The 72,089-nt window shown below is 38.0% G+C and overlaps 2 protein-coding genes across 2 annotated transcripts; both read left to right on the top strand.

The window, feature by feature from the left end:
• The first annotated feature begins 28,471 nt into the window (after positions 1–28,471).
• On the top strand, positions 28,472–42,303 carry LOC149827211 (uncharacterized). Its single transcript, XM_090018465.1, has 5 exons — positions 28,472–28,550; positions 28,627–28,756; positions 28,836–28,965; positions 29,050–29,209; positions 42,047–42,303. Exons 1-5 carry the CDS (start codon positions 28,472–28,474, stop codon positions 42,301–42,303), a joined length of 756 nt encoding a protein of 251 aa, XP_089874591.1.
• A 3,379-nt stretch (positions 42,304–45,682) lies between these two features.
• Positions 45,683–48,370, top strand: LOC149827210 (uncharacterized). The gene is made up of 2 exons (XM_090019202.1): positions 45,683–46,602; positions 47,133–48,370. The coding sequence occupies exons 1-2, from the start codon at positions 45,719–45,721 to the stop codon at positions 47,932–47,934; spliced, it is 1,686 nt and encodes a 561-aa protein (XP_089875328.1). The 5' UTR covers positions 45,683–45,718; the 3' UTR covers positions 47,935–48,370.
• The last annotated feature ends 23,719 nt before the right edge of the window (positions 48,371–72,089 follow it).

Genomic DNA, 72,089 nt, shown 5'->3' with positions numbered 1-72,089 from the left:
GGAGACAGAGCTTGGGTGAATTCTCTCTTTTTCTAGTGCTCAGGATATTTTCACTGCCTTGTCTTTACAAGAATAATCTTTAAAAATATGCCATAACTGCAATCAATATCAATCTTCTATGGCTTTTCAATAACATTGAATCTTCTTTTCTGGCCATATCGAGGATTTATCCTTCATCCTTTTTGGTTGGCAAATAAAAAGAATTTGAATTTTGAATCTCTTTTCGTAAAAGCTTCATTCTTTTGGAAGTAATGCTGGAGGTAAGCTGAGGTAAAGATTTATGCAATAAAATTCTGAAATCAACATGTAATTGATTGACAAATTGACAAAATATTCTTGAAATCCTTGGTGAAAGAGAGCATTTAAGGTCCGACTCAACACATCTGTGACGAAAATTCTCCTCTCTTTTTCCCCAAAAAGAGAGACTCAGGCTTGGCCCTTACCTGAATGGGAAATTAAAATTACTCCTCTCTTCCCTGAAGAGGAGGTGTTTGCAAAACGAACTTTCGAAGAGAAATTAAGCTTTCGTCAAAGCTCCCTAATATTAGGCTTCTCTTATGGAAAAGGGGTCGATAATAGTGAGGTCTGAAAATTGGGTCATGAAAGGAACGAGTCCATCACACTCTCTGTAAAAAGAGGGTCTTTCATAACGAAAATGGCCTAGTATGAAAATTGAGGGGGTCATAAGAAAAGTGAGTCTCCGTCGAGTCTCTCCCTTTAAAAGGGTTCCTTGTGTGAAATTGGAAATTGTTTTGCAAACGATTCACAAAGACGCGAGTCCCTTCAAACTCTCCTTAAAAAGGAGCTAAGTGAACGAATTGGATAACATGCGAAAAGAGCGGGCTCCCTCGAACTCTCCCTATAAAAAGGGTCTCTCGCAAGAGAAAATGATTGAAATTGGATATTGGGATTGATTGACTCGAAGGTCGAAATTGGAAATTGGGAAATTGATTGTTAGAAATTGAATGACCCTGAGGTCGAAATTGGATGACCTAACAGTCGAAATTGGGAATTGGTTGACCAACAGGTCGAAATTGTGTGGCCCGAAGGTCGAAATTGAGAATTGAGTGACCCGAAGGTCGTAATTGTTTGACCCGAAGGTCAAAATTTGAGAATTGAGTGACCCGAAGGTCGAAATTGTGTGACCCGAAGGTCGAAATTGAGAATTGAGTGACCCAAAGGTCGAAAATTGGAAATTGAATGACCTGGAGGTCAAAATTGAGAATTTGGAATTGAGAATTGGAATTTGAAATTGGAAATTGGAAATTGGGTGACCTAGGGGTCAAAATTGGAGAATTGAATGATCCGAAGATTTGAATTGAAATTTGGTGGGCAAAATATCAAATTTGAGCAATTGACAGACCCTGAGGATCGAGATGACTTGGATCAACAAAGGAGAATAATGAGTTCGAGTCAGAGCTCGAATAAAATACAAAGATCACGAGTCAGAACCTGGATCAACAAAAGAGAATGAAGAGCTAGGGTTAGAGCTCGAACAGAGCAAAGAGATCACGAGTCGGAAACCAGATAAAAAAGAGAATAAAGAGCTCAGGTTAGAGCTCGAACAGAGCAAAGAGATCATAAGTCGGAACCCGGATAAAAAAGGGAATGAAGAGCTTGGGTCAGAGCTCAAATAAGGTAAAGAGATCACGAGTCAGAACTTGGATCAACAAAGGAAAATAATTTGAAGGGAAAACCCAAGTTGGAACTCATTTTTTCAAAAAAAAAAATAATTTGAAGGGAAACCCGAGTCAAAACTCGGTTTTCAAAGAAAATAATTTGAAACAAATCCGAGTCGGAACTCGAATCTTCAAAGGAAGATAATTTGAATAAAAACCTGAGTCGGAACTCGGTTTTCAAAGACCGACTTAAAAGTTGGATTTTGAAAATGTACCAGTTTGAGTACTGGATTTTGAAATAATACCAGTTCGAGCGCTGGATTTTTGGTTCAGTATTAATGGTGATTATCTTTCAACTTTGAATCATTAGGAATTGTGATGGGACTGTTTGTTGAAATCCCAATACTGACCAGATTGTTCTTAATGCAGTTGAATGCAACTGAATGCATAAGTGTGTAAAATGAGAGATTTGTTTATCCTGCCTGCACACAGAACAAAAAAAATTAAAATGCCCCAGTGTAGCTAGGAAAAGAAAGTTTGATCATTTTTGAAGAGAATAGGAGGATTACAAGGGAATAATAGGTGCTTCAAGTATAGAACTTTTTCAAGTGTCGAGCATTAATGGGATCTGGTAATTCTACCCGATCGGCATTGATGAGCCAATATGAGTTGCGGGATAATGCTTCTTTGATGACATAGGGACCTTCCCAATTTGGTGACCATTTACCGCCAGGATGATGCTTGAGATAAGTTGTGGATCGAAGTACTAAATCATTGACTTTGAATCTTCTTTCGATGACAGACTTCGCGTACTGCCTGATTACTCTCTAGCGATAGGATTGAGCATGCTCCGCTGCTTTTAGCCTTCTCTCGTCGAGCAAGTCTAGCTGTACTAGTCATTGATGTTGGTATTGATCAAGGGGTAATTGCAAGAGTGAAGCAAATTTCAAAGCGGGCTTCTGAACATGTAGCGACAATACTACTTCTGTTCCGTAGACCAATTCTGATGGAATAACATTTGTTGGTGTGCGAATGGTGGTCCGGTAGGCCCATAGTGCATCGTGGATCTTTTCATGTCAGTCGCGGCCTGTTTCTACAATTTGCTCCAAGATATGAATTAAAATTTTGTTGGTAGCTTCTGCCTGACCATTCCCTTAAGGGTAATAGAAAGCGAAAAAATGATGATAGATTTTGAACTTTGAGCAGAATGTCTTCATTTTTTTATTCTTGAAATGACTACCATTATCTGACACGATGTCATGTGGGATGCCGAAACGATAAAGGATGCTCTTGTGAATGAATGAGACTACGTGTCGGCCTTCTACTGTGCGAAGAGTGATAGCTTCTACCCACTTGGTGAAATATTCTGTCGCGACAAGGAAGTATTTGTGGCCATTTGAAGTAGAGGGAGTGATGAGACCTACGACGTCGAAGGCCCACATAGAGAACGACCATGGAGAGACAACAGACTGTAAATATGTTGCTGGAGCATGAATAGAAGGTGCATGTATCTGACATTGAACACACTTATTCACATAATGATAACAGTCTTGCTGCATAGTTTTCCAATAATAATCTGCTCTGATGATCTGCTTGACAAGGGTTTTGTAGCTGACGTGGCCACCACAAATGCCTTCGTGTGCTTCTCGCACGACTTCTTTGGCTTTGTCTTCGTCTAAGCATCTGGAATACTCTGAACTAAATCCACGACGATAGAGGACATTGGCCAAAATGAAACATCAAGTAGACATACGCTGGATTGCTCGCTGCTCTTTCTTTGAGAGTTCTAGAGGAAATTCACTGATTTCTATGAAGGTTTTGATATTGTAATACCAAGGCTTCTTCTTTTGCTCAACTTGGTGTACTTGTTCTATTGGAAGGAAGGCAGGTTGGTCAAGTCTGCCAATTTCAAAAGAGCGACAAGATTCTCCATTTTTGAATGCCATAATGGAGCCTAAACTGGCTAGACTATCGACCACTTGATTAAAATCTCTCTTAATATGGAAGAGCTGAAATTCTTCAAACTTGCTGACAAGAGATGAAACGATTTTCTGATAAGGAAATAACTTTTGATCTTTCACTTGCCATTCGGCTCGGACTTGATTGACAACGAGTAATGAGTCACCGTAGGCATGCACTCTCTTGACATTGAAGTCCAGTAGAATTTTCAGACCTTGAGTCAGGGCTTCATACTCAGCCATGTTGTGGGTACATTGAAAATCTAACTTAAGGGAAAATGGAATCATCTCTTTCTCAGAAGTGATTAATAAGATTCCAATGCCTATTCCAGCCATGTTCTTGGAACCATCAAAAAATAAATTCCAGATTAGAGATTGCTGGATATTACATATTTGCTCGTTCGGGAAATCATCTTCGGCTTTCACCTCTTCGGCCAGAGGAAAATTTGCCAATTGATCTGCAATTGCCCGACCTTTAATTGATTGCTGCAAAAACGTATTCTAAGTCATACTGCATCAGTAAGACTTGCCATTTGGCGACTCGTCCGCTGAGAAAAGGTTGCTCTAAAACGTATTTGAGAGGGATGAGTTTGGACAAAATTTTGACTTCAGATGCCAGCAGGTAGTGTCTTAGCTTCTGACACATCTACACCAGGGCTAGGCAGGTCTTCTCTATGTGAGAGTATTTCTTTTCATAGTCTATGAAAGTCTTACTCACATAATAAATGACGTGCTCTATCAAGCTGTCTTCTTTATACTGCGCCAAGAATCTGCCGCATGCGACTTGGTTGACTGAGATATATAATAAAAGAGGTTTCCCTAATTCTGGCGGCTTTAAGATAGGAGGATTGAGAATATACTTCTTGATGCGATCGAATGATTGCTGACACTCTGGTCTCCATTCAAATTTCACTCCTTTTCTGAGCAAGTGATTGAAAGGTTCGCATCTCATTGCCAAGTTGGAAATAAATCGCCGAATTGATTGCATGCGTCCTTGAAGGCTACGCAGTTCTTTAAGATTTTTTGGGGGTGGCATATCAATTATAGCCTTTGCTTTGGCTGGGTCAACTTCAATTCCCTTTTTGCTGACCAGAAAACCCAACAATTTGCCTGATTCGACTCCAAAGACACACTTTTGCGGATTAAGCCTTAACTTATAAAGAATGAGTCACTTAAAAACTTGATCAAGGGCTTCGAGGTGATCTTCTTCCTCTTTAGATTTCACGAGGATATCATCAACATACACATCCATGATTTTGCGCATCTGATCATGAAAGATAACAGCCATTGCTCGTTGATTTGTTGCTCCAGCATTCTTGAGCCCAAAAGGCATAACTGTATAGCAGAAAGTGCCCCAAGGTGTAGTGAAGGAAGTTTTTGATTGGTCGCGGGCGACCAACTTAATCTGATTGTAGCCAGAGTATCCATCCATAAATGAGAACATGGCATGTCCTGCCGTGCTGTCGATTAGAAGATCAATGCTTGGAAGTCGATAGTCATCTTTCGGAGTTGCTTTATTAAGATCTCTGAAGTCTATGCAAATCCTCACTTTGCCGCTTTTCTTTGGAACAACGACAATATTGGCTAACCAATCTGGGTAGTCAATAGTTAGGATAAATCCTGCTTTGAGCAAATCTTCAAGTCCTTCATTGACTTGTTGTTCTATTCTGGGATCCATTTTTCTCAGCTTCTGCTTAACTGGCTTGGCATTTGGCTTCAAAATGAGGCGGTGTTCGACCAATTTTGGGTCTAAGCCCGACATATCTTCATATGTCCATGCGAACACTTCTTTAAGTTGCTTGAGAAAATTTGTAAGCCTTTCTTTCTCTTCCAAACTTAGACTGGTACCGATCTTGAAAATCTTGGGATTGTCCTCTGAACCGATATTGACATCTTTAGTCGGATCTTGAACTAGAACAAATGGTTTATCCTGCTTCTGAACTGAGGCGAACTCTGGTAATTTCTGAAGAGACTGGTCAAATTCTGCATAATCATCTAACTGCTTTGCAACCTTGCCTTCTTCGGTGCTTGCTTTGACTCGATGAATTGCTGCCGACTTTTGGAAAGCCTTTGAATTAAGAACGAGCTTCTTGATTGCTCGGGAAGACATTCTGAAATTTTGGATAAGAAATTGGATTCAGAAAAACTCGTCCATCATACGATAAACAATCATTTGAAAAGAATCATGCATAAAATGACATTGAATTATAAAATGAGGATATAGAGAAGGAAGATAGATGTCACCCAGATAGACAAAGAAACTTGACATTTTATTGATTTGACTTGATAAAAAACACTGAGTCATTTATTTTGAAAGGAATAGAAAGGAAATGCAACAACGATTCTCAATATGCCCCTTTAACAAAAACAGTCTTCTTTTGCTGACTTTCACTGGAGAATCCTAGTCCTGCTCTGTGGGGACGATGCTTCTGGATCATTGGCTCAATGCGGCCATCTTCATTTTTGCCCAGTCCCTTGAAGGGTTGATAACCATGCTTCAGAAGTAAATCAAATCCCTTTCTTGCTTTCATGAACTGTGGGAACAACGGATGATCTTTGATAGTGCTGTAATTGATACGACTTCCAATCTTGAAGAATTTGGGACCTCTCCATCGGGTCATGGCTACAGTGTGCAGGGATAATTCTGATGTTGCCTGAAGTATTTCCCGACTTTCTCTGAGACTGATTTCTTCACTTTCTCTGATGCGAGGAATATCTGCATTGAATGATGGTCGAGGGATCATGGGCTGCGGGAGCCTTTCTTTTGGGTCCTCTCCCAATACTATTGTAATCATTCCACCTTTGGACCACTTTACGCATTGATGAAGAGTGGAAGGTATCGCATTTGCATTATGGATCTATGTCCTTCCGAGCAGCAGATTGTAGGTGGGTGGTATATTGACCACATGAAAGAGCACTGAATGTACCGAATAGTTGATGAACACCTCCAGAAATATCTTGCCTTTAGCCATTTGACCATGATTGTCAAACCCATAGATGGTGATAGGATCCGAAATATACTCTTCTTCCTTGATCCCTAGTGCCTTTGCGGTCATTTCAGGACATATGTTGAGGCTACTGCCTCCATCAACTAGCACATGGGGTACTGTCATCCCTCTTACTCGCACGACAATGTACAGGGCATTGTTATGAAAGGAATGAGGCTTTGGAAGGTCCTCATCCGAGAAAGTGATTGGTGCATTGGTCATGGCTGAATTCACAATTTGTGCCATGTCTTCAGGTATGGTACTGGGTTTAACTTTAATTTTCCTAAGCAAATCATCCAGTACTTGTTGATGCTTGCAGAAACTCTTGGCTAAGTCCAAAATTGAGACATTGGACAGAGCAGTCAAAGGCTTTTGATTTTCCTTTTCCGGCATAGGCTTGATGAACTGATTAAGGAAATCAGGAATTCTTTTTAACTTGGGGGATGACTTTGTGGGTTCTTCAGCTACCTTCATCTTGACAAATGCCGAGATTATGTCCATCTTCTTGGAAGTTGGAGCTGCTTGACGTAGCACTGACACCTGATGTTGGACTCAGAGATCTTGTACAGAACATGGCTTGATGTGCTCGTGAGGTAAAAATGGTTGTTCTGATATCATTGTTGTGGTGTGTGCAGGAAAGGGCTGATTGAGAATATCCATTTTCTCTTATTCTTCTCCTTCTACCAATAAATTCTTGTCAATAAGATCCTGCACAATGTTCTTGAGAACGAAACAGTTCTCAGTGCTGTGTCCCACTGTTCTGTGGAACTTGCAGAATTGATCTTTCCATTTCCCCATAGGCACAGGGGGATCGGCCAGTCTAGGCGACTTAACCATTTCCTTCGACAACATATACTCGAGCACGTCTTCGAGTGATTGGTCTAAAGGAGTAAATTTTCTATCGTAACTCCATCCTTCATGTTTAGTCTTCTCACGCAGTTTCGGCCCTTCATCTTGCTGAGGAGGTTTGCTATATTGAGGGGCAGGCTTCATTTTCTGATCTCCTTTATTGTTGAAATTGTCTGCGCCGTAGCAGTAATCTTTCTTTTGCCCTTTATATTGATTTTGGCTGTTGTTGTTGGCAGAGAAGGTGAAGTGAGCTTTCTTCTTTTGTTCACCTTGGGGGTTATTCTTAGAAAAAGTGAAGCCTTCATAGACTCCATTCTCTACGCTCAACTCGAGCCATTTTGCTCGCTCAGTTAATTCAATGAAGGTCATGGATGGTGCGGTGGAGATCAATCATCTCAGAGGTTGAGAAAAGTTGTTGAGGATTAGGGACAAGGTGTGCCTTTCTAAAATGGGATCTCTCATTTTGTTGCAGGCTGACCTCCATCTGTGAATGAAATCCCGTGCTTTCTCATTCTCGTTCTGCCTCAAATTGCAGAGATGGCTTAGTGTCGGGAGCGCCTCTATTTTGAACAAGAAGCATTCAATAAACAAGTTCACAACTTTATCGAACTCCTTGAGCTCGATAGGATTGATATGCTCAGCATACCATTTAGCTGCAACTCCTTCCAAGCTGCGAGGGAAACATAGGAATAGTGTTTTGTTATCTCTCTTGAATCTTGAACACTCTGCAAAGAATGTGGCGAGATGAGCTTTTGGGTCGCCAGAACTGTCAAACTTGATGAATTTTCGGGGAAGGTTTTCGAGATCATCATCCCCTTCAAGGCCGTCATAGAAGTCCTCGCTGGTGAATACTTTCTTGCCCTTATCGCGGGCTCGGAGATCTTTAACCACTCTGGCCATTTCTCTAAATTGTGCTTGCAGGGGCTCTTTTGTGACCTGACTCTTTGGTTTGCAGTTTCTCTTTTGTTCTCGGCCACGTTTTTGAAATGCCGAAGGCACCTCATACTCTTCCTCAGTGTCTTCCGCTGATTCTGATTCATCTGAAATTTCTTCTGGCTGAACCTGCTTCTTGGAAGTCTTCTTGTGCCCGTGGAAATTTTCTCTGAATGGATTTTTTTCTGCACTGGTCCCAGCCTGTTCACTCATCATTTTATTCATCAACTTTCGGAACATGGCGTACATTTGCAGGTCTATGCCATCATCCTCTTGTTGCTGATCTTGATTCACGGGAGGATCCATTTCTTCTTCTGAGGCTGAGGAGTGTTGTGGTGATGTTGTTCTTCTTCCTGATCTTGTTTGAACCATTAAATGTTGCGAATGCTCTCTGCAGGGCAAATACCTGATTAGATTCTGAAAAAATTTTGGCTTTTGGAAGAAATATTTTTTGTAAATATGGTAGACAATTTGAAAAAGTTGTCCCATTACTAGGGACTGAGTCGTAGTAGGAATTACGACAATTGCGTTGTCATTCTTTGAAAGAGAAATAAACAACGGAAATGTGCCTTGTTACCTAGGCGAGGTCGTCAAACCATAATAGAAAGATAAAAAATTTTATTGAAATGAGGAAAATATGATTTCATTGATCTTGACAGAGAGGTGGAGGACAAACAATTTGCCACCATTCACGATAGTTGGCAGACACTCTAGGACCAGAAAAGATTTTAAGAGAGACAAAAGAATCCCAGCCGTAGCAGGCAGAATGATATGCCCCGGACCATTGTGCGAAAGTAAGATTGAACTCTGCCATAGCTCCTGATAGTAGTTTGGCTTCGATGTACTGTTGTCTCTGGGAGAACTGCCGAACACAACGCTCTGGTTGGTAGTAAGTGAAGAAGAATGGTCTTAATAATTTGAACTGCTTGCCATAAGCATATGTGTATCTGGGAGGGGACAATTGTCGATCAAAATAGTCTCATACGATGTCATCTTCTTGAATGTTGTCAATCATGGATCGATATTGCGCCACTGGAAGTTCTTGACCATTGTATCTGAAAGAGCTTGCTCGGGCTGGAATGTGTTGGAAAAACCAAGATTGAAGTGCGTAGATGCATCCTTCAACTAAAATGGATTCTCCAAGTGAGAAACAAGTCAGACCCCGATACAGGAAAGCAAGTGCTGCCATGGCTATGGAGAGACGGTTGGTTTGTCGACTTCCCCATCTTCGCATAAGCTGGATTATCCTGATATCCATGTAGTTTTGTCCGTCTGGGAAGAGGGCTAATCCCACAGTGCATAGAATCATTGCATTCTGAATCCTTTCTTTAGTTGTCCTTGATAGTGAGCTGACTTCAACGAAGGTTCCATATTGACGGTACAACTCGAGCAGGTTGACATATTCATTTTCATCCAACTGGATCAGGGGCCAGGATCGGCGGCTTGTCATACGAGCTAAGGAGTCTCGGGAGTCCAAACCCTTGACATTGATCAAGAATTGATGCTCTAATGGATCTCCAGATTGACCGGCTGGTTCTGGTAATCCCATGATTTCTGAAAATTCATCCATTAAAACGGTCATTTCTCCCCATGGGAACCAGAAGGTACAGGTTCATGAATTTCATCGCTTCGCCATTGCATGGATCAGGTTTCCATTGATGGTCTGTTTTCTGACTGCTGAAGCCACTTCTAATTTGCACTCGCTTAAATGGTCTGAGAACATTCGAGAAAAGCTTTTGAGCCAGGAATAGTACCACCGGGGAATGAAAGTTTCGGTGCTAAGAGCTCGATGTTCAGGATGACCTCGTCGCACCTCGTAGGAGATGTGACCTTCAGGAAAGATAGGATCGACTTGACTGGATGCCATCGGACGTGAAACAGAGAAAGACTCGGAATGAGACTTAGGAAAATATAGGAAAATTTGAAAAATTTGCAGGCAGGATATAAAATGCAGTTGAAAATTCGAGATCCAGTAGAACGAGAGAATGAAAAATCACCTGGAGTTTTGAAGGAAATAGGATATTTGGAAAAGTCATTCAGGGTTTGAGAAAATAAAGGAAAAGGTGAAAAATATGGATATTTGAAGAAATATTTTGGAAGAAAAAAATGTGAGAGAAATAGAGGTAACATACAATCAATCATATCCTGCACAAACATTTATGCATATACAGCACTCCCTAAAAGGCTGACTCTAAATGCGTCATTTTGAAAACAGCTGTAGGATCCTAATCCTAACTCTAAGTTCAGATCATCTTTGTCCAATTCAGTTATGCCGATATACCCGAACCGAAATCCGAGGTACGTGGTATATAATTTCAACTCCGGTTCTAAGATAAGGTTTTTCCAACATCCTTGAGCGCCTACCGATATACTTCGTACTGTGGCCCGTGGTACGTGGTAGGGGGGTGTTAACCCAAATAATTGGCCCAGTTGTGAGGCTCTGTCCCAAACTAGGGTTCTGGAAGAGAGCCCAGCAACGTGATGGCCGGGTAAAGATAGGTAAGGGGCGTTTCAAAAAAATGAGCACATGCAAGAAATAGAGGGCTCTAAGTCCTAGAGAGATAGATTTTTGAAAACTTTGAAGAAGCATACATTGTTTGCATTCAGATCCTAAATTGATGAGAGTTGTATTTAGACCTAAGTCTATGTGAGCATGAAAATTTCTCCTCAATCTGGTCCTACCAAACCATGCCTAGTCTATATGATGTCAGCTAGGTCAGAATTTAGGCTCCTAGGTTTTCATGATATCAAAAGTAAAAGAGCTGACATTTTGTGAATATAATTTCGATAATTTAACTAAGTCAAGCACAATTTAGGTTAGACTAGGACAGGTCCCATCATGGTCGCCAAACCTGTTATCTTCGCGAAATTTTTCCCGTCTTCCCTTCCTTGCGGAAGAGAGAGGAAAATGCTTTCGCGATTCAAACTTGACTGGATTTTAGGAAATTTGTTTTGAAATACTTGCCTCTGTTTTGAAAATTGCGGGAAAATCCATGGGATGGGGCTCGACCTATCGGTACCTTTAACAGGGGTAATCGAACCAAGGACCAAAATTGTGCTTGACTTAGTGAAATCATCAAAATTGTGTTCTATCCTAAATGCACAGAGAATTCAGGCATGTGCTATGAGATTTTGTAAAATGTAAGTTGGAAAAATATGATGTATGCTTAGAAAAAATTTGGAGTTGAAAAGCATTTCTCAGGAAAAAGATGGAAATCAATCTCTCAGGAAACTCAGATGAAAGAATTGGGAAATCACCAGAAAGTTTATGAAGTTTTGGGAAAATAATGAATGGATGAAAATCTTGGGAAAATGGAGAAGGTTCTTGAAAAAAAGATGAATATTGGAAAAAGAAAATATTTATAAGGAAAACTCTGATTTTGAGAATTTTCTTAGGAAAATGATGAAAAATTTATAGGAAAGCTCTTTGGAGATGGAAAGTCAAAACTTAGGAAATTGAAATCCTGAGAATCTTGTCTTTGAAATATCTGGAAATCAACTTTGATTCTTGAGAAAGATGAGAAATTCCTTTTGAAAATGAATCTTAAGAAAATAACATTTTCAGGGAAAATCACGGGAAAACTTTGACTTGGGAAATCCAACCTTGAAAATCTTCATAGTTTCTTGAAGAATCGATTTCCATGGAATGAAAATTTCTTGAGAAAATCATGAGAAAAACATATGATGCCTTGATGCAGATGATTTGAATGTATGAATGCACTTTGGAAAAGATTTTCTGAGAAATTTATTGGAAAAATGTGTATTAAGCCAAAGTAAATCATTCACATATTCTGACTTGTGGCCATGAATATGTTAAGAGTTTATTTGAGTTAATTCACAATATTTTGCAAAATTGAAAATTTGATGTGCATTTTTAAGATAGCCTAAGAGTGTAGGCTTAATGTGACTGGTAGAAAGATGATGGATCTAGGTCTCGTCCATATTTCGACTAGGGCCGTAAATATGGACTCCACCGAGTTCATCAACTGTCTAAGAGTTGGTGCACGTACCATTCGTGTTCATCCACAGTGAATTTTGCAAAATGAGATATATGAATCATAGAATCAGGAAATTGCAGGAATCAAACTACATGAGATGCATCCTAATCTAAGCAGTAAAAGTAAATATTATTCCAAGTTTGATTGTTACATCTCTGACATAAGTCAAAATAAATGAAATAAAAAAATACATGGTATAAAAGAATCAGCATCCTCCAGATTTTCCAGCAAAATGAGAATTAGTACAAGATAACCAAGGAAATGGGTATATATATATATAATATGTACAATAAAGATATACATGGTTATATCTAAATACTTGAATTTGTGTTAAACGACATGTGATAATGAAGAGGTATTTACAAAAAGAAAAAGAAAAAGAAAAATATCTACATAAATACTTGTATGTGAAAACAAGTGCACATGAAGATATCCCTATATATATATTCATATATATATATATATATATATATATATATATATATATATATATATATATATATATGTATATACATGTATATATATAGATATATATACGTATAATGAGAGAATACATATAGTAATTAGAATTCTATATGTAATGGGTAAAACTAGAAAATACAGGGTATATATAGTTTCTGTAGGTGATTTCACAAAGCCGTAATTCCCAAATTATAACATATTTCTCAGTAAAATTGGGTTTGGAGCTTCCCTATATATCAATAACAAAGCATGCAAAAGATGGTTCGGACATCATGAATGGATATTAAAATATCCATCCATGAACATGGCTCATTCTCAAGACTGCACTCCTGCAGAAAAGGGAATGAAAAACACATGGATGACATACCTATGAATGGGAATGATGGTGAACGACCAAAGGGATCGAATTTCTGTACCCTTCCCAACCAAAATGACGAAGACAGAATGACATGAATTTTGTACATTAACTATTACAACATGGACTTGATGGCATAAAAAAAAATGCAGAAAATGGTATGCAGGGTATTGGCAAAACACAAAAAATTTTCTTTGATATGCTTCCTCCTTAAAGCTCATTCAACATAAAGACAAAGACTCATCCCACAAAAAAAAACTACATAGGAGAACACTAACTGTGGTAAATTACCATAAAAGCAATACACAGAAAATACATCACAGAGCCTAACGTTTACACCACTCCAGAAGGGAGGCGCAACACAAGCTGCCCGCCAAAACACTCTTAACAAAATAGTAACAGAAATCTGCAAGAAAAATCTATACAACTTCAAAGAAAAGACTATTGAAGGCCAATAGGCCATAGCCTAAAGCAGTCAGCAACCACCCACAAGTATCCAAAATCTGGAACTAAAAAAAATATGTCATATGTTCACAAAATTTTTTCTTTTTTACACTCTGCCCTACTGAATGATGGATCATTGCAGAAAGTTGCAGCAGGTAATGCATCATTTGAATGATGATGAATGTAGGAACATTCAGGCCTGAAAAGAAAGAAAGAAAACAAAACAAAAAAACACATAAAGGTTGTTCATAAAACGATCACTTCCAATCTCTGCAAACAATCCATAATTAAGCCATCAATATGATGTCTTCGGCTATCACGAAAAGAAAAAGGACAAACAAAGAACTTGGAACCTTTTGAACAAATGTTGCGATCATATCATCCACTTAACAGAAATTTTTTAACAAATAATCAACAGACTTGCTGACTTCTCAATAAGGGCATTTCCAAAGCTACTATGTAAAATCCGATTACGATTAGGCATCAAACACTATGTAAATTCCACCAACAACTGCAAAAAAAACGTGAAGACCTGATCCATTTTTACCACACTGAGTTAACAAATTCCGTTCAGTTCAGAAACGAAATAACATGTAGCAGGTGAAACGTTGATCAATGTTTCAGTTTACACAATGAAGCATGAATTCGATGGATAGAATATAGCCATTTCAAGAAATGAGTTTAGACATTGATGCTACTATTGATAATTCAACACTACACAAGGCTGCGTTTTGGGTGAGCAGGGACATGGGAAATGGAAAAACGTGAAAACAAGAAAAAAATGAAAGGGGAAAAGAGGAAAAATGACATCGATTATGGAAATGATGTTGCTTACCGTGAATCAAAGGAAATGATGTCTCCTGGAATGTTATTGCTGCAACTAATCTCACATATAGGATGATGGCTGGATCTTCTGATGATGCTCTGAAGAAAAGGCAGATGATGAAAATGTTGGCTGGAGTTTCCTCTGCTGGTGGGCTGAAGAAGATGCAGCCACCTGCTATATCCCCTGCGACTGGGCTGAAGTAAATGGAGTTGGACAACAATTGGCTGGGCTGAAGAAGAGGATGGACACGTTGGCTCTCCTACGGCTGGGTTGAAGAAGAGGATGGACAACAGCTGGCTCTTCTGCGGCTGGGCTGAAGGAAGATGAGAAGCAGCTGTTGGAGGTGGAAGAGAACTCCACGCTGAGAAGGAAATGCCTACAAAATCGAAAAAAAACCCTCAATCGGCTTCCTCCTCTTTTCGATCAATAGCCCCCCTTCTTTTAAAGAAATTTTGAGCCTCTATTCAAAAAAATCGCAATTTCCTTTCAGAGATTCCGTTACATCTCTTTGAAAACTTTTTAAACTGAAAACTTTAATGTAGCTGTTTTCAAGAGGGGCGCCTCTTGTGTTTTTCAAAATTTTTATTTCATTTACCTAAGTTTTAGGTAAGATGATTTTTTTTTTTGGAAAGTATGGCTGTGGCGCCATTTTGAGGCCGTTTCTTAGAAAAAGAATAGTGAAAAAAAATAAAAATAAAAAAATAACATTAAATGAGAGATGCCACCTCAACCAACTTTTTTTTTTAATTCTTTTTGAAAATAAGTTTTATTTTGGTTTGGTTTCTTTTGCAGGGAGCTTAGTGAAGTGCCACATGTGTGTGGGCCCACTAACATATTTTGTAAAATGACCAACATAAAAATATGTTTTTGCACAATTGGTGCCATCTCCGGGTGGGTCTCGCTAGAAAATAATAAACTTACCTGGGAATCTGATTATGAAGCTAATTCAAAGGTGGGTCCCGCTCCATTTATTTGAAAATAAAAACAGAAGAAATAACCTTTTTTTTTGGAATTTTTATAATACGAGATAAAACTTTGTCTTTTTTCAAGAATTTGGAAGAAAATTGGTTTTTCAGGGCAAAAATATGGATAAAGAAAATACAGAAATTTTGTAAAGAGATTTAAAATCTTTTTGTAAAAAGTTTTGAGATAAAATCTTTAAAATCAATATCTAAATATCCAGATTATTTTCCTGAGAAAAACTTTTGTAATTAAAAGTTCTGGGGGTAAAATGAGAAAGATTGGCAATTTTGAAAACCCAAGGTTTTGAAATTAATTTTGAAAAGAGTTAAAACTCGAATCTGGATTGAGAATTTTTTAAATCGAGAGTGTCTGGACCTCGAAATGACATGCTGTGCAGTGAAATGATATGAAATGTTCCTGCAATGCTATGCAAAGACATGTTTTAAGAAATGCCACTCTGAATTTAAAATTGGAAATTCTAATTTGTTGTCAGGAATAGGATTTTGAAAATTTGTAGTTTGAAGATGTCTCTGAACCTAAATATAGAAAATTTGAGGCTCAAGAATGAAATTTTAGACTTTCTGCAAGGTTCAATCTCAAAAAATGACCATTATGCCCTTCATTGCTTCCGAAGAACTGAAATGTGATAATTGGTGGAGATGTCAGGAAGGTGAGTGAAAATTTGGGGTGTTTACAAAAATATTATAGAAAACAAGAAAAATGCAAGAATGCAGACAAACCCTTAGACTACCCAGTCTGCGAAAAAAACAAGATGTATTACTAAACCAATTTAGTCGTCCAAACAAAATAACAATATTTTTACAAGCAGTAAAAATGCAGGAATGCAGACACGCCCTCAGAATGCCCAGTTTGTGAAAAAAACCAAGATGGACAGCTAAACCTGGTTTAGCCGTGCAACAGAGCAAAAAATAAAATAAAAAAAATAGTGACCAAAATGCAGGTCTAGCTACAGAAATTTAAAGAAAAATGATGTCCCATCGTGATCGTACAAAACTGTTGATAGAAAATTTTGATACTTACCTTTTAAATGATAAAAATTCTATTTTAAAAGATATGGGAATGCCATTCAAACTTTGACCGTCCTTCACCAAAGGGAAGGTAAAGCCAAAGCGCGCCTTTTGATTCTGTAGCGCAACTCACACAGTGGATGATGCAAATAAACAAAAAAAAGTGTGAAAGTATATACTCTAAACTAATAAAATTAACTAAATGCATAAAATAAATAAATAAAATGAAAAAAATAGAGTAAACACACATTTTTTGGACTCAAGGTTTATTTTTAAGCTTTAGAGTTCTTTTCGACTATTTGGTAGCAGTTCTGCAAGAAAGTGAGGGTTTTCTGCAGTTGTTTTGATAGAACCTCCGCACAAGTAAAGAAGATCGAAGAAGCAGATGGCGACAGTCTTGCATTCGTTCTTCTTAGTGTCAGTGGTTGAACGTCTTCCCTTTCTCCCCTTGATCTTTGGGGTGTGATCCTATTTGTAGGTATTAAAAAAGAATTCAGATCATGGGACTTTTCAGGTTTGGATCTGGTCCAAGTGGATCCATGCTTCTCCTAGATAAGAGATTGAGAGGAGTCATTTTCGGGGAAAAGTTTATCTGAGAGGAATATTTCCTCAAAAATGTGCAAAAGTTGTTGGAGATGAGGCAAATGTGCTTTATTTACTCGAACTAATTAGATGACTAAATTGTTTTGTTCATCCCGAGATGAATGGCTAAACAGGTTTGGCCATCCTCTGTAGATAGGATAAGCCAAATGTCGAATAAACTGAGATAGTTGTCTAGGGTTCGATCGTTAAACTAAGATAGTCATCTAGTGTCGCACCGATAAACTAAGTTAGTCATCCAGTGTTGGACAACTAAACTGAGTTGGTCATCCAGTGTCATACCGCTAAACTGAGATAGCCATCCAAGGTCAGACGGTTGAACTGAGATGGTCGTTCGAATGCGGTGGATGATTGAACTACTTTAGCTGTCTGATGGATTTTCTTGGTTTTCTCGTGTTGTCCTCTTTGTAAACTCCAACCTACATCTTGATTCTTCAAAAAATGTTGGTATTTTGGGCATCTTGGGAAAATTGGGTGTCTACATTGTTGTATTGTCTATATATGAACATAGAGTAATCGACCTTTGACTGAGAAAATCCATATTCAACTAAAGCATGAGCAAATTTAGCAAACCAGTTTCTCGGGGCTTGTTTAAGTCTATACAATGACTTGTTTAGTTTGCACACAAGATATGATTCCCCCTTATGGGAAAAATCGAGTGGTAATGACATGTGCACTTCTTTATGGAGATCTCCATAAAGAAACTCATTATGAATATCCATCAAATGGAGAGACCAATTTTGAAATGTAGTAATGACAAGTAGGCATCGAACTGTAACCAGTTTGGCAATAGGAGCAAAAGTCTCATGATAATATATTCCTTCTTGTTGTGAGAATCCCTTAGAAACAAGGTATGCTTTATACCTCTTAATGAAGTCGTCTGCCTTATACTTTACCTTATAAATCTATTTGCGCCTAATAGGTTTAGCACCTTTAGGTAAGGTGGTAGGACTCTATGTATTGTTTTCATTCAAAGCATGGATTTCTGTAGTAATGACATCACACCAACATGCTTCTTTAACAACTTGACTTAAGGAAGTGGGCTCAAGTGTAGTGGATATGGCAATAAGAAATGCTAAATGCGAATGTGAGAATTTATCAAATGATACAAAATTTTCAAGAGGGAAGTGAGTACCTTTGGAAGAGCTTGGCCTTGAAGACAACATCGATGTAGATGAATAAGCAAAGGAACAATAAAAATCCTTTAATAGAGTCGATGGTTGACATTTTCTTAAAGAACGCCTTAGGACGGGTTCTACTGGTTGACTTTCAGAAGGATTATGGTCAATGATGGTGTTCTCATGGTTAACAGGTTCTTGGATTTGCTCGTTAGTATGGTGTGACAGAGAAATGGTCATTTCCTTATGAATAGATTCAGGTTGGGATGAGCTTTCAGTAATGGGCATTGACACTATGGGTGTTGCATCCAACTCTTTCATCATATGAAATATGAAAGTACTCTCATGAAACACAACATCACAACTAGTAAAGAGGTCTTTAGATTCCAAGTCATAGACTTTGTATGTTTTTCGAGCAAAAGGATATCCCAAAAACACACATTTTCGTGCTCGTGAATCAAATTTGGACTTATTGTGGTCTAAATTGGTAGCATAGCATAAGTAACCAAAAACTTTTAAATGATCAAAGGTAGGCTTTTTTTATGAAGAGACGCTCAAATGGAGTTTGTCCATTCAATCATGGAAGAGTACGATTGATGAGATACGCAATAGTAAGAACACATTCGCCCCAAAATTTGAGCAGCAAATTGGCTTGGAATCGTAGAGCATGAGCAACTTCTAATAAATAATGATGCTTTCACTCTACTTTTGATCAGAGTCTGGTACTGAGTGCAAGCCATATTGAAGAAGGATTTGAGTAACGACTTGGTCTCATGTTGTGTCTCATAATAAATACCGAGGTACATCGTGAATAATCATCGACTATAGTAAGAAAATAACATGCTTCCGTGAGAGAAAATTGAGAGTATGAACCCCAAATGTCACAATGAATTAATTCAAAAGCAAATAAAGTGAAAATATCACTGGGAATAAATGAAAGTCTTGCTTGTTTAGCTAGAGGACAAATATCACAATGACAAGTCTTTGAAAGAGTAACACTAGTCTAAACAAATTCATACGAGATAGAGAAGGATGTCCCAACCGCCAGTGCCATAGGTCAAACTTAGTTTTTTGAAAGGTCAAGGCTCATGGTGGAGTGAGGTTGTTGAACGTTTGAAGATAGTAAAGTCCATTCCGAGGAGAAAAGGTGACAAAACAATTCAAAGATTTAGTAAGTTGGCTAACTGACAAGAGATTAAACTTAAATGAGCAAATATATAAAACTTTGTCTAAAGCAATTTTGGATAAAATGAATACAAACCCTGCATGTGACACAACGACATAATTTCCATTTAGGAGTTTAACAGGTAATATGTGGGAATAAGACTGAACTTTGGAAAACAAGTCTAATGAAGAGGACATATGATCACTAGCTCCAGTGCCTATGATCCACTGGGAGGATGACAAATTAGGGTTAAGTGATAGACCTGCAAAATTGATAGACGGGTTGTTCTGTATATCCTTGATGAGTGAGCAAAGTTGTCGACATTCTTCTATGGTGAGAGCAGATTTTGAAGCATTGGCTTCTTTTTCATCATTTTCTTTGACTATAGATGGGGTGGTTGTAGCATTGGCACTGAGAGAGGAGTGATTTTGATTGGATAACTGATGACCTGGAGGTTAAACATGTAACTTGAAGCACTTCTCTTTTGTATGACCAACACCTTGACAGTGGGAGCAAATCAGTTTGGAATGTTTGACAAATTTTTCTTTGGATGAGAACGAATTAACTTTGGTGTTCATAATAACACCTTGGGCATTGGCAACAAGCGCAACACGATCAACAACAACAGAGACAGAGACACGTGCCTCACGATGCTTTTTTTCTTGATAAACTAAAGAGTATGCCTTAGCTATGGTCAGAAGTTGGACCATCAATAGAATTTGCCCACGGACAACACTGAATGTGTCATTTAGTCCCATGAGGAACTGAATAACTTTATCATTTGGTTGTTGATCTACCACCGATTTCATGGCTCCACATGTACACATTGGAGGAGGGATGTAAAGTTGCCAACTCATCCCAATAACTTTTCAACTTAGTGAAATACACAGTAACACCATTGTTCTCTTGTTGATGATGACTTATGGCACTTCGAATCTGATAAATTCAGGGTGCATTGCTTCGAGTAAACTGTTCTTTGAGGTCTGACCCAATTTTTTCGGTGGTGGACGCGTATATTATACTTTCTACCAGATCTTTAGAAATTACGTTTAGGGTCCATGGCAGGACCATGTGATTACATCTCATCCATAGGAGATATTCGGGGGCCAAAATATCAGGTTGGGGTATTAAACCATCAACAAATTCAAGTTTGTTTTGGGCACTTAGCTCCATAATCATAGCTCTACTCTATGTCAAGTAACCCTCACCATTAAGCAACTGGGACACTAGAACAGTCCTTGTGTTGTCCGTGTGATGAACAAAGAAGGGACTTGAAACATCAGACAATGTACCCATACCTGACGATGCCTCTGATGTAGATTGTTCCTCTCACATGAAGGCTTGACTGAGCTATAATATCTGAATTAAATCAGGTGAAGGATCTGATCAAAGCAACAATATCGTGCTATCGAGATATACCACTAAACTATATTTCTATAGCCACCACACTAATGCAAGCTACAACATCTAAGCAGCCAGGAGGGAGTAAAAAAAAAAACATAGAAGTCAGTTTGCAGAAAATGTAGACTACAGCCACCACAATAGTGATTGTAATAAATGGATCTCGTCTACAGTTCTTCACCACCCAGTAGTGTAGAAACGATCTGCAGAGGCTACATGAATCACCTACTGCCAAGAGAGGGGGGATCACATTCACAGAAACATGTCTGCAACGTGAATAGCATCAAGAACAACAACACTCTAGAAGATCCACAACGGAAGAACAATGAAATTCGAACAGGGGGAGGCACGACCTGGGTCAAACTCATAGGATCTGAGCTGTGCTATGATACCATGTGAAGTAGCAGAGCTCGAGCTGCAAGTGAAGTTATAGACACATAAGAAATGCAACAAACGAAAAACAGAGAAAGAGAAAAAATAATTTGTGCATGTTTCAATGAGATGTCTGTGACCCTCTTTTATAGTTACAATCCCACGATTTATGGGATGAGAACAAAAAAAAGAATATTTCAAAGAATTACAATATAACGAGAAACCAAATGAGACTTCCAAATGTGTCCCTCTCTTGCCCAAGTGTGATCATGATAACGATGAGACTTCCAAATGTGTCTCTCTCTTGCCCAAGTGTGATCACGATAATGATGAGACTAAGATAACATGAACACAATAATGGATAACATTTCACGTTAACGAATAATGTTTCATGTTAATGTAACAACCTGCTAAATGTGTTCATATTTCATGTTAACATAACTTGCCAAATGCCAAATGTGTTCACGATAACATGAACACGTTAACACATCGTACCAACTTCATGTTCATTGGCATTTCTTGGGATTCATGACTATTTGTCTCACCATTTTATCTATCCCAATACTGAATTCTTCTATTATTGATAAATCACTTTATTTTCTTAAAAAAAAAACTAAAAACTAAAAAATTTTCTCCATGAAGATAACAAAATGAAGACACCTAAACAAGTCATTGTATGAACTTACGTAGATAAATTCATGGACCTGATGAACCGAGTATTAAGACCATATGCAGATACATTCATAGTTATTTTCATTGATGATATTTTGAAAGTATGGAGCAACATCGAGAGCACCTAGAAATTATCTTGGAAACCTTAACACTACAAGAAAATTGTTAATTAGCGACGGAAATTAGCGACGGATTTTTCCTGTCGCTACTTAGCGACAGATTAGCTAGAGATAGAATCTGTCGCTAATTCGCGACGGATTAGCGAGGAAACGACTTTTATCGCTAATCTGTCGCTACTTAGCGACGGATTAGCGACTGCATGTTTTTGTCGCTACTTTTTATTACAAAAACACCATTTTAGCGACGGATTTAGAGAGGGAACTCTGTCGTCGCTAATCCGTCGCTAATTAGCGACGGAGTAGCGACGGAATATATTCCGTCGCTTTTTTGGTATTTTGGTTTCGCGATGGCTTAGCGACGGAAAAATTCCGTCGCTAAGCCGTCGCTAAATGTCGCGTAAATCCCTAATCCCATCCCTCTTTCTCTTTTCCCTGTTTCGCTGTATTGCTCCCTCCCGCCGCCCGTCGGCTCTCGCCACCTTCCGGCCGCCGCCGCTCGCCAGCCGCCGCTCCCCGTCCACCGCTCGCCAGCTGCCGCTACCCGTCAACCTCCCGCCACCGTCCGGCGACGCACAGGTAATATTCTTCTTCTTCTTCTTCTTCTTCTTCTTCTTCTTCTTCTTCTTCTTCTTCTTCTTCTTCTTCTTCTTCTTCTTCTTCTAAACGCAGGGGGTACGCCCCTTCCCTGCCGGAAACGCAGGGGGTTTAACCCCCTGCCGGAAAGGCATGGGTGGTCGACCCCCTGCCGGAAACGCAGGGGGTCGACCCCCCTGCCGTAAAGGCACGGCAGGGGGTCAACCCCCCATGCCGGAACTGCCTTTCCGGCAGGGGGTTTAACCCCCTTCCCTGCCGGAAAGGCAGGGGGTTTAACCCCCTGCCGTGCTTTCCGGCAGGGGGGGTCGACCCCCTGCGTTATGCTGCCTAAGTGACTTGTCAAAAAAAAAAAATTGTTTTTGAATGCCTATGCTGCCTATATGAATCGTTTGAAAAATAAAATCTGTAGTAGGAATAACATGCTGCCGATGTGTATTGCTTTTGAAAAAAATAATTTGTTATGAGATATATTATGCTGTCTATGTGAATTGGTTTCAAAAAAATCTGTTTTTTAATGCATATGCTGCCTATGTAAATCAGTTTGAAAAAAAAAATCTTTAGTAGGAATACTATGTTGCCTATGTGTTTGTTTGAAGAAAAAAAATTTGTTATGAGATACCTACGTTGCCTATGTGATCTGTTTTGAAAAGAATTTTTGTTATGGATACCTATGCTGCCCATGTGATCTCTTTTTAAAAAAAAAAAAAGTTATTATGTGATCCCTATGTTGTCCATGTGATTAGCTTGAAAAAAAGTTTGTAATATGTGTATATAAGATGTCCATATGGTTTTAAGTGTAGTTTGCATATATGTTGTCCATATGGATTTTAAGTTGAATTTTTTTTTGTAATGTATATATACAAGTTGTCCATGTTGTTCAATTTGTTAGTTTGTTAATGTCTACTGGTAGTTAGTTTTACTTCAATTTGTTTTCTTGAAATCTGGTTAGTTAGAGTATTTCAATCTATTAGTCTTTTATAATTATATTTTTCTTAGATAGATTGGTATTTAATGTTCTCACAATCAGTTAGTTAGATTAGAGCTATTTGAATTCTTTATGATAGTGGTGGTTAAACGGAGTTCACATCTTTTCTAGTAAACTAATTGATTGATTTACTATTCCTTTGCTAAGTAGTTCAGATTAGAAATTGTCTATGACTTTATGTTAGTCGACTGGTTCAACATGTTATAGCTGGTTTGTTAAATTAGCATCTTCTAGTTAGATTTGGCTTAACATATATACTATTTTTCTTTTCTCTTCTTTCAATTAGTTAGAGTTGTTTTAATTTGTTTTAATTTTTTTAGTTAGTGTTTCATCTTGTTTCATGATTAGTTAGTTTGTTACTTAATTTGTTTTGTTTTTGTGCAGATTTTTCAACGGAACCAACTCGTGCTCGGCCACCTGTGGTAAGTAAATGACAAAAACAATGCAAATCGGGTAAATACCCGTGGTGAGTAAGTGATGCAAACGTATCACATGTTATTTAATTTATTGAATGCAGCACTTTATTGTTCACACACTCACTTAGTTGTTGATATCTAGGACTGCTTTGTTGGAGTTCGGAGATCATGCTGAGCATGATTTTAATGTAGAAATATGGAAGTGTTCTTATTTTTGGAGTACGGAGTCCATGCTAAGCATGGTAGTAGTTAGTGAGATATTGAAGTGTGTTTGCTGCAGATACATGTTTGCCATTTATTTGATATGAATGATTATGATGTATTGCAATGTTTGATGTAATTGTATCCATGCTTGCATGTAGTTACTTTCAATTTGATTTTGACTTCCATGTGAAATTTTATAATAAAAGCATGCTTTAAATGATTGTATCATGTCATTAATAGTTTGCACATGAAAATATTAAGTTATCAATGCATGCATCAAAATTCTTGTTATTGTTTGACATAGTATATTGCATGATAAATTTGATATTTTCTTCATCGTAGCATTCTGATTGTTTTTTTCTTAATTCGTTAGGATACTATTCGTAACATCATACGACAGAATGGCTGCAAACCGTGAATGGATGTACCGTAGGATAGTGGACAATGAGTTATCGCATGAATATATGGATGGTGTCGATAGTTTTATTGAATTTGCAACGGCGAGTGTCAGTACGGTAGATCCCACAGGTCGGATTAGGTGTCCCTGCAAGATTTGTAAGAATAATCGATTTGTAGAACCTCATGGCGTTAGACATCACCTATACAGAAAGGGTTTTGTGAGTGATTATCAGAACTGGACGTTTCATGGAGAAGAATTTAGAAACAATTTTGATGCACGGGTGAATGTGGTGCACGATAATCCATATACGAATTTGATATTTGATGCTGCAGGAACAGAACTGGGTTCTGCTATGAGTTCTAGTGATGTAAGAACTGCCGTAGATGAAGAATCACCAAACGATGCAGCTAGTAGATTTTATGATTTACTTAAAGATGCTGATGAGCCACTTTGGAACGGTTGTGAGAGTCACATTATCTTGTCTGCAGTTCTTCAACTAATGAATTTGAAGTCCGAGTATAATTTGAGTCAATCATGTTTTGACCGTTTGTGCATGATTGTGAAGAGTATGTTGCCTAAAGATGAGAAATTGCCACAAAATTTCTATCGTGCGAAAGTTATGGTCAACGCTCTAGGTATGGGTTACAAAAAGATTGATGCTTGTCCAAATCACTGCATGTTGTATTTCAAGGAGCAGGAAAATGACATATCATGCCCGTCATGTGGGCATCCTCGGTTCAAGCCAAAGACAAGAGGCAATGGTAGCACGAGATCAAAGGAAGTTTCATACAAGTCGCTCCGCTACTTTCCTATCACTCCTAGATTGCAGCGATTGTATATGTCTTCAAAGACAGCTAAACACATGAGATGGCATGCAAATAAAGTTCGACACGATGAAAACAAGATCACGCATCCTGTTGACGCTGAAGCTTGGAAGCACTTTGATCGTACTCATCAGAACTTCGCAATGGAAGTGCGAAATGTTAGACTCGGTCTATGTACAGATGGATTTAATCCATTTGGGGGTAGATCAACTCCATACTCATGCTGGCCAGTATTTGTAACTCCATACAACCTTCCACCAAGCTTGTGTATGAAACGTCCAAATCTTTTCTTGTCTCTATTGATCCCTGGTCCGACCTCACTTGGCCAAAATCTTGATGTATATCTAAGGCCATTGATTGATGAATTAAAAGTACTGTGGGATGACGGTGTTACCACGTATGATGCCCACAAAAAACAAAATTTCAACATGAAGGCCGCTGTTCTATGGACAATCAGTGACTTCCCTGCATATGATATGTTATCTGGTTGGAGCACACATGGGAGGTTGGCTTGTCCGTACTGCATGGAGGATTCCAAAGCTTTTAGATTGAGGCATGGAAGGAAGCCTTGCTGGTTTGATTGCCATCGTCGATTTCTACCCAGCGATCATCCGTTCCGACGTCAAAAGAATGCATTTACAGCAGGCACAACTGAAATGGAAGGTCCATCCTCAAGATTGTCTGGCATAGAGATTTTAAGAAGATTGCGATACTTTCCAGATGTATTAACAGATGCCCGCAGTCCTACACCCTTCCGTGGATTTGGGAAGGAACACAATTGGACAAAAAAATCTATTTTTTGGGAACTACCGTATTGGCCGACCCTATTGATACGACATAATTTGGATGTGATGCATGTAGAGAAAAATGTGTTTGATAATGTGTTCAATACAATAATGAATATTAAAGGAAAAATGAAGGATAATCCGAAGGCCCGTATGGATTTAAAATTAATATGTAAAAGACCAGAATTGGAACTCAAAGAGTATAATGGCAAAGTACTGAAACCAAAGGCGAAGTACGTGCTCGGACCTGATCAAATAAAACATGTATGTCAATGGTTGAGACAACTAAGATTTCCAGATGGATATGTCTCTAACATTGCTCGGGCTGTGAAGATTGACGATGGACAATTATATGGGTTGAAGAGCCATGATTGTCATATCTTTATGCAACGATTGATACCCCTAGCATTCCATGATATGTTAGACAAACCTATATGGGGGGTATTGTCTGAGTTGAGCGGATTTTTTAGAACATTGTGCGCATCGGAGGTCATTGTATCAGATGTAAAGAATCTCGAGGACTCTGTCATCACCACTGTTTGTCTGTTAGAAAAGATATTTACGCCAGCATTTTTCGATGTTATGGAACATTTGATCATACATTTGCCATATGAACTAAGGGTTGGTGGCCCTGTGCAATATCGATGGATGTACCCATTTGAAAGGTATATGTTTTTTTATATTTGTCTCTTTAATGACAGATATTTAAAATTTGAAATGTATATTCTTGTCAGATGCATGTTCGACCTAAAAAAAAAGGTTCGTAATAAAGCAAGAGTAGAAGGCTCTATTTGTAAGGCGTACACTTTAGAAGAGATTTTAAATTTCTCATCTATGTACTTCGAACCTCATATTTCAACACGTTACACATGCCCGCCCCGTAACGATGATGGAGAACAAGTAACTGTAGCTGACAAGCTGTCGATATTTCAACCACTTGGGCATGCATTTGGTAGTTGCCGATCAAGGCTATTGACAGATCGAGAGCAAGATGCAGCACGCATCTATATTCTTTTTAATTGCTCAGCGATCGACCTATACATCGAGTAAGTATATGTATATGCAACTCAATTATAAATCCTTTTATGTTCTATATGTGGATACATGACTCGGTAATATAAGTATTTGTGGTTTGCAAACGATTTGATCTAGAGTTGCGAAACGAAGTTTCACATCTCACTGATGCAGAAGTACAAAAAAAACGTGAAACTAAGTTTGTGGAGTGGTTGAAACAGTTGGTAAAGAAGCTAACATAAATTTTGTACTTATAAACAACACTAAGTTGCTTAATTGATCATGATCACAATCATTGTTTATGTTTGTGCGTAGGTTCGCAATGGTGATGTTAAAGATCAAGGAATATGTGATTTAGAAAATGGTCCGACCAAAGTTGTGTAATGCTACAACGGGTATATCGTAAATGGTTATTGATTCCATACAAAAGACTACGGTATAAACAAATCAACGATAAATAGTGGCGTGTGTGTCAAGGGTAGCAGCTACGGTGAAAATGAACATGATTACTACGGTGTTATAGAGGAAATAATGGAGTTGACTTACTTAGGCATGAATAACAGGGTTACGGTATTCAAGTGTCATTGGTTTGATCCAACTGCAACAAGACTCGACAAAGCTTCAGGCATTGTGGAGGTGAATCATAAATCCAGGTTTGGAACATATGAACCATTCATATTAGCCTCGCAAGCTCAACAAGTTTATTATACTTCATATCCGAGTATAAAAAAGTCAGATAGAAATGAATGGTGGGCAGTTTGCAAGGTGAAATCCAAACTATACCCCGAGTATGATCAGTTACAGGAAGATGAGTTAGCTGAAGACAGTGATTACTATCAATCAGATGATGTCTGTGACTTCGCTTATGGTCACGATGTTGCGCATGATATGCATGTCATATCTCCATTGGCTGATGAAACATTCATAGAGGAATGTGATCCAAATGATGTACCAAGTGGATGGGCAAACAATGAAGAAGAAGAAGAAGAAGAAGAAAGTCAAACTAGTGACGAGGAAGAATTCTCAAGCTAGTGAGCAAAATCTTATACTACAAACCTCTATTTAAATGCATTGTAATACTTGATGTGAGTTGTATTGCAATACTTGGTGTGAATGATTAAAAATTTTATTTCAATGTATTATAATACTTGATACGAATGATTCGAATGCATTGTAATACTTGATGTGAATGATTTCAATTATCTGAATGTATTATAATTTATGCAATTAACGAATGATTTGAATTAGTGCAATACTTGATGTCAATGATTTGAATTATTTGAATGCATTGCAATGCTTGATGTGAATGACTTGAATGCATTGTAATACTTGATGTGAATTATTTGAATGTATTGTATGACATATGTTATTTGTTAGAATATGGTTCGTGGAGGTTATAGTGGTCGCTCATCCAGTAGTAGCCAGGCTCAACCTTCATCTTCACGGGCTCCTGTGATAGGTATATCATATAACTAATTAGATGCTTGATTAGTTCAAATGCACATTCTGAGAACTTGGTGTGTATTTTTTTAAAGATGATGTTGCGCCTGTACACGACCCACCTACACCAGTTGATCGCACAAGTCAACAGCCAACACAGGAAACAGGGTCTTCTCAGGCTGGCACAAGAAGACTCATTCGAATAGTGTATATCGATAATCGACCGTAAGTATTTTGTTTTCAATTATTGCATATCTTTTAAATATTTTATATTGATATTTACTGTGTAACAATTCATGTGCAGTACGAGGTTTGAGCCACAAGAAGTAGTACGGGAGATTAGGAATTCACTTCTTCAACATCTACCAGGACCAGTTGCTCAATGGAAAGAGTACCCAAAGGAGGTGTTAGACAGATTGTGGTCCTCATTCATGGTATACAGTTGTTCCTCATAGTTAATGTGTTTCATATTTAATTTATTTAAGCAATGTCTACTAACTTTCTGAAAATATTTGTAGGCTTCGAATCGCTTTGCAACTACGGTGGAAGAAAATGATGCAAGGAAGGTGTGGCAGAAGGTGGCTGCCAATCGATTTGCAGACATGCTGCACACTATGAAGACTGCAGCAAAAAAAGCATCTGGCGTAGTAGATGATCCATTACTGTGGAAGAGCCATGGTCCTATTACTATCAGGAGAGATTACTGGGATGAAATGTGCGATATGTGGGCGGGAGATGCATTTAAAAATCGCTCTGCGAAGGCTTCACAAAATCGATCGAAGATGCCTGAAGCCCATCTACACACAGGTGGATCTAAGACATTTGGGAGCCACCTAAAGAAAATGGTAACTCATCAATATATAATATTAATTTTATAAGTATTGTTGCAAATTTGTGTACTAAATCTTTTGTCATTTAACTTCGCGGGAAGCAGAAAAAGGAGGCAGTGTACCATATAAGGATGTGTTTGTAGAAATACATAAACGGAAGACCACGGAAGTCTTCGTATCAGAGAAGGCGAGAACGACAACGGTATGTATTAATTCTATTAATAATCATTGCAATATATATGCAAATTATCATAATGTTATCATTAATTATTAATGAATACTTTAAACATTATTTTGTAGGAGGCATATGAGCAACAGATGGTAGAGCGATATGGCGAAGACGCTACTCAGCATCCATCATTTGATCCTACAGCATGGGTGACTGCAGCAGGTGAACCCAAAAAAGGTCGCGTGTTCGGGTTTGGGAATAATATGAACACTTCACCAGTTATTGGTTCTTCCAGTTACGGCTCACCGACTTCTTGCGCCGACATAAGCTCCAAGCAGCCGACTATTCTTTCCGGTGATGATGTACGCGAGATCATTAATGAATCACTGAATAACTACTTCCAATACACCATCGCCCCCTTTCTCCGAAATGAGATCAAGGCCGCTGTTCAGGATAGGGGATCTTCGATTCCAGGTCCCTCTCAGGTATAATCACATATATAGTTTTTTTGACTGTCTTAAAGCACATCTGAGCATGGTAGAATCACATATAGAGTTTTTCTAGATGCCTTAGAACACATATGAACATGCTATAATCACATATTCATTTTTTTTACTGTCTTAGCACACATATGAGCATGATAGAATCACATATAAAGTTGCTTTGCCTGCCTTAGAGCACATATGAGCATGCTATATTCACATATTCAATTTTTTTACTGCCTTAGCACACATACGAGCATGATCGAATCACATATATAGTTTTTTGCCTGCCTTAAAGCACATCTGAGCATGGTAGAATCACATATAGAGTTTTTTTATATGCCTTAGAACACATATGAACATGCTATAATCATATATTCAATTTTTTGACTGCCTTAGCACACATATGAGCATGATAGAATCACATATATATATATATATATATATATATATATATATTTAACTTTTTGTCTGTCTTAGAGCACATATGAGCATGATAGAATCACATATAAAGTTTTTTTGATTGCATTAGAACACATAAGCATGCTATAATCACATATTCAGTTTTTTTACTGCCTAAGAACACATATGAGCATATTATAATCACATATTCTGTTTTTTGACTGCCTTAGCACACATATGAGCATGCTATAATAACATATAGAGTTTTTTAACTGCCTTAGAACACATATGAACATGTTATATATCATTTATGATAGAATCACATATAAATTTTTTGGCTTTGCCTGCCTTAGAGCACATATGAGCATGCTATATTCACATATTCAATTTTTTTACTGCCTTAGCACACATACGAGCATGATCGAATCACATATATAGTTTTTTGCCTGCCTTAAAGCACATCTGAGCATGGTAGAATCACATATAGAGTTTTTTTATATGCCTTAGAACACATATGAACATGCTATAATCACATATTCAATTTTTTGACTGCCTTAGCACACATATGAGCATGATAGAATCACATATAGAGTTTTTTTATTGCCTTATATCACACATGAGCACATGATAGAATCACATATAGTGTGTAATTTATTTCATTATATTTTGTTTATCAATACTGACTGTTCTTTTCTTGTGTAGGCTGCTAGCGATAATCAGGTAGTGGAGCTGAAGGGACAGATAAAGACAATGAACAAGAAGACGCACAAAATCTTGGCGATGATTAGAGGACTGTGTTGAAAAAGTTCTATTTTTTTTATTTTTCCTAATTGTAATTGTTGAATTATAAATAATTAAACTTCTTAGTTTTAAGGTGGAACGATTAATTATTATAGATACTTGTTATATGAATTTTTTTGTGTGGTTTGTTTTTTATTTACCGGAAATATAAATTGTACAGGAAATATAAATTGTACAGTTCTCGGTAATTAATTTTTAAATAATTTTTTTTTTGATTTTTTTTCGTTTTTGCGACGGATTAGCGACGGATGATTCCGTCGCTATTCATATTAATCTAGCGACGGCTTAGCGACGGAATTAAATCCGTCGCCATGCCGTGGTCGCCGTTTAGTACCGGCGGATTGGCGACGGAATATAGCGCTCGTTATTCCGTCGCAATTAGCGACAGACTTGGCGATGGAATTATTCCGTCGCCAGTTAGCGTCGAAATATTCGCGACGTAAGCATACTGTCGCCGCGTTGTCGCTAATCCGTCGCTAACATGGTTAGCGACGGATTAGCGACGGAATGTGGTCGTCGCTAATCTACTGCTTTGTTGTAGTGTAAGAGAGAATCAATTGTATGCCAAATTATCTAAGTATGAATTCTTGCTCAAGGACATCATGTTTTTGAGGCACATGATCTCAAAGGATGGAGTATCTATGGACCAAGCCAAGGTGATCATGCATAATATTCACATTTTATTCATCTTTATTTATGCATGATCCATGATAAAATCACATTAAAAACCCATCTTTATCATTGTTTTCGAGTATTTGCTTCGAAATCAATTTTTTTAGAAAAATTGCATTTTTCAATTCAACCGCGCTTTTCAGTATTTTTATTAGTTTTAGAATTTTTTAATTATAATTTAGTTAGAGTAGGACTTACTTAATTATTTTGAATGAGTTTTAGAAAAATATCCCTTTGAAAAACACATTTTTCAGAAAGAGACCCTGTTTTGGAAATTGAGAAAAATTATCAGACTCTTTTTGAAATTTCAAATTTGAACCTAATTAGGGATTATAAATAGTGGTTTTGAGGCCTGGAAAATGTTTTTCCAGCAGCCTCAAACTCTCTTCTCTTCTGCCTCTCTCTCCCTTGCTCTCTCTCTAATTTTGCCGATTTCTTTCTCTACTTCTTCTCCTCCTTATTCTTCTTTTTCCTCTTTTTCTTCTTGCTCCGAACCCTTATCATCGTCGACAACTTCTTCTTCTTCTTTGTCGGGGAGGCGTGCATACAACTGGGATCAACCATCTTCTTCTCAACCCATCTGTCGGAAGCGGATCGTTGAATTTGTTTCTTCAAAGTTTAGGATCACAACATCGTTTCATCATAGGTTTAGATTTGCATATGATAAACCATATCATCATCATCATCTGCATATTAATATAGTTTATTTCATGCTTTGCATCTGGAAAAAAATACAGATTTCATTTTTGATAGAGTAGCCATTTCTTGATTCATGAATAGCAAAATCTTGATTTAAGTAAATCATGTTTTTAATATAGGCTTTATATGATGTTTTCATGTTTTTTTTATTAGATTAAGATTAGTTTTAGGATAGATTTCGGTTAGAATAGCTGACTGCACGTTTTCTTTTATTTCATTTTTGCAGATTCATCAAATAGTGTTTTTATCATCTAGCCGATATGATTTCTTTCATTCAATTAGAGTTTTTTTTAGAGTAGCGTAGATTAAAGTTAGTTTATTTTATTTTATCAGTTAAATAATTAGTTTCTTGTAATTCCAGAAATTTTCTTTTCATAGATTAAATTAGAAATAGTCATTTTATGCAATTATCAATTTTTTATTATTTAGAGGGTTTTCATTTAGCCGATTTTAGTAGTGGCATTTTCCTGTTTAAATTCCTTTAAAATTTATTTTTTCAGTAATTAAATTAGGAGTATTTCTATAGTTAAAATTAATATAGAATAGATCAAATTTACATTTTTTTAGTAATTAGTTGTTAATGTTTAGCTGTCGATTTCCCTCTCTATCAATCATTGTTTTTAGATAACAAACTTTTTGTGTGTGATTGTGTATTGTTGTAGATAAATTTCTTAGATTAATTTATTGCATTAGTTAGTTCAAATCACGTTAATTCATGTTGGTTGAGTTTTAGATTCAATAGTAGTTCAATTTTTTATTTTTCTTCATGCATAGTTAGATTTGTTAAAACATCAATAGCCGATTGCCTTGTGATTTTGATAACTTTAATTTCTCATGTATAGGTTAGATTATTTAATTGCATAATTCTGTCTTTTAGTGGGTATTAGGTCCAACATGTTTGTGTGATTCACATTAAACTAATTTAGCCTTTATTTTATTATCCATCTTGCATATAGTTAGCATTAGCCATAGTTGTTGATTCGGATTAACCGATTAGCATAGTTTCATTTAGCCGATTTCTCTTTAGTTCTTGCTAGTTGTTTTTCTTTATCACTTGTTAATTTTAATTAATCAATTAGTTCAGCTGAGTGCTTTCTTGATCTTTAGTTTACTTTACTTTTTGAATTATTGATTTCCTGAATTAGTTAATCATAGTTTGTTACATTAATTCTTGAGTTGTTAGTTAGTTAGTTTTGCTATTTTGTCTTTTAGTGATAGTCTATTATTAGTTAGTTCATAGTTAGTTCTTGTTTTTAGTTTAGTTTAGTTAATTCAAATCTTGTTTTGCTGAAAATTTTTAGTCATTAGTTAATGAATTCTTGTTTAGATCGATTCATACTGCTTTGTTTCTTGTTTTTGTTTCTTGTAGGGGGGCATTTGGAAGTGCGATGAACCCCTTTTCGTGCCCTCAAAGTGCCATCTGAGAACCCCTCAAGCCCTCAAAAGTGCCCTTAGAAAGCAAAAGAAAAAAGCTTAACTAGGAACAAAAAGAGGGAAACACAAAGGGAAGCAAATAAAGTCTCAAGACTACAAAAGACTTAGAGCACGGAAGCCTTTCTCTTTTATTTTTCAGATTAGGATTTCATTTCTTTTATTGATTCAATTAGAGTTGTAATAAGGCACTTTAATTATTTGTTTAAGCCCTCTACAGGGGCAACACTCTCTTGTTTATTTAATTAATTAATTCTTAATTTTATTGACAATAAAGAATAGTTAGATTATGTGTTGAATACAAAATATTTCCCATTTCCTGATTCGACCCGGACTCCACCACTAGTGCAAGTCGGTTTTTATATTTTTGGTGTCAGACGTTCACTTGTTTTCAGTAAAAATATTGTTTCGAAAATCATTTTCATAAAACTCACACCACAAGATAATTATTTCATTTATAAACTGTAGATTTAAAATTTTTAATTTAAATTATTTAATTAGATCTTTATAAGTAGATTTTATACATCATGATAGGTGGAAACCGTATTAGAATGGAAGCAACCCAAAAATATTTCGGACATTCATAGTTTTCCTGGACTTATGGGATATTATCAAAAATTTATTCAAGATTTCTCTCGAATAGCATCACCAATGACCAGGCTCCTAAAGAAAGGGGTTAAGTTTGATTGGGATGCCAACTGTGAAGAAAATTTTCAAGGCCTAAAAACAAGCTTACCACGACTCCGATGCTGACATTGCCTTGGGGTCAATATGGATTTGTAGTATATATAGATGCTTCAGAAATGTCTAGGTTATGTCCTGATGTAGAACGGAAAAGTCAATACTTATGCATCAAAACAGTTGAAGATTCATGAGCTAGCAATAATAGTATTTGCGTTGAAAATCTGGAGATATTATTTATATGAAGAAAATTTAAAGTATTAAGTTATCATAAGAGCCTTAAATATTTATTCTCACAAAAGGAATTGAACATGAGGCAACGACGCTAACTAGAATTCATTAAACATTATGAATTCACTTTCATATCACCCAGAAAAGGCGAATGTTGTAGCTGATGCTCTTAGCTGCAAGACTAAAAGTACTTTAACCAACCTCGTAGGAAAAGAATAGAGGCGCGTAGAGGATTTCTTTAACTGGAAACCATCCATAACAGAACAAAGGAAGATTCAATTGTCCAATTTAACAATACAACTTGAGATCCTCACCTGAATAGTTACGGAGAAAAGTAAAGACCCTCAGCATGAAAAGCTTCAATCAAGGGCTTAACAGGAAGATGATATTTCTTTTCGTCTTAAAAAGATAGAAGTATTTAGATGAAAAATAGAATATAGATGCCAAATGAATTTAAATTGATGGATGAAATACTTGAGAAGGCTCATAAGAACAGATATATCATCCACACAGGAAGCACAAAAATGTTTAAGAATTTATAAAGAAAGTATTGGTGGAATAATATGAAAAGAGACATGGTGAGTTATGTCTCAAAATGTTGGACTTGCCAGCAGATAAAAAATGATCATCAGAAACCTAACGAAATAATGCAGCAAATAAAAATCTTACAGTGAAAATGGAAAAGGATTATTATGGATTTTATGGTAGGTTTACCCAGAACTTGGAAACATCATGATGCTATTTGGGTAATCATTGATCAATTAACCAAATTTGCACATTTTTTGCCTATCCGTATCAATCAGTCATTGGAGAGTCTGGCAGATTTATATATCCAAGAAATTGGATTGTCTGATTTCAATGCGAAGTTAGGTTCTTGTAATATTAAAAAATCAACGGTCTATAATTTTAAAAAAATATTCAATGCTTAAAAAAATATTTTTTCTCAAAAAACATGATCCAAGTATGATTTTCTAGTAAATCGATCATGCAGAACACATCTATAGGGTTAGATTTTTGAAAAACAACTAGAAAACCCCTATCCAAGCTCGGTAGGCACACGATAAGCACAAAAAGCATCAGGCACCTACCCTTTTCATTATATATATATAGAGAGAGAGGGAGAAAGAGAGAGAGATGAGAGTAACATCGGACACTAAAGTGTCTAACGTTATTTTGGATGAGCGCATTACTAATCGTGCGCGTGATTAGCGATGTGTGCTGATTCTGCACAAAAAAAAGCCTTTAGTGGCGGTCTTTACTGCCACTAAAGGCCTTACAGTTATCATGCAAAACAACTGTAGGGGGCGGTCGCAACCGTCACTAAAGACCTGTTTTGCAGAAAAAAATTCTGCTGCTGATCGCATGCGATGCCCCTATCCGACGATACTCCCGTCTCTCTCTCTCTCTCTCTCTCTCTCTCTCTCTCTATATATATATATATATATATATATATATATATATATATATATATATATATATATATATATATATATATAGCCTATGTTAGTCTCCTAAAGCTACAGACTTTGCTTTCTGCAGGGTTGGAGCATAGAAAAAAACACATTTGATTAGAAATAGAACGTAGATTGAAGTTTCATTTGACTGAGAAATCAACTAATAAGTTTATGTTTTGCCGGTTGTTTGGAGGATTACAATGATAATTATTGCTTTTCTAGTAGTTATTGATGCAAATATGCTTGCACTTGATTAGACGTAAACAACGATCAGTATAAAAAGAACTTCCAAAGAATAGGATTACCTGCAGGTACAAACTGCTACAAACTAACCATTAGTAAAGAGTTATGGATGACAATTTCATGTGTAAAGAGTTAATATTGACATGCTAGGGATGCATTCTGATTAAGCAAGTTTTTCTCTTGGCACGCTTTTCCATTCTATGATAAGAAAATGCCTCTTGGTTTTTCATCATCGCGTTTTCTTGTTTTTGAATAATTCTAGAAAAAAAACCATCACTGGTCGCACATTGTTTGGCCTCCAGTTGGTAAAATCATTGAGGTCCCTCCTACTCCTACTGTAAGAGTACACCCAGCTTCGACCTTGCAGAAAAGGACGCCACAAATCCACAAATACTTTTTCATTTGAACTTTACCAACTTGGAAAATCCACAAATAGGGTGATGCCCGTTTGGGTGCAGACATTTTGCATACTGTTGGATTCAAGGAATTAGGTGTCATGGTTCATCACGCAGGTTGCTACTCATGCCCTTTCATTATCCATAGTACAATGAGTTACCTGTAGTTTTCCATGTTGACGTGTATCGGTCAAGTTCCACCTATGAGAGAGAGAGTGTGTGTGTTTCAGTCAACATACATCAGGATTCGACTGCCATTTTCATATCTTCCTTGGATTCTTCTCTCTTCTTTTTGTTCGATCTTTATGTAAAAACAAGGTTGGATCAATATAGCCATGATCATGCCACCTGTGATCCTATCTTGATGCCTGACACTATTATTTTCTAGGAGTGCACTGGACAACAAGTGAGATAAAAGCAGTTTCAACTTTGAAGAGAAACTTGGTACTGCTGAAAATGGCATAACTGATGTGCTGTAAGAGAAAAATGCCTCCAAAGCTACTGTTGATGCTGCAGTGTTATGACAATACCAAAATAATGTTAGTTCATGTAGCTGCTAATAGGGAGAATTAATTTCTTTGAGATCGTTCACTTACCAATGTTTTTTTTTTTTTTGAAAGAACACTTACCAATGTTAGTCCAGTTACAAACCCTGCTGTCTTGTACCAACTAGGAAAATGCTTTAAAGAGACCATTATAAAAGGATGGCATGAGAAATAGTTGAAACATGCTTAGAAAGCCATTGATACATTGATACATGCATTATTACTCCTCACCTTCCTAAAATCATATCTTATACTTCGGAGCAATGTTACAAATCACCCCATGGGGATTTTCTTGAAAAAGAAGAATCTCACCATAAATTAAAAAAAAATTGTTTGTTCAGGAGAAACCTAAAGAAAATATCTGCATATGTAAGAACTAAAGATTTAAGAAAATATATAAATGCACAAAAGATTTAAATGTAAAATTATAAAAAGCATTTTTATCAAGTTAAAATTGTGATATTCTGAAAATAGGCTTTATTTATCGTGATTTATCAATATTTTGTCAGTTTCTAAATATATATCATAATAAAATCATGGCATTTTGAAAGCAGGATACATTTTGAAAATTTTCACGATTTTATCCATATTTTTGCGCTTTCTGAATATGACCGTATAAGTGTGTGTTTTGGCACCTAACTTTCCTATACACCAGTATACCACGTGTGTTTTGGCATGAATACTTACATTAAGTCTGGCTCAAATGTGGTTCCTTTCATCCTTTTCTTTTCCTAGACAAGGACGTGCTAAGCAGACCCCTGCCTTACTATTACTTCCAATAATGTTGAAACGGTCACATCATGAAGCTAACGTGGTGGCTTATCTTTCCACAGTCTGCAGGAAGCCAAATGTTTCTTGCAAGCTTAAATTGTCCTTCTGACTATTTTGGTTGGATTGAAGAGATTCTTTAAAGTTGGCATCGCTATAATATCAACTCGCCCAGCTTCTATCATCTTTTAATTAAGCTTTCTTAATTTCTTTATAATGCTCAACTTAAAGCAAAAAGAAAAAGGGTCGTTTGATGAGTTGGCCTAATGATTGAACATGCATACCATTTATTTCACACATCACTATGTGACATAGAATTGATAACTTAATGAGCCTATACAAGCCAAGCAGAACCGAATAACTGTCTTTCCTATAAAATAATGATCAGTGTTTCTTCACTCTCTCTTTCAGTATGCTTCAAGGCACAACAACCATTCGTCTAAGTGATCAATTATGGTCATATTGTATATACCCAATTGTTAGTTGTATTCAATCCCCATGGCACATCTCACTTGAGAACTGTTAAGATATGTGAGAATAGGGCACCTTTATAAAGTGAAAAGTGTGGTGGTGATGGAATATAACATCATAAAAGGATGCTTGAATGAAGGTGGTTCAAAATCACTTGGTTTTGTACTTTCACTTCGCCGCGAGACATTAATACCCAAATCAAACCGCATGCATGACCTAATTGATTCAAAGAGTCAGTCGACGAAATTCTCATTTGTTATTAAGGCCCACGCCCATTAAGAACCAATGCGAAACCCTAATAAATGGGCTGGGTTGTCTTTCGGCATGTCACCCTCAAAACCCAACATTCCTAAGCAAATCGGGTCCAAGTTGAGCTGGGCCGAGCCATGGTCCACCCCTACCCAAATATAAAAGTAACCATAGAATGTTTAAGACCCAAGGGGTTTGGCGTAGTGGGATGGTCCCTAGACCGTTTGACGGACAGACTAGGTTCAAATCTCATGGGCATCACTCCCCCTGAGTTAGCCGAAGCTTGGTGACTCTCTTGAGTCGAGGGGGTAAGCCCTCGAAATTTTACACCGATATGGACAGAGACCGTAGTATGACAGGCAGGGGCTAATGTGGACCCCACCCCCCCCCCCCCAAAAAAAAAAAAAAAAGTGGGAAAATATTGGTTATACCATTTTTGCTTTTCTTTTTATAAAACTCAAATGTTCAGATGTGCCATCATCGACTAAATCGTCGCTGAATCGCGACTCATTGAAAAAAATTAACTTAAGATTATCATATAAAGCTTTAATAGGGTGCTGTCTGGATGCCTAATGTGACATTTCCTTTGCATCAAGGGCATTTTTGATGGCCATCTTAGCCCCAAATTTGCAGATGTGCAAGTAAAAACAAATAATTAAAAAATAAATGAACAGCGAACGATGGGATGTGTGTGGCTTATGAGTACGATACAAAGTCATATTGAAAAAGACATGCAAAGTTCGCATCACCTATACTTTTATTCTTTTACGAGAATTCAGATTAGACTAGATAAGTTTATATATATATATATATATATATATATATATATATATATATATATATATATATATATATATATAAAGAGAGAGAGAGAGAGAGAGTAATGGGTAGATGCAAAATTGATATCTGCTAAATATATCTGCTAATTGGGTTTTTCTGCCCTTTTGGTGTTTTTTTTCAGTTTTAACCCCATAAATACGTTGGACATGGTTGATTTACGAAAAATCCACACCTGAATAGTATTTTTGATGAAAAAAATGATATTTCGGGCTTCAAAAATTTACAAAGATTTTAAAACATATACCCTCAAAATTTAAAAATAAAACAAAAAGCCCTAAAAAACTCATTTAGCACCTATTATTTTGCACCTATTCATTATATATATATATATATATATATATATAGGGAAGAGTGGTAACCCCTTACCACTAGGGGTGTCAACCCGACTTGACCCCGATTTTTGGGAATGATATCGGGTCTGAACCTAGGTGTAATTGGACTCACCATAAGAGAAACCATACTCAGACCCAATAAGAACTATATGAACTACATGAACCAGACTCGGGTCATACCCAATAAATTTTTTTATCATTTTTACATTGAAAAATTTTGGGCCTTACTCGAAACTCGGGTCAAGCCTAGGGATGGCAGTGGACCGGGGCGGGGGACAAGGTCTCCATCCCCGCCCCGTTTTAAAATATGAACCTTCATCCCCGCCTCCATCCCCACATGGGGATGGATTTTAACCTCCACCCCCACCTCCATCCCCGGTCCAAACAGAGGCAAGGTGGGGCCCATCTTCTCTTAGTCTATAGTCATCCCTTAAAGGATTGGGGACAGAACGGAACGGGGCAGAGAAAAGCGTAAGTCCATCCCCGCACGGGGATAGATTTTAACCTTCATCCCTGCCTCCATCCCCGTTTTATGCCCTTCGTCCCCGGTCCAAACGGGGCAAGGCGGGGCAGAGCCCCGTTGTCCCCCGGTCCACTGCCATCCCTAGTCAAGCCCAGGTCTAGTATAAATTTTCACAAACTATAACCGGATCCATGTATTAATCGGACCTTCAGGTCTGGACCTGGTTCTTAATCGAGACTTCTTATTTATTACCATGTTTGGACCCTATAGGGTTTGGGTTCGGGTAGACCCGACCAGTTGACACCCCTACCTACCACTCTTTGTGCTTACCGCCAGCCTACCACCAGTGAATAAGTGTTTTCAGATTGTTTTTCACAAATTTGACCCTGCTGTGTTGGTTATGGTCGATTTGCTAAGAAATGACACTTGGATTATGTTTTTTTGATAAAAGATGATTTTTTAAAATTATAAATTGTTGACTTTTAAATTTTATAAAAGCCTAACAATGTATCTAAATAGGATGATCTAAATGTTGATTCTTACAAAATCAAGCATTGTAGATCATATCTTTTGATTTTCTAACTTTCTTATGATCCAATTTGAGATGATTGGAGGAACAGGTTTTTCCTCTCATAGTTCGAATCAATATTGGCATTTGGATCACAACTGGACTCCAATGTGTAAGTGAGATTTTCCGGCAATCTGAAATTCTATTATTATAAATAGCTTTAGATTTTTTTTTTCTAATAAGACTTGCATTTTTTATTGTAAAACCCGATCCAATTACTTATACAATGTTAGATTGAGTTAAACCTAATTGCATCATGAGATCACAAATAGATTGCATACTACAAGAAAAATGTTAATTAGTGACGGTTTTTTTTGTCGCAATTTTATGACGGATTAACTAGAGAAAACTATACGTCGCTAACATTCGAATGATTTGTGGAATTAGCGACAGAAAAAATTCTATCATGAATCTGTTGCTAATTAGCGATGAAAAAACTTTCATCGCTAATCTGTCTCTACTTAGCGACGGATTCGCGACAAAAAAATTTTGTCTCAAACTCCGTCGCAACTTAGCGACGGAGTGATTTCTATCGCGAATCCATTGATAATTAGCGACAGACTAGTGACGGAAGTTTTTCGTCGCTAATTCTCAATACAAGAAAAACATTAATTAGCGATGAAAAAATTCCTTCGTCAATTTTCGATTTATACCGACCCATCTAGGGCGCAAATTTTTTCCTCTCTCTTCGTGCAAAATTTAAAGTGACCTCTCCATCGTTATTTAAACTGACTTCTTCATGGAGGGTGACAAAGTTTGAATGACTTCTTCGTGGAGGGCGCAAAGCAGTTCGCTATGGTCGGGTTGACGCCATCGCCGATGAGGTCATTGAAGCTGCAGAGGTTCTTCCGACGGCCGTTTCCTCGACTATCGTCGGCGAAGCATATCAAGGCATCCATGGCCAAGTGGCAGGGGCAAGCGAAGCAGAAGCGGAAATGCTGATATCGGAGGACGGCGACGAGGCAGAGCGACAACTGGACAAAAGTTTCATGGTGAAGTACGAGCTCGGGAAGGAGGTCGGGAGGGGACATTTCGGTCACACCTAATTTGCTAGGGCTCGGAAGGGCAAAATCAAAAGCCAACTCATCACGGTGAAGGTCATCTCAAAGGCAAAGTTTTATCGCTAATTAGCGATTAGAAATTTGCGATGGACGTTGTCCATCGCTAAACAATTTAGCGATGGATATCGTCCGTCGCTAATCCACAGTTTTCTTGTAGTGGTATATACAAATGGTTGCAACAAATATATATTCATTTTAGAAATATGACGATTCTGTCACTGATATTTTCTAAAGCCAATACCATTCTAAAGAGTTGAAATATTTTCAAAATATCATGATTGTTATTTATTTTCACTTCGTTTTTTATATTATTTATATTGTTATCTATTTTCATGCAATTTTGCATATTATTAGGGGTGCGAATGGGCCTGGTTTACCCTGACCCGACTCAAACCAAACCGTATAGGGTCTGGGTATGGTGATAAATAAGAAGACCCGATTAAGACTCGGGTCTGGACCCAAAAATCCGATTAATACATGGACCCAAGTATAGTTTGTGAAATTTTATACCAGACCCGGACCAGACCTGAGTTACAATTAAGACCTGTAAATTTCAATGTAAAAATGATAAAAAATATGGTTTTACCATCTATGGTATGGGTTTGGTTCATGTAGTTCTTATCAGGCCCAGCATAATTTTTCTTATAGTGGACCCAATTAAACTTGAGTTCAGACCCAATACCATATCCGAAAATCTGGTCCAAGTCTGGTTTCACCTGGGTCCAAACCAAACCTGACCCGTTGATGCCCCTACTTATTATTATACATGATTGCTTTTGCAAGAGATTTTTTCAAAAATTTTAATTTACAGTGTTTTTCGTGGCCACAAAATTCTGAATAATAATAATAATTTAGTGAAATTAGATTGTACCAAGAGTTGGTACTTATTGTTTCTCGAAACGGAACCGACCACACCATGGGTCTATGAATTATCTCAACTCCATCAATCAGGACCCTTGTTCTTTGATAAGGCACTCTTGTGGGTGTGGGCCCTTTGGTGGGGCTTTTTTATGGGCTCCACATAGATTCATTAACACTCTTATGGGTCTGGATCCTTATCCATTGATGTGGCACATTTGTGGGGCCCCATACAGATTCATTATCCCGATATAGTTCCTTGTCCAGTTCAACTTGACAAGAAGGAAGAGCCAGACCCTGCAAGATCATCCACAACGCCTCTTGTTTTGAAAATTTACATGCAGATGTGTTGTGCTTCATGATCAGACATCAGGACCCACGTTCGGTTTAGAGATATCCAAACGAGATCCAGCTTTAATTTGGCCGTACTCTATTGACCTGACCCGATAAGATTATTGAATCTTCCTTGGTGGACCCAAGTCCAAATAATCCCCAGGTTCGATCAAGGAAAAATCCCACATTGCGAGACATACCATGGATGCAAAACGAAGAGATCACAATACCACACTCAAGGAGGAAAATGTTATTTAAAAACTCTGGCTTCTCCAGTACCAAATGAGCCACTTCAAATAGGTTCATTGCACCACTGCAGGGTCACATCGTTGAGAAGGTGTTGGGTAGAAGACCCCAGTTCAATCCCCACTGGCGCACAGGTGTGTCCGTAGCTTTCAGAGGTGGGCCATGGGTTCCACTTCGAATTTCCCCTCGCTTTGCCGAGGGTTTAAATGGGGTCGCTGCTCCAGCACATGTACTCTTTATGCACTCATAGCACACGACATGATCATAACTAGCTGCCGATGGAGTGCCTTTTTTTTTTTTACTGTGACCCCAAAAGCACAAGCGCAATGATCTAACTTAAATATGCAAAGCAATGCGAGCCAAGAGTAAGACCCAAGGTGTTTGGCGTAGTGGGATGGGGGCCTAGACAGTTTGATGGGCAGTCTACATTCAAATCCCATTGGGCCCTCGGAGTTTTACGCCAAGATAGACAGAGACCTTAGTATGGCAAGCTGAGCCAGTGCAGTTAGGTCTCGGTGCCTGAGGCGATTTCTCGGAGTTAAAATAAAAAATAAAAAGTAAAAGGGTTATATATATATATATATATAAGAGAGAGAGAGGATTATACTTACAATCTAATTGGAATTTCATGGTCCAAGTTATCTGCACTCGATTTAACCTCGCAGAAGTGCAGCATAGTCGATGCTTTTATAACCATTGTTTTTCAATTTTCTAAAAAACCTGTACACAGGTTGGATTCGAGGTTTTCAAAAGTTGGTTACTACTAAAAAGAGGGCATTGATCGCATCCATGGGGTCATTTCCATTTCCATCAAAAGATAAAAAAATTAAAAAAAAAAGCAAACTATCGTAGCTTAACCATAATACTACGATAGAGAGAAAGAGTAAGTTTTTGGTGTGGATATATACACCACAAATTTTGTATTAATGAATAAAATCTTATTAGTGGTGTAGCTTTACGTAAATCTGACTGCATAAATTAATGGACTTCTCATGGCTCATTTACTATATATAATATTATTTGAATAATTTAAATACTAAAATATATTTAATTACAAGAATAAATGGTCTAAACTACCTCTAAATATAATTATTCATCGACATAGCCTAGGTCATGTTTGGAAGAAAGGCAAAACCTAGTTTTTATAGGGATTTTTGGGTAAAGTTTTTGTTCACTAAAAACTTAAAAAAGAAAAATTAAGACCACTATTTTTTTTCCTTTTTTTTAGACAGGGAAAGCTGGCGTTAGGCCTCAGTTATACAAGTACATTGGGATTCGAACTTGCAATGTTCCAACACAAGGTGACGTGCACTAGCTATGGTAAGACCAACAATTTTTTTGGCTTGCTGACTGGGAAAAAAACGGGGTTGGTGTGGTCTAAAAAGGGTAACACCAACCAGTAGGGATGATAGTGGACTGGGGCGGAGGCAGGAGACCCCATCTCAAAATTCTGGCCTCCATCTCCACCTTCATCCTAGTATGGGTTTTAATTTTAACCTCCATCACCGCCTCCATCCTCGGGTTTTGATTTTAACCACCATCCCCACCTTCATCCAAGTTTTGGTCAAGGACGATGAAGGTGTTCTTCTGCTAATGCCTAATGATTCTGACCGGGTCGGTTACTCGATCTAAATCCGATACTTTATTTGAGGATATTTTCCGGGTCATATTCAGATCGGCTTCACATTTTCTCCAAGTACTCTTCTCTGAATGAAATAGGGATAGAACCGATCGGTTGGGAAACCAGTTCGGATGTGGTATATCCGACCCAATACCACTCCCCAAAAAAGTCCTACCCAACTGAAAAGAAGGGGCAACTTGGTCATACCGAAGTTCCTACGACAACCCTCCGTAACCAAAGATGACCCCACACCACAAACAAAGAGTTTGCATAAAGAGGGGTTCGACCTCTCGACCTCTCGTCCTCCCTCCTCAGTACGTGCCCAGAAGCACCACCAGCTGAATGGCGAAGGCCACCTCCGCGACGGAGCCCGACCCGGCGACCTATGCTGACTCGGTGGACTCCGCCGACTCGGAGAGCTACCGCTGGGACGATGCGCCGCCCGCCGCCTCCGCCGGCAGCGGCAAGCTCCGGCTGATGTGCAGCTACGGCGGCCGAATCGTCCCGCGGCCCCACGACAAGTCCCTCTGCTATGTCGGCGGCGAGACGCGGATCGTCGTCGTCGACCGCCATGCCTCGCTGGCGGACCTCTCCGCCCGCCTATCCCGCCACCTCCTCTCCGGCCGGCGGTTCACCCTCAAGTACCAGCTCCCCCACGAGGAGCTCGACTCCCTCATCTCCGTCACCACCGACGACGACCTCGACAACATGATCGACGAGTATGACCGGTGCATCGCCTCGCCCCGCCCCTCCCGCCTCCGCCTCTTCCTCTTCCCGGCCAAGCCCGACGCCGCCTCCCTACTCGAGGACTCCAAGGCCGACTCCTGGTTCGTCGACGCCCTCAACGGCACCGCCGGCCTCCCGCGCGGCTTCTCCGACTCCGCCACCTCCGTCGATTGCCTCCTCGGCCTCGACTCCGCCGACTGGGACCGCCAGGACTCCAGCAACGGCGACGGTAACATCGCCGCCACGGGTGCCGGGAAGGGCGGCAAGGCGGAGGTGCAGTGGGTGTCGGACTCGCCCAAGTTGGAGACATCATCGTCGTTCGGATCGGCGTCGTCCGCGCCCTCGGTGTCGAACCTGCCGCCGATCAGGGTCAGGGCGGAGGAACCGGCCGGCGGGGTCGTCTCCGCAGGTGGGCTCGCCGGCGTGGAGGAGCAGTTTGCGCAGATGCGGCTGACGTCGGAGATCGTGAAGCCCCCACCAGAGCGGGAGGTTCCGGCCAGGTACTTTCGCTCCCCTTTTCGCCGTACTTCTTCGTCGATGAATTTCTAGGGTTAAGGGTTTGAAAGAATGGGGCTTTTGTTTACGTTTCGCGTTTGGGGAAAAATTTGTATTTCTAGGGTCGCGGAGACAAAAATGTAAAATTTTTTAGGGTTTGAGCTAAAAGAAAGAAAAATCCGAGTTTATCTGGTTTGGGTTTCGAAAATCCTTGTGTTTTGGTCGAGGAATAGGAAATATCTGAATCAAATCCGAATTTCTAGCGCATGTGTTGCAGAAAATGTGAATTTCTAGGTTTAGTGTTGCAAAAAATCTGAATTTCTATGTTTAGTGTCGCAAAGTATCCGGATTTCAAGTCAGTGTAGGAAAATACTACGAATTTGGATGGTTCCGATTGAAGATTCTAGAGTTTTAGGATTACCAAGAAGAAGAATCTGAATTTCTATTCTTAGGATTGCGAAAACCCCAAATTTCTAGTTTTTGGATCACAAAAATTGAAGCTTTTTGCACTCTGGTGATGCTTTCTGTTTCTCAGGGACAATCCTCCGCCTAAATTAGTGTACTATCAGGATCCGATGAGGTTTCCGGCAGTCCCGATCACGAATCCAGCTGCTGCCGATCCCAAGCGAGAGCTTCCTGACCAGAACTACAGGGTCCAGATGCAGTATCCTGCGGACCCTGGCTTCCTCATCCCCCAGGCGCTTCCACCGGAGTATCACTATCTCCATCACCAGACGGCCGCAATCCCTCCACCACCCATGCCTTCATTCTACCAAGTGCATCACCATCCTCAGCAGCAGCAGCAGCAGCAGCAAGTGGATCAGCCGATCTCCATGTACTTCCTGCACTCCCAAGCATCCGCCATGGCTGCCATAAGGCAGCACCAGGCCTTCAATTTGGCGGCCTACCAATCCGCGACAGCAGATCCTTCAAACAAGCCGGTTGTGGCTCCAGTGCCGCAGCAGGCGAAAGACCCATCGCCCATCCTCTCATATGCAGCATCAACCCCACCACCATCATCTCGCTCAGCTCCACGACCCGAATTGACTGGAAATGTGTACAGAACTGCTGCTAGTGCCGCAGCCATGCAGCTAGCTTCTGCGCCATTCGTTCATGCTCCTGAGCATCAGCAGCAGCAGTATGCAGGGTATCGTCATCCACTGCACCCACCAGCTCATTTGGCTTACGAATATGGCGAGTCGCTGCCGCATTCGCCACAGTTGTTTTACACTCAGCAAACACCAACAAGTGCTGCTGCAGGGCTGCAGTTCCAGGCAGCAATTGGCGTGGAGGCATCGGCGCAGCGCTCTCCAGATGCGAAGCAAGCTAGATCATAGACATAGCAGCTGCTGTGAGTTCTCGCCATGATCTCAGTACAGTGCTTGATTCTTCAGTGATGGTGGGTTCTGTTCATATACACAGCAGTTTTCGATTCTGGGGTGTGTATTTGTTGCCGAGTGTTATATGTCTATTGTTCATAGTCTTTGTATCCTGTCAAATTCCACGAGTTCCTTGCTTGTTTGATTATGATAATTTGTTGGTATGTCTATCATGGGTGTAATAAGGAACCGAGTCCCCCCCCCCCCCCCCCCCCCCTCTCTCTCTCTCTCTCTGTATGTGTGCATCTCCCACACACCCCTTCCCCCTCTCTCTCTCAGGTAATGAGTTCAGTCATTACTACTTGGTGTATCCGTCAATCCGTTGTGGTGTGATTTTGTGATTAATAAAAATGAAATATAGGAGTCACTGTCTATATTTCTATGTCTCTCTCAATTTCGTTTGTTTATCTCATACATTGTTCTGTTGGTGGTATTTTATTTCTTTGAGTTGTTGGATAGCGTGCTTGTGTGATTAAATAAAGAGGACACGCATGCATCTGACTGTTATTCTTTCTTTTGAATGTGGACTTCTGTGTGTCTGGAAGGCTTGTGGTTTGTGCGAGAGTTAGTTGATTATATAGGATACGAGGGGCAACGGCTATTTACCGTCAGATTTTTGTTGGTGGTGGTTTAAAATGTGCAAGATAAGGTGGGGGTGGGAGGTCGCTAAAGGTGGGGTTGCGTGCGTCTTGCTTTACAGGGAGGATACGGAGATAAGAGATTCTGATATTTTTTCATTCTTGGCAGCCATAAAGATCTAACTAGATATAGACTTTTGTCCATTATCTAAGGGACCTTAGTGTGAAGCCTGTTTTGGATTTTATACATGGAGATTGGGTTGATGAGATGAGGATCGAAGACATGGTTGGTCTATCAGGAGATTTCTTTTTATTGATTTTCTTTTGCTTTACAATAACAATAATGATAATTTAGGATGGGTTTATCAAATATTCTCCTGACAATAATTCATAAATGCATTTGCTATCTGGTGCTTCCAGCAGAAAACTCTCACAAAGATACGTGTGTGACTCGAGTTTGAGACACTTTGTGCACCTTGGAGTTAGAGACACTCTGTGCACCTTGGTTAATTGGCTAAGGCGCTCAAGCTGAAGGACATTGAGAGTTCAGTAACTGGGGTGCATCCATTGTGTACGTGCCATATATATAGTTACGAGTTTTCTTTTTTTAGTTTTTAGTTTTTTATTTTTCTTTTGATTCTGACAATTGTAGCTAAACTGGCGGCTGAGTTCTAAATGATAGCTGACAACTGTCAACTGCAATTAACAACTGATTGGGAGCTGGTCCAACTAGCCGATGGACTAACCCCAACGGCTAGAAATTGGCCCGGTCAGTGCATTAGTGCCTATATAAACTCTCTCTCTCTCTCTCTCTCTCTTGTATTATTTATGCTTGTTGCCAAGCATTGCTCTATAAAATCTTTATTATTTTTATGTTGTTGCTTTCTTTTGAGAGTTGGTGTGATCAGCCCATTAGTAGCTCTTTGTATTTGGTCCATTAGTGACTTGTTCTTGTAGCCACATTGTTGTATTATATTTGTGCATTTGTTGTTTCATTACATAGTATCAAAGTCTTTGGTGCTCTTGGGCAAAAGCTTGAAGAGAAGATTCGTGAGATTGGTTTGTTGGTTCGTTGCTTTGGAGAGTGCACCGTCAAACTTCTACAATAATATTGTTTCACTTTCTTCTCCTCTTCCTTATTCATATCTCCATTATTTCTTTCACTATGACCGATAAAGAAATTGTAATAATTGTTTTTATCAAATTTGATGAAAAGAACTACATGTAGGCCGCGGCAGTGAAGAGGTTTCTCATGGGTAAATACTTATGACATTTTATTGATGAATCCACAAAACCACAACAAATTCGCACAAAATTGATTGTTGGCACTGATGGTGGATCAAAAGAATAAAGTTTTAAAGGAATTGAAAAGTTAAAGACTATGATTGACTATAAAAAAGCTTATAAAGAATGAGAAGTAGGACATGCTAATGTCCTCTCCTTTTTTATGGATAGTATTCACGAAAAGCTTTGATCCGACCTTCTTGAATTTGAAAGAATCGATGAAGCTTGGGAATATGTTAGACAAGCATATACCAAAAAAGATGTGGCACACAAATGGGATCTCAAAACCGGGGTACACAATTGCAAACAAAGTGAAAAGACATAGATGGAATACTATAGTACCCTCAAGAGACTTTGGGATCAATTGGCTAAACTTGAGCCTATATGGGCGACTCCAAAGGATGCTTAAAAATGAAAGAAATACAAATATGAGGAACAATTATTTCAATTTTTTAGAGGTCTTAAACTCAAATTTGAACAAGTTCGAGTCACTATTATTCATAAGAAAAATCTTCTTTCCTTACATGAAGTTTTGGCTCAAGTATACATGGAGGAAACAAGACTCAAAGTTATGACTGAATCTAAAGGGACAAAGGATAATGTGTTTGTCATCGAAGACTAATACAAATATTTATAAACCACCTAATTTTTCAAAACTTTATGGTGAAAAGCTTAGATATGATGACAACAAAAAGAGAACTATGTTGACTTATCATAATTGTGGATAACAGTGCCATATTGGGTCATTTTGTCCCAAGTTCAAAGGAAGAGCAGAAAAAAAGGTAGCATTCATAGGAGCGTCTCACAAAGAAAAAAATGGAACCAATAAAGATTCTAAAGCTATTGAAACTATGTTCACTCAAATCATGGCGGCCCTTCATCTACTAATAAAAAACTCTTCTCTCTCTGATGTCGTGGTCTCTACATCTTAGCTTTTCAATAAGGTTTCATGGCTTTTGGATTCTGGAGCCTCATTTCATATGACTCCATATTTCTCTTTACTTTTCAAATGTTACACTAATTCAATACAAAAAAATATTTTTATCGCCGATGGATCTTCTCTTAGCATAAAAAGTTTTAAATTTTTTTAAAACACTTCGAAATTCTTTATTCCAAAAGTTAGACTTATCCAAAAACTAAATTTAAATTTTTTATCTGTTTCACAAATTACCGACCATGGGTGTACCGTCTCCTTCTTATCCAAAAAGTGTTTTATGTAGGATCTCCAGTCCAGAAAGCAGATCAGAGAAGGCTATAGAGAATGAAAACTTTACTACATAGATCATCTTTTTCTTTCAAATTTTTTTTTTTGTTATAATGCTCAAAATATAAATTTAGCTTTATGGCACCAAAGATTGGGATATCCTAGTCTGTCCAAATTATCTCATGTACTCTATTTAAGCAAATTTTGTAATAAAAAAATTTATTGTGCGGATAATATTGTTGGCAAAATGAATGCTCTCTTATTTCTAAAAAAAAGTTTTTTTTCTTCTAAATGATTTTAATTAGTGCACTCAGATGTATGAGGACCTTTTCTCATTCTATTTAAAGTTGGTTTTTCTTATTATGTTATATTTATTGATGATTACACAAGATACTCATGGATATACTTTCTTAGGTACAAAAATGAGGTTTTTAGGAACTTTAAAAAATATCATAACTTTATCAAAAACCAATTTTAGACCAAAATTTATATCTTTCGCTCTGACTATAGAAGAGAATTTATGTCAAATTATTTCAAAACTTATTTTAAAAATAATGGAATTATTCATCAAAGATCATATGCTTATAGTTCTCAACAAAATGGATTAGCTGAGAGAAAATATAGCCACATAATTAAAACTACTAGAACTCTTTTAATTGCAAAAGATGTTCTAAAGCTTTTTTGGGCTGAAGTGTGTTTAACAACCATATACCTCATCAACCGACTCCCGTCATCTAAGTTTCAAAACATCTCTCCTTATGAAAAATATTTCAAAGTTTCTCCTGATTATCTTAGATTAAGACCTTTTGGATGCTAGTGTTTTGTTCTCACTGACAAAAATGATAAATTCTCTCCTAAAGTCAGATCGTGTGTTTTATTTGGATATGGAGAAATTGAGAAAGGGTTTAGATGTTTTGATTTCAAAAGTAATAAACTATATATATCCAAGAATGTTCACTTTTTAAAAAATAAATTTTTTTCAAAGTGTATCTTTAAGTCTTTTTTTTTTCTTGAATTATTGCCTCAATGTAAGGGTGATTCTTCGTATGAGAATGATAAAGAAAAAGTGCCTCAATCAAATCAGAATGATAAATAAATTGAAAGTGGATGACCCAGTATGATTTAATATAGAAGACGTGACAATGATAATCAACGAAATGTCTTAGAAAGGTATTCTACCATAGAAAACCAACAAGCTAAAGTCGTCAAGATTATATAAGACTTTTAGACACCCTGATAGATTTGTTTAATATGAATCATTCTCACCTCAATATAGGGCTTGTACTGTAGCTAGGACTTTGGCTTATTTTAAACCTTTCACATATAAACAAGCAAAAAAATATTATGAATGGGTAAAAGCTATGAATGTAGAATTAAAAGCACTTGAAAAATCCATAACTTGAGAAGTTTTTGATTAGCCTAAAAGTAAGAAGACAATAGGTTGTAGATGGATCTACAAAATTAAAATTGATAGTGATGGCACCTCAGAAAGAAACAATGCTCGATTAGTTGTTAAAGGGTATGCACAATAATACAAAATAAACTATGATGAGACATTTACACCAGTAGCTAAGATGACTTCAGTTAAGACCTTTATTGTTGTTGCTGCTATTAAAGGTTGACCTATATACCAAATGGATATTAAAAAAATATTTTTAAATAAAGATTTAAAAGAAGAAGTTTATATGGATTCACCTCTTGAGTATAAAGTTTCCTCTGGTAAGGTACTTCGATTAAGAAAAGCTATTTATGGTTTGAAATAAGCATCTAAAGCCTAGTATGATTGCTTTAGTTTTGTTAGGCTAAAGCTTGATTTTAAGTCGTGTTATACATATATTGTTATGTTTACTAAGAAATTTGATGCAAAGATTGTTTTACTTTTCCTTTATGTTGATGATATAATCATTATAGGTGAAGACAAGCATGGAGTAAAGGATATTAAATGTATCCTTAAAAAATATTTTGAAATAAGATTTCACAGATTTTTTCTTGGAATTGAGGTTACTTACTCTCTTAGAGAATAAATGTTTCTTCAAACCAATTTTGCTAATGATATTATTAACATGTTAGATATTACTGATGAAAAGATGGTGGACACACCTGAAGTTATTAATGCCAAGATGAAGATTGATAATGGGACACCTCTAGATGATCTTACTTCATATCACCAAATGATTGATGCTTTGACTTCTTTAACTATTATTAGGCTTGATATTGCGCATGAAGTTCATACTACTAGCCAATTCCAACATTCTCCTACCACAGTTCATATGACTATTGTGATGAAAATTGTTAGATATCTAGAAACCTCTACCTGTAGAGGTCTTTTGTTATCCTCATCTTCCTCTCTTGAATTAATTTTTTATTCTGACTCAGATTAGAGAGGATATCCAAATGATCAATGCTTAACTACTATTTTTTGTGTTTTTGTAGATGATTCTATAGTATCATGGAAGTGCAAAAAACTATAAAAAGTATCATCATCCATTGAGGTCGAGTACCGTGCAATGACTACTATAACATAAAAATTCGTTTAGTTGTAAAGATTACTTAAAGACATGAGTGTTCAAACACCCTCCAGACTATGTTGTGATAACAAAAGTACAATATACATAGTTGCAACTATACATTTCATGAAAGAACCAAATATATAGAAATTGATTGTCATTATGTTTGTGAAGAATTTCTAAGGAAGATCATCACCCTACCTTATGTTACTTTCGAGTATCAACTAGTAGACTTCTTCACCGAGGCACTTTCATTACTACGTTTTTATTTTCTTTTTGACAAACTTTTAGTGATCATATTGTAAGTTTGGGGGGAGGCTGTTAAAATGTATTGTGTATAAGCCATTTGTATTCATATATATATATATATATATATATATATAGTTTATTATGTATGTAAACTAAAATACACATAAAAAGTATTTCAGTCATTTCATGTTGTAATAGGAGTCAGTCCACTAGGAACTAACAAGTTTTTTGTTTTTATTCTTCTTTTGATTTTGACAATTGGAGCTGACAATTGATTGGGAGCTGGTTCAACTAACTGTTGAACCCACGCCAACAACTAGAAATCTAGCCATTAGGTTTGTTAGTTGGGCCAGCCCCTTTATGCACGGAATGCTTATATAAAGGCACTCCCTCTCTTGTATTATTTATGGTTCTTGCCAAGCATTGTTCAATGAAATCTATATTATTTTTTATGTTGTTGCTCTCTTTTGAGAGTTTGTGCTATTAGCCTTTAGTGCCTCTTTGTATTTTCCCCATTAGTGGCTCATGTTCTTGTGAGTGTGCACCTTTGTAGCTACATTGCGGTATTGTATTTGTGCACTTGTTGTTTCATTATAAATCCCTTTCTGCAAAGGCTAAAGCATCAGGCTTCTTGGTGGATAAGGGAGTGGTTGATGGGTTTTAACCGCTTGGAGGTGGGTTGTACAACAAATTTCAGGAAATTCTCTCCGGGCCCCACTACTTGAAGTGGCTTTTTCGCTCATTAAAATAAAAGAATTATTTCATCAAAGATCATATGCTTATACTCCTCAACAAAATGAATTAGCTGAGAGAAAATATAGGCATATAATTGAAACTACTAGAACTCTTTAAATTGCAAAAGATATTCCAAAGTTTTTTTGGGTTGAAGCGTGTTTAACAGCCATATATCTCATCAACCAACTCCCGTCATCTAAGTTTCAAAACATCTCTCCTTATGAAAAATATTTTCAAGTTTCTTCTGATTATCTTAGATTAAGACTTTTTGGATTCTAGTGTTTTGTTCTCACTGACAAAAATGATAAATTCTCAACTAAAGTCATACCGTGTGTTTTCTTTCGATATGGAGAAATTGAGAAAGGGTTTAGATGTTTTGATTTCAAAAATAACAAAATATATATATATATTTAAGAATGCTCACTTTTTTATTTTATTTTTCAAAGTGTGTCTTTGAGTATTTTTTTTGCTTGAATTATTGACTCAATGTAAAGGTGATTCTTCGTATGAGAATGATAAAGAAAAAGAGACTAAATCAAATCAGGATGATGAACACATTGAAACGGGAGGACTTAGTATAATTTAATATAGAAGACGTGATAATGATAATCAACCAAATGTCTTAGAAAGGTACTTTACCGTAGAAAACCAAAAAACCGAAGTCATTAATACATTATATAAGACTTCTAGACATCCTAATAGATTTGTTTCATATGAATCATTCTCACCTCAATATAGAGTTTGTGTAGCTAAGACTTTGGCTTATTTTAAACCTTCCACACATAAACAAGCAAAAGAATATTCTAAATAGGTAAAAGCTATGAATGAAGAATCAGAAGCACTTAAAAAATCCATAACTTGGGAAGTTTCTGATTTGCCTAAAGGTAAGAAAACAATAGGTTATAAATAGGTGTATAAAATTAAAACTAAGAGTGATGGCACCTTAGAAAGAAACAAGGCCCAGTTAGTTGTTAAATGGTATGTACAAAAATACGGAATAGACTATGATAAGACATTTGCACTAGCTAGGATGACTTCAGTTAGAACCTTTATTGTTGTTATTGCTATTAAAGGTTGGCCTATATACCAAATGGATGTTAAAAATGTATTTTTAAATAAAGATTTAAAAGAAGTTTATATGGATTCACCTCTTGAGTATGAAGTTTCCTCTGGTATGGTACTTCGATTAAGAAAAGCTATTTATGGTTAGAAATAAGCACTTAAAGCCTAGTATGATCGCTTTAGTTCTGTTAGGCTAAAGCTTGATTTTAAGTCTTGTTATACTGATATTGTTATGTTTACTAAAAAATCTGATGCAAAGATTATTTTACTTCTCCTTTACGTTAATGATATAATCATTATAGGTGAAGACAAGCATTGAGTAAAGGATATTAAATGTATCCTTAAAAAATATTTTGAAATAAGATTTCTCATATTTTTTTTAGAATTGAGGTTACTTACTCTCCTAGAGGATAAATGCTTTTTCAAACCAAGTTTGCTAATGATATTATTAACATGTCATTAATGTCAAGATGAAGATTGATAATGGGACACCTCTAGATGATCTTACTTCATATCGCCAAATGATTGATGCTTTGACTTCTTTAACTATTATTAGGCTTGATATTGCACATTGCATTTCATACTGCTTGCCAATTCCAATATTCTCTCACCATAGTTCACATGAGTACTGTGATGAGAATTGTTAGATATCTACAAACCTCTACCTATAGAGGTCTTTTGTTATCCTTATCTTTCTCTCTTGAATTGATTTCTTATTCTGACTCAGATTGGGGAGGATATCCAAATAATCGATGCTCAACTACTGATTTTTGTGTTTTTGTAGGTGATTCTATAGTATCATGAAAGTATAAAAAACCATAAAAAGTATTAGCATCTACTGAGGTCGAGTACCATGCAATGACTACTACAACATCAAAGATCGTTTGGTTGCGAAGATTACTTAAAGACATGAGCATTCAGACACCCTCCATACTGTGCCTTGATAACACGAGTGCAATATATATAACTGCCAACCATACATTTCATGAAAGAACCAAATATATAGAAATTGATTGTCATTATGTTCTTGAAAAATTCCTGAGGCAAATCATCACCCTACCTTATGTACTTTCGAGTATCAACTAGCATACTTCTTTACCAAGGTGCTTTCGTTACTGTGATTTTATTTTCTTCATGACAAACTTTCAGTGATCATATTATATGTTTAAGGGGAGGGTGTTAATATATATATATATAGTTCATTATGTACATAGATAAACTGAAATACCATCAAAAGTATTTAAGTCATTTGATCATATTGTAATAAAAGTCAGTCCACTAGGAACTAACAAGTTTTTTGTTTTTTATTCTTTTATTGATCTTGATAACGGTAGCTGACATCTTATTGGGAGCTGGTCCAATTAACTATTGGACTAGCACCAACAACTAGAAATCTAGCGGTTAGGGCAGCTAGTTGGGCTAGCCCCTTTATGCATGGAATATCTGTATAAAGGCACTCCCTCTCTTGTATAATTTATGCTTGTTGTCTAGCAATATTCAATAAAATCTTTATTATTTTTTATGTTGTTGCTTTCTTTTGAGAGTTTGTGTGATTAACTTTTAGTGCCTCTTTGTATTTGCCCCATTAGTGGCTCTTGTTCTTGTGCACCTTTGTAGCTATATTCGGGCATTGTATTTGTTCACTTGTTGTTTCATTATACATCCCTTTTCCGCAAAGGCTGAAGCATCAGGCTTCTTGGTGGATAAGGGGGTGGCTGATGGGTTTTAACTGCTTGGAGGTGGGTCGTACAGCAAATTTCAAGAAATCCTCTCCGGGCCCCACCACTTGAAGTGGCTTTTCCGCTCAGTAAAATAAAAGAAAAAGTCCTAATCCTGCTCTTGTCTGAATACAACTTTAAGAGTTTTTCAAGTTGGAAGTCTTTATTGCTGCTGGCTTTACTAATACTTTTTTTCCATGACTGTATCGCTCCAATTTCCAGCTTCACATGGAAGCAAATGGTGCTGTTTGTTTGACAGAGAGAACCTCACGCTTTTTCTTTTAGATTGTACATTGGATGTAGGAATCCAATGTCAGCTACGTTGCATCTAAGTTGAGGCTCCCATGCACCTTTTTCTTTGGTTGGCTTGCATTTAGGGATGGCAGTGGACCTGGAGAAAGCGGGGCCCCGCCTCGCCCCGTTTGGACCGGGGATGAAGGGTATGAAACGGGGATGGAGGCGGGGACGAAGGTTAAAATCCATCCCCATCCGGGGGTGGAGGCGGGGATGGACGTGCACTTTTCCCCGCCCCATCCCCGCCACGATCCACGCCTCATCCCCCCCCCCCGACCACTTTTCCCCGCAATATCCCCGCCCCGCTCCGCCTCATCCCCGTTTGAACCAGGGATGGAGGACATGAAACGGGGATAAAGGCGGGGGTGGAGGATAAAATCCATCCCCGCCAGGGAGGCAGGGCGGGGGTGGAGGATAAAATCTTGAGGCGGGGCGGGGGTGGAAACCTTGTCCCCCGCCCCACTGCCATCCCTACTTGCATTCTCTGAGATTTTACAGTCATGAGTGGAGCTTTTCACCCTTTGTATTGCCACTTGTGAACGATTGGTTTGGTTTTTCATTACAATAATGACAAGCAAATCTACAAATTTGGTGTGGGAACCACCATCTTTTAACCGGTAATAGCCGTAGGTGCTTATGTATAATGTGACGGAGTTAAAGAAAAAGAGGCCCTCTTATTATAATCTCGTCTGATACGGACGAATATGTTCCAGCTCAAGTTTGCGATTAAAAAGCAAGTTCTGTACTACAAATCTTTGAATAAACAGACTCTTGTTGGTGGTGTTCCCTTTAGAAATTTGGACTCCTCCGATGTGGAAAACTCTAATTGGAATTCTTTACCAAAAATCTTTCTTTCAGGTTGCCTTATTTCTACCAACTGCATATAGGGCTGGTAAACAAATCTAGCTGCTCATTTTTCTGCTCCATTCGGCCCGCGTGAAGCTCGTTTGCTTCAAGCAAGGTCACTGAACGGAACTACAAGCAGCTCATACAGTATAACCGAGCCTAACACGAGTACAATTTGGTTCGACTCTTCTATCTAGATGAGCATATATATATCATTTATGTCAAAAATAATGTTCGGTTGGATGGTATACTTGTAACCCGACTGGCCTAGGGGTTTCATTTTTCACTGTGAACCCAATGAAGAAATTATTTATTTTATTTAAACAAGTCCGCTTGGGCTCAGCTCATCTTGCTTGGGCTTGTACAAGCTTAAACTTGGCTTGACTTGCCCAAAACAGAGAGACTGTGCCCCCAACAGTGTCTGACTATAAACGATTCTACTCCCACCGGGTGTGCTGGTGGCTCCGTAAGGGCATGGGTGTCGGTGACCCCACCCAGTACCCACTTTTGCAGGGAACAGCGTTATAAGAAAACAGTGTCTGACTAGAAACGAGCCCGATCCAGCCCTACCTTGGTAAATAAGATTCCTTTTAAATTTACGAAGCAAGTTATATGTTACCCCCCGAACAGGGCATCTCATGCTCGAGGGTCCCAAAAAACACCACGTATTTAAGCATGTTCGTCTTGTATCCCCATGTTTGCCAACATTAATTAGCATTGGGGTTTGATGCGATTGCAAAGACTTAAGTACCCTTTTCTTCATTGGTGCAAAAAAAAAATGATGATTCTAGAAAAAGAGTGGTTGTAAAGACTTAAGTGCACCGAAGATGATTATTTAAGACTCAGTCTCTGCACTGTAGGATTATCCGAAAAAGAAATCTCCCTGAAAGAGGCCATGAACATCAACCCTCTCACTCACTCTCCCTTCTCTTTCTATTTTTGTGCACATCCAGCAAAAGATCCTACATTGCTCCTTCAAGCACCGACTGACCTGCACATTGACTGTTGTGGAACCTAATTTAGAGTTTTTACCCTTACAGGAGGAGGGTTTGGGAGCTCCTCCCAGCATGTATAGCATCATTCAACTAAATGAGTTGTGGATCCTGATTCAGAGTTTTTACCCTTACAAGAGAGGGGTCTGGGGGCTCCTCCCAGCGTGGGTAGCATCATTTAACTTGATGAGTTGTGGAGCCTGATTTAGAGTTTTTTTCCTTATAGGAGGGGGTACGGGGGCTCCCCCCCAGTGCGGGTCCCGCTACACAGTCAACGGGCGGGGGGCCGCCCCTGGCGGGGGGCTCAGTTGTTTCTTGCTAAAGGTTTTCGTAACACCCTTTCCCACGATTTTTCTGCTTTTTTTTTCTGGTTTGAAGATGGTGACTTCTGAAAGTTATCGTTCAATTTTAAAAAATGAACCTGTTACAGATATCGGATTTCAAATCTGTAAAAAACAATGTCTTTCTTATTGAGTCCAGTTTATTCCTGTCTATTTTCAGCAATTTTTATGGTCATTTGTTTTCTCATTTTGATTAAAAACCAGACCCCTATTATTCTACATTATTTGAGTTGCACATGTTTTTAGTTCATTTTGCGAGAGTCATATCTCCCTAATGGAAGATCATTTTTCAAATCTGTAAAAAGGGTTTTCTTTCTTTATGTTTTTAGTTTATATCTGAAAATTTTTATAACTTTTTATACATATTTGATATTTTAAATTTATTAAAATTCAGGACTGATTACAGATTAATCTTATTTAACCATAATTAAACAAAACAATTCTGGTTTTTTACATATTTGAAATATCAAATAAATATATAAAACTATAAAAATTTTAAGATATAAACTATACAAATAAATAAAGAAAACCCTTTTTACATATTTAAAAAGTGATCTCTCGTTATGGAGATATGACTCTTGCAAAATGAACTAAAAACCTGAGTAACTCAAACGATATAAAGTATGATAGAGTCTTAGTTTTCGACCAAAAATAGGTATTAAATCACCATAAAAAATACTAAAAATTGGTATAAATAAACTAGACTCAATAACAAAGATGTCGCTTTTTACGGATTGGAAATCCGATCTTTGGTTAGAGAGATACGCCCCCAATAAGTTGGTCTTGATTTAAATAGCGATTTACGTGTAACGGCTTACTAAATAACACTACATATTGCTATAACCATTTGTAGTGTATTTCATGAGTTACTATAGCAATTTGTGGTGTTGTTCAGTAAATCATTATGTGTAAATCACTATTGTGACTTGTAGTGTTTTCAGAAAATCGTTGTGCGATTTGTGGTGTAAATCGCTACCTTAATTAAGACCAACTTGTCAGGGGCATATCTCTCTAACAAGAGATCGGATTTCAAATCCGTAAAAAGAGGTGTCTTTCTTATTGAGTCTAGTTTATTTCTGTACATTTTCAGCAATTTTTATGATAATTTGTTTTCCCATTTTGATAAAAAACCAGACCCCTAATATTCTGCATTATTTGAATTGCACATGTTTTTAGTTCATTTTGCGAGAGTTATATCTCCCAAATGAGAAATCATTTTCCAAATATGTAAAAAGGGTTTTCTTTTTTTATGTGTCTAATTTATATCTAAAATTTTTTATAACTTTTTATAAATATTTGATATTTTAAATTTATTAAAATTCAGAACTGGTTACAGATTAATCTTATTTAACCATGATTAAACAAAATAATTTTAGCTTTTTATATATTTGAAATATCAAATAAATATATAAAGTTATAAAATTGTACAGATATAAACTAGAAAAATAAATAAATAAAACCCTTTTTATAGATTTAAAAAATGATCTCCCGTTATGGAGATATGACTCTTGCAAAATGAACTAAAAACCTGAGTAACTCAAACGATATAAAGTATAATAGGGTCTTGATTTTGGACCAAAAAATGCATTAAATCACCATAAAAATTGTCAAAAATAAACTATACTCAATAGCAAATATGCCGCTTTTTACGGATCAGAAATCCGATCTCCGGTTAGGGAGATACGCTCCCAACAAATTGGTCTTGATTTAAATAGCGATTTACGCGTGACGACTTACTGAATAGCACTACAAATTACTAGTGTATTTCATGAGTCACTATAGCGATTTGTAGTATTGTTTAGTAAATCATTATGTGTAAATCGCTATTATGACTTACAGTGTTTTCAGAAAATCGCTGTGCGATTTACGACATAAATCGCTACCTGAATTAGGACCAACTTGTTGGGGGCATATCTCTCTATCCGAAGATCGGATTTCAAATACGCAAAATGCGGTGTCTTTTTTATTGAGTCTAGTTTATTTCTGTAAATTTTTATCAATTTTTATGATCATTTGTTTCCCCATTTTGATTAAAAACCAGACCCCTATTATTCTTCATTATTTGAGTTGCACATATTTTTAGTTCATTTGCGAGAGTTATATCTCTCCAACGGGAGATCATTTTCCAAATATGTAAAAAGAGTTTTCTTCTTTTAATTGTATAGTTTATATTTAAAAATTTTATAACTTTTTATACATATTTGATATTTTAAATTTGTTAAAATTCAGAACTGGTTACAAATTAATCTTATTTGACCATGATTAAACAAAATAGTTCTGATTTTTTACATATTTGAAATATCAAATAAATATATAAAGTTATAAAAATTTCCAGATATAAACTAAACAAATAAATAAAGAAAACCCTTTTTACAGATTTAAAAAATGATCTTCTGTTATGGAGATATGACTCTCGCAAAATGAACTAAAAACCTGAGTAACTCAAACGCTATAAAGTGTGATAGGGTCTTAGTTTTTTACCGAAAACAGGTATTAAATCACCATAAAAAATGCTAAAAATTATAATAAATAAACTAGACTTAATAACAAAGATGCCGCTTTTTACGGATCGGAAATCCGATCTTTGGTTAAGGAGATACGCCCCCAACAAGTTGGTCTTAAGTCAAATAGCGATTTACGCGTGACGACTTACTGAATAACACTACAAATCGCTATAACGATTTGTAGTGTATTTCATAAGTCACTATAGTGATTTGTGATATTGTTTAGTAAATCATTATGTGTAAATCTCTATTGTGACTTACAATGTTTTCAGAAAATCGTTGTGCAATTTACGGCGTAAATCGCTACCTGAATTAGGACCAACTTGTCAGGGGCATATCTCCCTAACCGGAGATCGAATTTCAAATCTGTAAAAAGCGTTGTCTTTCTTATTGAGTCTAGTTTATTTCAGTCAATTTTTAGCAATTTTTATGATCATTTATTTTCCTATTTTTATTAAAAAACAGACCCCTATTATTCTGCATTATTTGAGTTGCACATGTTTTTAGTTCATTTTTGCGAGAGTCATATCGTTCCAATGGGAGATCATTTTCCAAATCTGTAAAAAGGGTTTTCTTTCTTTATGTGTCTAGTTTATATCTAAATTTTTTTATAATTTTTTATACATATTTGATATTTTAATTTTGTTAAAATTTAGGACTGGTTACAGATTAATCTTATTTAACCATAATTAAACAAACCAGTTCTGGTTTTTTACATGTTTAAAATATCAAATAAATATATAAAGTTATAAAAATTTTCAGATATGAACTAGATTAATGAACTAGTTTAATCTCCCCACAGCAATAGAAACACGCAGGCTATGAAATGTAACCCATGCAAAATTTCAAAGGCCCACTATCGATATAGACCACACACGATGGTACAATCAGTGTGCAGGTCAGTCGGTGTTTGATGGAGTAATGTAGAATCGTCTTCTGGATGTGCACAAAAGTAGAAAGAGAAGGGAGAGAGAGTGAGAGGGTTGATGTTCATGGCCTTCTCTAGGAGAAACTTTTTGTCTCCCTTGATTTCTTCTTTAGAGAGAGAGAGGGTTTTTACAGTGTTTTGCGGAGAAGAAAGAAAAAGAAGATGACGATGAAAAGTTCAAACAAACATTTTTGATGGCTCAGGTTCGTTTCACCGGATGACCATCGGATCGCCGGCTCACCATCGAATCATCGACTCACCATCGTTTCACTGGATCACCATCGACGAAACGATTAAGGTTTGTTTCGCTGTGTAGACTTTGAAGAGTCAACATCATCCTCGACTTTCTGAATGGAAGACATGTTTGTCATTTTTTTGAACCATTTGTTTTTTCTTTTTTGAATGAAGGGCATTTTTGTTATTTTCTCAAACCATCATTTTATGAGAAGAATAGCAAGAAAGGGTACTTAAATCTTTGCAACCACACCAGACTCCAATGCTAAGTGATGTCAACATACATGGGAATACGAGCCCCATGTGCTTGTATACGTGGTGCTCATTTAGACCCCCCGAACAATATTCACATATATGTCATATATGTCACAACAATATTCATATTGAAATCTCTGAAATTGTTACCCCAAAATGAACTATAGAGACAAATGGAATGAAAAAAAGTGAGAAGGGTTTACCTTGAACTCCCGGAGGCAGTTTCACCATCGAAACAACAGTCAAATTGTCGGTGTTGGGAAAACCAACGGCTGACAGGGAGGCAGAATGCTGCACAAAATCATCCATCTTTTTGTCCCCGCCGACGCCTGCGAACACCGTTTTAGCTACCCAACGAGGCGAGGACTCCTCCGAGAACATATATGTCACAACAATATTCATATTGAAATCTCTGAAATTGTTACCCCAAAATGAACTATAGAGACAAATGGAATGAAAAAAAGTGAGAAGGGTTTACCTTGAACTCCCGGAGGCAGTTTCACCATCGAAACAACAGTCAAATTGCCGGTGTTGGGAAAACCAACGGCTGACAGGGAGGCAGAATGCTGCACAAAATCATCCATCTTTTTGTCCCCGCCGACGCCTGCGAACACCGTTTTAGCTACCCAACGAGGCGAGGACTCCTCCGAGAACTCAATCGACAGAACACTCTCTGTCTTGCTCGAAGGCGAAGCCAGCGGCGATGTGCTCAACAAATAGTCTTGCACTTTGTAGCTCCCGAGAGGTAGGTTGTTGCTTGCCTTCCGACAAGGCGACAACGGCACCGGGATAGGGGACCCTCCGTGTCGTCGCCTCCACAGAATGCCGAGAAGTCGGGATCATCACCGAAAAGAGTGTGTTCCCAGTCGGAGACATAACAGAGATCGACGTCATGACTTCCTCTGCCGCGGCGACATCAGGGGCGGAGCGTACATGGTCGGAGACCGTCACGAAACCAATTTTCTGCACCTTCGGATCGATGACCGCCCGCCCACCCTTCCTGGCATCCATGGAGGCCGCTCTCTTTCCACTCTTCAATCTCCTCTCAGAACCAATCATAATCCTTCCAAACCATCCCTACAAATCCAGCAAACGGCAAAACTCTAAAACCGAAACTCCAAAACTAGGGTTCTGCAGACAGAAAACACCAGCAGCACCGAGTCGAGTTGACTCGGCCGAGTCCTGAGTCAACTGGTTTCTAATTCTGGGGTGGGCAAGCGCCCACCCATGGCTCCACCGCTGTTCACAACCCATCCTATTTTATATGTTTTTCGTTGGATAGTGTTCACTACGATGAAGAGGCCTTTTTGTGGTTTGATAAGCCTTCCGATGGGATGAATTGTAGTTTCTTCTTTCAATTATAATGGAGATGGCCTATCCCCCAGCATTTCATGTCGAAAAAAAAAGCAGTAGATTATCTGATCGTAAAAAAGAAAAACCAAAGAAAAGACAATAAGGCTTAGCTTCGTCCGATATGCATCAATCAAAGACCAATTGAGCAGCTGTAGTTGGACTTTTTGTTTATAGATTACAAGGGACTTAAAAGTCATGGCATCGTGACTCATGTTTTAGATCTCATAGCTGGAATTTTTTTTTGTGTGCAGATGGTAGTTTTTGACAAGAAATACACTAGCAATGAGATAATTATATTCTAGTGGATAATGGACTCTCCTGTTGCTAGGGCTGGGAAAAAAGATGAGCTGCTTGTGGCTCGACTCATGATCGGTTTATAAAGAGTAAGTTCAAATTCATGAAATAGGCTCGACAACCAAACATGAACAAGTGTTCATTTCGTATAGGCTCGTTTCATATATTTTATATCATAGAATGTAGATGTTGGAAGTATTTGGCTTGCAAACAATAAGCATAGAATTTAAATCTTATTAGTTATAGCTTTAAAACAGCACATTTATTTCGTAAACAAGCCAGTTGGAGCTCGGCTCCATAGATTTAGAGTCAAAATTCTATTATCTTCAGCTTTGAAAAAAAAGTGTTGCTTTTATAAATGACCCAGCTTGAGTTTGACTTGTTTAGCACAGTCTCACCATGAGCTCAAGCTCGGCCTGGCTTACCACAAGAATGAGCTGAGCTCGAACAACCTTTGTTCAGTTCATTCAGCTTGTTTATCAGCCATACCTGTGGCTTGTCTCAAGAGCCACGCATATTATACACATTGTCGCTTCCTAGCTGTTGTCTCCCCAAGGACCATAAAAAACGTTTGGGCAAACTAATAACTGGTTGAACCAATTGATGTCCCGAACTAGACCTGATGCTACCCTGTGCCAGAGGATACACCAACTTACCCCCGTGTCGTGTCACTCTATATGCTATTATTAATGATAGAAAACAAAAATGACGTATCCTGTGTCCTTGTGACACATGCTACCGTTTTATTTTCTCAATCTCTCTATACCTTGGGCATCTCTTCCACACACACACACACAGAGAGAGAGAGAGAGAGAGAGAGAGAGAGAGAGAGAGAGAGAGATCATGCTTGCCATCCTACAAAATCTCGTTTATGAATGGCATAATCTTACAGTAAAATCTTATGGACAAGCTACTAGCCTTCAATGTTCTTTTGTTGGAGTCAAGATTTTGTAGGATGGGTCCTCTATTCCATTGTTATTCTCTTGGCCCCACTCAAATCCCCTTAACTAAAGACAAACCCAAACTTTTTTACAATTTCAAGAAACATCAAGAGCAGCATTGAGCTCATTTAGAGAAAAAAACTAACAAGGAAAAGAGGAACATTAATGATTATGCGAGTAATTCACAAAAAGCTAACTAACTTTCTGTTTACAAAAACTCCGCCTATCATACCAGTTATTACATTTGGCCACCGTCTATATCTTTATAAATTGTTTCAATGACATGCTTGGCCCTAAAATCGTAAAGCCATCCTTTGTTTAATACAAGAAAGTGGCTAAAATGCCCTCATTGTTGATTTGTTTAACAAATATGACGAGTTATTTGTTTTTTCTAAGGTCAAAATGATATTTTATAGCTTGGGGAGGTATTTGGAATGCATTCACATAAAGTATGTGCTCAATGTAATAAGACAATCGTTGGTGGCTTTCTGTAAATAGCTGATAAGTTAGGGCGGCCTTTTCTAAATTACTGTTCTGCTTATGCTGCTAAATCAGGCGTATCCCTATAGTCTGAGACAACATGCTGGGTATGTCCTGATTCTCATAAGAACAGACAAGCTGTTATATTCCAAACTTCAGCATTCTTGATTACACTTCTGCAATTGCCAGTGGTATGAACTGTAGCTAGTGTGTGATGGTAGATATTCAAAAGGAATAGTGGGTCAGCCATGAATTGGCATTGCAGAGATTGAACATTTCTGGAATATTATCGCAGAGATGCGACCGCGAGTTGGGTTGCACTTTGACTTGGATGGTTCTGGCTCTGGTTGCAATGTTCAGAGAGTCCTACCTGGATTTGAGACCAGAACGGATGGCATAACGTGCATGCAGGCCCTGGATCAGGTATTTGTCAGATTCAGGTCCTTGTTCTGAACAGTCGAACTGGGTTCGTGCCTAGATTCACTTAGGATCCCATGAAAACCCATCATGAGAAGCTTACCAGATCCCATGTCTGTTCTCTATCAAGTTTTACAAACTGGGTTCCCTCCCATCAGAGTATTCTTCTCAAATTCAAAAAAATGAACTTGGATATTAGTAGCTCTTGGAAACTAGAAATTGAGTAACCTATTTGGAATTAGAATTGTATCATTGCTAATTATCAGTATATAGTAATTTCATCCAAAACTTGACGTGATTCATGATGAATTCAATTTTCCTAGAGGTCGATGTTGGGGCTCGCTGAGGAATGAGAGCCCGCTGAGGTAGACTATGATTGAAATCCTCTTCATTTTCGTTGAAGGGCTTTAGATTACACACATGAAAGACAGGGTGAACCTGGAAACTATTAGGAAGGTCTAGCTTATATGCTAACTTGCCAATCCTCTGGATGACAGAAAAGGGTCCATCATATTTTTGAATTAGTCCTCGATGATGTCTCCGAAAGATAGTTGTTCTCTCGAGGTATAGTTTGACCAGTACTTTATCTCTGACTTGGAACTCGACATGCCGACGATCTTTATCTGCCAATTTCTTCATTCGTTTCGCAGCTTTGTGTAGAAATGTCTTTGCTAATTTCGTCTGATCATGTCAGTTCATGACAAAGTTATACGCAAAGGGCACCTTTCCTCCACCTTGGGCAGCAATAGAGTGTGGTGTCTGAGGCTGTTGTCCTATCATAATCTCGAATGGACTGTGTCATGATGATTCACACTTTTGAAGACTGTAACAGAATTGAGCAATATCCAATAAATTTGTCCATTTTTCTGATTTGCACTTACAAAGTGCCTCAAATATTCTTCCAGCATCCCATTAATATGTTCAGTCTGACCGTCTATCTACGAATGAAAATTGGTAGAAAAGTGTAATTCTGATCCCAGTAACCGAAAGACTTCTCTCCAAAATTTACCTGTGAACCGGGCATCCCCATCGCTGATAATGCTTTCTGGAATGCTCCAATATTTTACGACATGCTTCACAAAGAGTCAAGCTGTATCTTTCGTTGAACAATTGTTACGACCAAGCGCAAATGTCACATATTTTGAGAATCTATCAACTACAATGAAGATGATACTATTCCCCTCAACTTTTGGCAGACTGACGATAAAATTCATAGAAATGCTCTCCCATGGTCGGCTTGGGACAGAGAGAAGCTCTAATAGACCCACAATCTTTTGATTAATGGCCTTATCCTATTGGCAAATCAAACAAGTATGTACGTAACCATCTACGTCGTTATGCATTTGAGGTCAATAATAAACTCGCTTCATCAATGCCAATGTCCTTTCTTACCCTGGATGTCCTGCCCAGGGAGAGTCGTGACACTCCTTCAATATCTCCCAACGCAAGGATCCCCATCGGGGTACATATACTCGATTCTTAGTTGTTATCAACAATCCTTCTTGTTCTCAAAATTGTCTTGTCTTTCCTTCTTTTACCAGAAAGAAAAGATGTTGTGCCATGGGGTCTTCTCGTAAGCCCTCTCAGATTCTGTCGAGAAGGCCACTTCGAGATTCTGTACTCTCACTTTTATCTTCAATCAAAGTTGACAATCCGGTCTTCTTGCTCAATGCATCTGCCACTACATTGGACCTTCCTGGCTTATACTCCAGAATCATATCAAATTCAGCTAAGAACTCTTGCCACCGATCTTGTTTAGGACTGAGCTTTTTCTGTGTTCAAAAATAGCTCATGACAACATTGTCAGTGTAGACAACAAATGTCGACCCCAATAAGTAATGTCTCCATGCGCGTAAGCAATGCACGATGACAGTCATTTCTCTTTTGTGGATTGTGTATCGCCGTTCAACGTTGTTTAGCTTTCGACTCTTGAAGGTGATAGGATGACCCTCTTGCATCAATACACCTCCAATGGCAAAGTCTGACGCATCTGCATATACTTCAAACAGTTTTTCTTGGTTCGACAACTGTAAGACCGGTTCTTTGGCCATGGCATTTTTAAGAGTCTTGAATGCCTTTTGACATTCCTCTTGCCAATCTCAACTTTTGTCCTTCCTCAGTAACTCTGTTAGAGGCACCACAATGGTTGAATATTCCTCAATAAATTGACGATAGTAATTTGCTAGGCCCAAAAAGGACCGTAGCTCAGGAACCTTGGTTGGGATTTTTCAATCCTGAATAGCTCTTACCTTCTGACTATCCATCCTTAGACAACCCTTTCCAACCACATGACCTAAAAAACTGATTTCTTCTTGGTCGAACATACACTTCTCTCTTTATACATACAACTCATTGTCCTTTAAAATCTGAAACACCGTGCACAGATGTCGCTCATGTTTCTCCATGTTTTGACTATAAACAATAATATCATCCAAATACACGACCACAAAACAGTCAAGATATGGACAAAATATCTGGTTCATCAGTGTAGAGAAAGTTGCAGGGGCATTCGTTAAACCAAAGGGCATCACTAAAAATTTGAAAGCACCATATTGAGTAATTCATGTCATCTTGGCCTCGTCTTCTTCCACAACTCTGACCTACCAATATCCTAATTGCAGATCTAATTTTGAGAAAACTCGAGCTTCCCCTAACTGGTCGAACATATTAGCAATTAGGGGCAGGGGATACTTATTCTTGACAGTCAGTTTATTGAGTACCCTATAATCCACACACAGTCTATTGGACCCATCATGTTTGGTCTGAAAGAGCATGGGAGCTCCGAAAGAAGCCTTTGATGGTCGGATAATACCAGCAACCAACATACCATCAAGTTGTCTTCTAAGCTCTATCTGTTCGGGCAGGGACATTCAGTATGGTACCACTGCAGAAGGCCTTGCACCCGGTACCAACTCTATCTGATGGTTTGCTTCCCTTCGCGACGGCAATTTTCTTGGCAACTCCTGGGGCAAAATTTCCTGGAACTCTTTTAATATCGTAATAATAGGAGATAGTATATCTTTAGGGGGGTTCCTCTCTGTTTCTTCTCGCACTGCTACTAGAAATGTTTGATCACCTCGTTGGAGGCCCCATTTTATCTACAATGAAGAGACCATGTGGATGTTCGACGTTCCCGATGTCAAGGCAGAGATCATGCAAGGGGACTCTTCACTCATAAAGCTGACGACGTCCAAGTGGGGCATGGGCACAACCTTACTCGCCTGTAGGAACTACATCCCCAAGATTACTTTGAAATCGTCCAACGGAGCAATAGAGAAATTTGTTTTGCCAGTCCATTGTCCAGCCCCAACTTGTACGTTTTGGGCTACTTCGAAGATGGGTCGCGTCTCTGAGTTCACAGCCTTTATACGACTGACTTTTTTATCCCATTGCAAGTTCAATCTTCGAGCTTCCTCTTGGGCCATGAAGTTATGCATGGCTCCCATATCAACCATCTCATTAGTAGTCCTCCCATTGATAGTCATCGTCAAGTACATTAATTCCTTCTTAACCATGGGTACTGCAGAGGTGGACCCCTCTAGTGCATTTACCCTTTGTAAGGCTCTCATTTTGACTTCCTCTTCCGCAGAGGTCTCTTTAATCTCGATAGCATTATCCGCCCTTTGTCCTGCATTTCCTTGATTTTGGTTGGGGCAATCCCTCACAAAGTGATTTCCACTACAATACAAACACTGAAGGTTCGAATGTACTGACCTGTTTCTCAAAAGTTCTTCTTGTCGTGCTTGGGCCTGATTTCTCTGGTCTTGGGGGGGGGGGGGATTGATATTGATTTCCTCCTTGGCCTCCTACAGCATTGCCCTGATCCTACTTGCGGGGTGGCCTTGCTTGAGGTCCCCCTCGATTAGGAAACTCGACTATTTTCTCAGCTATCGCACTTGCAAGGTCCGTCGGTTTTATCTGAGTCAATTATTGTTGAGCCCAAAACTTTAGACCTCTTTTAAAAAAGTAAATGTGATCCATTTTTGACATGTCTTCTATATCGAGCATCACTGTTAAAAATGCCGCCATGTATTCCTGAATGCTTCCTATATGTCTTAGGGACATTAGGGCAAGTTCTTCAACATTGTGTGGAAGAAAATATTCCCTCATTTCTTTTTTGAAGTCGTCCCATGATTCAATCATAACTCCTCCGCGTTCCATGCTTCGGTACTGCGTTCTTCACCATACGATGGCCACCTCAACCAAGTATCTAGTCGTCATACACATTCAATCAGCATCAATGTCAATCTTCTCTTGATCAAAGAATTATTCTACATTCCACAACCAGTTTTTGATGATCTTGGCATCTCTTTCCCCTTTATATTTTGACGGCTCAACTGGTTTCAACTTAGGGCATTCACGATGAACCATCATCATGTTTCCCCCTTGTGGGTTGTTTCCAATTTTTTTGGCATTGGCCACACCACCAATCCCATTTCCCAACAGCCTTTCTAAGACTCCATATTATTCTCAAAGTTTCTGCATTTCAGCCTCTTGCATACCCAACCGATCTGATAATTCTTGAACCGTAGCCCACAGTTCATCGGTCTCAGTCCTCATATCACCATCTAACTTTCCGAAGTCATCCTATGCACTTTCAACAACAGTGGCACAGGTACGAATACCACCTGTCAATTTCGTCATTTTTTTCTCGACTTTGGTCACCCGTCTCTCTATAGGGCCGATAATTTCTTCAAAGCGGGACATTTTTGTCGACTCCACGATAGATTTTTCATTTTCTGCCTTTTCCCCTTTATGGATTTTTTCAAGGAGTTTTCTCAACTCTGAATCCATTATCGAACTCAACTCACGAGGGTTTCAGCAAATACCCTCTTTCCTTCCCCCAATTCTTGAGTAGGCTCTGATACCAGTTGTCACGGGTTTATCTGGAAGCTCC

The sequence above is a fragment of the Nuphar pumila genome, chromosome 10, assembly GCF_984573655.1.
Source record: "Nuphar pumila chromosome 10, dmNupPumi1.hap1.1, whole genome shotgun sequence".
NCBI classification, from domain to species: Eukaryota; Viridiplantae; Streptophyta; class Magnoliopsida; order Nymphaeales; family Nymphaeaceae; genus Nuphar; species Nuphar pumila.
This window is presented reverse-complemented; position numbering and strand designations above follow the sequence as displayed.

Bases quoted from the DNA above. Each gene is read 5' to 3' on its own strand.
- LOC149827210 (XM_090019202.1), top strand. From the start codon at position 45,719: ATGGCGAAGGCCACCTCCGCGACGGAGCCCGACCCGGCGACCTATGCT. The intron at 46,603-47,132 runs GTACTTTCGCTC...TCTGTTTCTCAG, and splicing joins GAGCGGGAGGTTCCGGCCAG to GGACAATCCTCCGCCTAAAT.
- LOC149827211 (XM_090018465.1), top strand. From the start codon at position 28,472: ATGGTTCGTGGAGGTTATAGTGGTCGCTCATCCAGTAGTAGCCAGGCT. The intron at 28,966-29,049 runs GTATACAGTTGT...AAATATTTGTAG, and splicing joins GATTGTGGTCCTCATTCATG to GCTTCGAATCGCTTTGCAAC. The intron at 29,210-42,046 runs GTCCTATTACTA...GGCGCAAAGCAG, and splicing joins ATTACTGTGGAAGAGCCATG to TTCGCTATGGTCGGGTTGAC.